Genomic DNA, 55,303 nt, shown 5'->3' on the forward strand with positions numbered 1-55,303 from the left:
TACTCTTATCCGTTGAGGAGTTCCAGTATCTATCTTCGAAGATATTCATCAGATCTTCACCAAATTGAAATGGGACCAACTTTGAAGTATACCCTTTCAAACAAAAAAATAATTTTCAAAATCGGTCTAGGCGTTTTCGAGTTATCGGGGAACATACAAAAAAAAAAAAAAAAAAAAAAAAAAAAAAAAAAAAAAAAGATTCCGACGAATTGAGAACCTCCTCCTTTTTTTGAAGTCGGTTAAAAATGGCGGAGTCGGTAAAGTTCTGCAGAATCTCAATTTAATATATATGTAAAATTTAGCTAAGATAGAGCGTATTTCCAATCAACTATTTTCTATAGGACATTAGGGCAACTCGCTATATCTTTATGGTCGGTAATAGGTTGATGATGATGACGCTTAAGTACATGACGCTCACTGCTGCTATCAGCGCGGCGAAAATGAAGTTGCCTGAAAAACAGGTCGGCAATTGCAGCTCCAGAACTTGTATTAGTAGAGCTCTGTTATTGCAGAGCTTTTTAATTTTGTGCTTTCTATAAAAGGCACTTTACTTCTGGAAATACATTACAATGCAATTATATTCTCCTCTGAAGCAGCTAATCTGTGTAGGTGAAAAGCTTTTTTCAGTAGACAGTAAAATTTCACTGCTTAACTCAGTTGTAACATAACTGCCAATGAGTACAGACGTGCCCTAACATGGTCTCTAATATGACGAAGTACGGTAGATAATTTCTTGTGAAACATATATACGAGGAATTAGTGATTTTATTTCCAGTTAAAATTAAGAGTACAATTTGGAGTATTATTGAAAAATTTTGACGATTTTACTTAGTTAATTTGAGGTGAAAATTACTTTTGAAAGTTTTTGCAAAAGTTTGGTGAAGAAACGAAAAGTGAAGTTTTGGGAATTTTGTTTTGAATTGTTTTCTTTTTTATTGAAACACTTAAATGTGAGTATTTTTATAAATATTTATTACTTGACTAGCTGATGCCCGCAACTTCGTCACACTTTCGCCGTCTTCAACTATAGTATCCATGTAAAAAATCAGGACAATCGGTTTCTCCGATGCGTTGTGATTGAAGGACAAACACAGACCCGTGCTCTATAGTGGGCCGGCTATGGGTTGATCATGATGATAATGAAGTATTAATGTGACGTATAATATAACCCATTCTTTTGTCTATGGGATAGGTAAGCCTACCCGTGCAAAGTCGGGGTGGGTCAAATAGTAGCTATAATACCTATAAGATTCTTATTCCTTGAGTATTAATAGGTTAATAGGTTTTGACGACCTCCCTGGCGCAGTGGTAGGCGCTGTGGTCTTGTTAGTGGGAGGTCCCGGGTTCGATTCCCGGCAGAGGTTAGTAATTTTATAATTTCTAAATTTCTGATCTGGTCTGGTTAATTACCACCCCACCGACAAAGCCGCACGCCAAGCGATTTAGCGTACCGGTTCGATGCCGTGTAAAAACCAAAGGGGTCTGTATGGTTTTAATTAAAAAAAACTGTCATACCACTTCTAGGTTGACCAGCATTCATCTTAGATTGCATCATCACCTACCACCAGGTGAAAACCGGCCAAGTGCGAATCAGACTCGCGCACTGAGGGCTCGACGTAGTACAATCGTATTTTATCGACATTTTGCACGATAAATCAAAAACTACTAACTAGATCTCGTTCAAACCAATTTTAGGCGGAAGTTTGCATGGTAATGTAATGTGCATCATATATTTTTTTTAGTTTTATCATTCTGTTATTTTAGAAGTTACAGGGGGCGGGTGGGGGGGGGACACATTTTCCAATTTTGCGCGCAAACTATTCAGTTTAGAAAAAAATTATATGAGGAACCTCAATATCATTTTTGAAGACCTATCCATAGCTACCTCACAGTTCACACGTATGGTTTTGATGAAAAAAATATTTTGAGTTTCAGTTCTAAGTATGGGGAACGCCAAAATTTATTGTTTTTTTTCTATTTTTGTGTAAAAATCTTAATGCGGTTCACAGAATACATCTACTTACCAAGTTTCAACAGTATATATAGCTCTTATAGTTTCGGAAAAAAGTGGCTGTGACATACGGACGGACAGATAGACGGACAGACAGACGCACATGACGAATCTATAAGGGTTCCGTTTTCTGCCATTTGGCTACGGAACCCTAGAAAGTAGGTAGGTTTACACCTACATTCTTACACTATTTACACTTAGAAACTAATTATTTTACGCCATTAAGTAATTTTCAGTAAGCATACAAAAGCTGCAGGGATTCTAGTTCCTACGTAGGTGCTAGGTACCTAGTACGTAGCTAAGTTGTAAACTTTCGTTAACTTAATCTTAGGTTTCATTAAAGTTAGAAACTTAGTTTACAGCTTATAGGTTTATTGAGAGCTTTAACGTAAGTATAAGTAATACTTAGGTATTATGTTGCTTACAAAGTGCCTTTTTAAAGCAAGTATCCTATTTAATATTATAAATGTGAAAGTGTGGATGTTTGGATGTTTGTTACTCAATCACGCAAAAACGGCTGAACGGATTTGGATGAAATTTGAAATGGAGATAGATTATACCCTGGATTAACACATAGGCTACTTTTTATCCCGCAAAATCAAAGAGTTTCCGCGGGATTTTGAAAAATGTAAATCCACGCGGACGAAGTTGATGCTGATCAACTAGTATAAAAATCTTTTTCTTTCGATTCTTTTGAAAAGCCGATATTTCTTATCGCCAAAATATAATTTTTAGCTGAGGAATGAGGCTTTGATACCTAGTTTTACCCGACTGCGGCGAAGCCCAATGGAAGGTTATGTGTTTGACCTGTATGTCTGTATGTCTGTTCCTGTGTCAGGTCGTAACTACTCAACATTTCCACGTATTGTACGTCATTATGTCTCTCAACAAGTTCAAAGTTTTCATAAAACTTAAACTTATTGAAAAATCCTATTACAATGTAAAGGATTATTTGAATGATGAGAAAGCTTGGGAATGAGTTGCTTAACAGCTTTGTGTTCGTTCTAAGTGATTTTGTAAAGTGGTGATAATAAAAACAATACCCGTCTCAGTTTGTTGTAGGCTCTTCTCAGACCTGAGCGCGTTTGGAACCCTCGTAGCTTTAGTTTTAAGTAGGTACGTATTAATTATCACCACTATATCATATCATCTTATAAATAAAAATTTATGATAATCAGGAAGCGTAAAATTTTACCAGTTCTGAATAAACGATTTGAGTTTGAGTTTGATTAGATTCGTCTTGATATCGCGAGTGTCACTGGGTACCTACCTACCTGAAATTTAAAAAAAAAATGCCGCATTTACCGATATGCAGAGCAAACCGCAGTCGGGGTTTTTTCGAAAACTTTTAGATTGCTTGTTGTATTGAAAACCTGTCAAAACGTTGAAGTAACTTTTTTTTTGTAAAAATTGGAGGGCTGGCGACATGCTGGCGTAGAAACTTCTATAACTGTGCCTGTCAACTATTTTGAGGGTTCCGTATCGAATGGTGCCAACGGGACCCTATTACTGAGCCTCTACTTTCCGTCCTAGCGTCCCTTTCTCTGTCCCTGCAGAGTTAGCCCTTGACTGCAATCTCACCTGGTGGTAAGTGATGATGCAGTCTAAGATGGAAGCGGGCTAACCTGGGGTATGATAGTTTTTAGTAATAGAATAGAATAGAATAGAATGTTTTTTTATTCATGTAAACTTTTTACAAGTACTTATGAATAGTCAGGTATTAATTTACCACTGGTTTGGAATGCCGTTCCTACCGAGAAGAACCAGCAAGAAACTCGGCGGTTGCTCTTTTGTTTGATAAACCCATGCCCCTTTGATTTCTACACGGCATCGTACCCGAACGCTAAATCGCGTGGCGGCACGGCTTTGCCGGTAGGGTGGTAACCCACTGCCGAAGCCTCTCACCAGACAAATATGTTCTGCATTTTCCTGACATGTTAATTCATCGTTTTTTATAAAGAGGCTCTACTCATTAAGAGCTCGCCCACGAGTGGAATAAGAGACGGCTGTATCATCGCTTCGTATGGAAATTTGTTTGATGCTTACGCTTGCAAGGGCATTCATCATACTTCCATACCACCTACTTACTTAACCCTAGAAAGATAACCATAGCCACTGCCAGACACACTTTGAAGATAACCATACGCTTTAGAGGCGCTCACTTTTTAAATGCATTTTTTTACCTATTTTCGTTATTATAGTAGACATTTTATTTTATTATCTTAGAAGGTAGGTATATTTATAGCTTTAAGAAAAAAATACAGTTAAATTTTAATTAGTAACTACAATTAGCCTCAATAGCTCAACGGTTAGAGGAGCGGACTGAAATCCGAAATGTCGCCTGCTCAAACCCCGCGCGTTGCACTATTGTCGTACCTACTCCTAGCACAAGCTTGACGCTTAGTTGGAGGAGAAAGGGGAATATTAGTCATCATTGGCTAATATTCTTTATAAAATAAAATAAAAATTAAGTCTGAAACAGTTTATAATTTTGCAAGGAAAGGATAAAAGGAATAACAGTAATAAATAAATTAACGACGTGCAAAAGGGTCACACGCATGTAGGTACCTACAATATTACTTAGGGCAATTATGAAAGGGCATTCTCCTCGGAAAATTATAAAGTTCATTCAACTTTATTTTGGTTATCAAATTATCTAAATTCTAAATATATTCTTAAATATATTGGAGGGTCGATATTGAAAGAGTTCTTACTGTCTATAGACTCCGTGAAAAGAAACGTATGAGTTTTACTCTACGGAAGGTAGCCATCTTTATTTTAGTTGTCAGAGTTGGACTTTGACACGCACGAATTTTGTTGTCGTTCACAATTTTCTCTCGCGTTAAATTAATTAAGTATCAGATTATAGCTTAGCTAATTATTATTCTTTGAGATAGGTAGGTAGTTTCTTAATCGTGATATTTAATTCGGTGATTGTGATATAGTTAGAACAGTAATTGTTCGATGCTAATGTACATTGTGTTAAATCGTAACATCTGGTGCCATCCAGTGACTTTGTCTGCAAAGCACTATTAATAATGTTCGCGTAGTTGTTTGACGAATATGGAATACTAATTATTGGTGAATATTAGAGTAATTCGTGAGTTAACGTTTGGCTCAGTGGATAGATTATTATAAGGACATCCGTTAAGGTTATTTCTGCAGACGCTAGTGATTTAGAGTGTAATTGGAGATATACCGGCAGTTGAGATAATGATTAGTTTGAAGTGATAGCTTAGTGTGATAGTAACTTGAAGTTAACTTTGATAGTAGGTACCCGCTTTAGAATCGTATAACCCGGTTGGTAAAGAATCATTGATGACTCTCGTGTAATGTTGAAATGGATTAGACAATGAGTTGCCCATGAGATCGAATAGCTTACATTCTACCTGGTTTCTGTTGTGATCGCTTATTTGGGTGGATAGTAGTCGTGGCGCGTGTGGCGCACGATGCTATGGTGTTCTGTATGCAGATGTGCACAGAGTGGAGAAGGTAGAGCTATTGCGATATTCTGAATTAGTAATGAGAAGTCAATTATAAGATCTGGTTTAGATCGTAAGAGAGTCGATGCAATGATCCTTTTAAGAGCGTTCATGAAGTTGTGATTGATTACCTTGAGATGATTAGATAACGGAGTAGGTCGTGACTTGATTGAGAGGTTGCAATAGCAATTGCGCCCTAATCACACGATGTGGTGTTTAGCTTAGGTTAGCTAGTTTAGAGTGAGGTGAGGGGTCGCTGTGAGGGGTGGTTGGAGGCGACCATAGGTAGGGTTAGGTTAGGGTGATCTGGTTGTGTTACGTTGATGGTTTCCATGTGCGATACGTTACTGAGAACTATTTGTAAAGAACATGGATTAAAGTACCTACCTATTAATTACTACCTTCTGATGTCGGCTAAAGATGAATAATAATTATCAGCCATCTTCCTGTTCTCCGACATCAGAAGTGGGATACACGATTTATGCCCACATTTTCGAAAATCATTGCAACACTAGCTTTGTTTAAAAAAAAAAAAAAAGTTACAAGATTTTTTTTTTTATTTATTTGTGCAAGACATGTTTTCAATTTTAATACCCACACGTGGTCTTTCTTGAAAAGCTTGATTTACTTTTGTGTGTTTTGAATAAAAAGAGAAAGAAAGAAGGATTATTTTGTGTAGAGATGCGCTAAGGAGTGGTGAAAGTGGCCGTGATTTAATGGAGTTAAACTCAAAACTCGAATCATTTATTCAAAATAGTTAAGTTTAGTTAATTTACAATTTTGACTGTCAGTTGTTGGAGTTATGTGGTATGGTGGTGATGGTGAATTGTGTAAGCTTGGAGCTAAGGCTACGAGGGTTCCAAACTACTTGGTTTCCTTACTAAATGTTTATAGCATTGGGAGTGTGATGTCCCAGCACGGTTGTCATCTAATTTAATAGCTAGTGGTCTGATGTTTTCAGCTGCTGAGATTGACTATCTAGCACTCTCAGATCATGATGCTACTTGGGCATTGGCAGTAAGGGTTGAAAAAAAAGTGCGATATAGGTCTGCATGGTCTTAATATGGGAGGGACTACAACGGGGATAATACGAAATAATTTTATTCATGAAATTTATCTAGTCCCTTACATTTTCGAATATTCGGAAAGCGTCGGCGAGGCATTTGATTCCTTTCATGATGTTGTATAACTTTTCTATGTGCTGTGTTTACCCTTTAAGAAGGTGAAAATGGATAATTGTAATAATAAAACGGTATGGTTGACTGAAGGGATTTTTGGTATAATAGAGTCACCGAGTGACACTGAAGCTGGGCTAAGATGAGATGAGGACTGGCTCTGTAGAGGAGTGCGCTATTCGCCTATGCAGTGTATTTGCAGACATAGTGAATCAGTCGTTTGAATAAGGGGTTTTAGGGGTTGCTAGGCAACTTAAAAATTTCTATAGTTACCATTCCTGTAGCCCGTGTTCAAAAAAAAGGCGATTGATGTGGCACCGTACTATAACATTGGTGCCAATATTAGCGGGAATGATTGGAAAGGTAATGGTGAAACGTCTCAAAAAAAAAATTCGATGCCAATGGTGTGCTCGTGGATGAACGATTTGGTTTTTGCAATGACAGCTCCACTGTTGAGGATTGTTTCTGTTTAAGTGGAATAGATAATGATAGCCTGAATAACAGGGTACCTATTGCTATTATTTTTCAGGATGTGACTAAGGCTTTTGACTTTGTGAATGATAAAATATTATTGGATAAATTAGATGGATATTGTGTTGAAAGAAGAGCTTATGAATGGATAGAGTCGTATTTGAATGGACCGAAAATGTGCGCTGGGATTGCTAGAATGAAAAATAATACCAAAGGGTGTACGGATCTCCACTGGAATGTGATAAGCGAGGGGTACCTCAGACTGTATGGTATGTGTGGTGTATTAGAATCCTTCCGTTTGAACTGACTTCAAAAACGGAGGAGGTTTTTAAATTCGCCGGAATATTTGTTTTTTTTTTTGTAACTTGTATTGGTGACATTACGATAGCGACCACTGTTCGTTGTGTATTGTTTGCAGATGATAGAATAATGTTGAAGGAATGTAGGAATGGGAATTGAACGGCGCTTTGGAGGATAATTAATTGAATTAGTAATAATGACTTGGAAGTGCGCTTAAATAAAACTAAAATGATGCAGTTCATGATCATGCGACGATGGAGAGGGTTGATGAGCTAAAGTTTTTGGGAATAATTTGCGACAGGAACTCTAATTTGAGGGTGCACATTAGGTGTGTGTGCTGAATTGGACGAATTTGTGTATGCGTGGGGACGTCTGGTGCAGATGATATAATTGAATGCGGCTTTGGGTGCATCCCACGGATGTGTATCATCCGTGTTGTCGTATGGATTGACATTGTAGGGTAATTACGTTGATGCTAAAAGGGCATTTCGACTTCAAAGGAAGTGCATAAGGACTGTCTGTGTTATGGGTCTGTTCGATTGCTGTATGCCGTTATAAAAAAAATGGGGGTCCTTCCACTGTGATGCATAGAGGATATGGGCGTATTTATTAGGAGATGTCAAAAATATTTCCAACGAGATTATGAGGTAAGGATGAGTGGGTCGGTTGGATGCACGAACGAGCTATGCATTTCAGAATGTCACAGTGGTACATGCATGAAAAGCGTTTGCGCTATGGCTGTAAAAAAAAAATGAACAATAAGCTGCCGATTGACCTCAAAAGGATGAGTTTGGATGTGTATAAGGAAGAGCTTAGTGAATTGCTTTTGGAAAAGTGCTATTGCGACGTTAAAGAATATTTGATTTATAAAAATGGGTTGTCTAAACGGCGAGGTGGCCATTTAGATGATAAACGGCGAGGTGGCTGTTTTGAAAAAAAAAGGGGGTTATCTAAAAGGCGAGGTGGCCATTTAGATAATAAACGGCGAGGTGGCTGTTTTGAAAAAAAAGGGAGTTGTCTAAAAGGCGAGGTGGCCATTTAGATAATAAACGGCGAGGTGGCTGTTTTGAAAAAAAGGGAGTTGTCTAAAAGGCGAGGTGGCCATTTAGATGATAAACGGCGAGGTGGCTGTTCCGATGATGGATGGACGGCGGCGTGGCCGTTTCAGCTGAGGGGAGTTAGCTTGGTGTATAGTGTGGTGGGTGTTTGGAACAGGTGATAGGATCAGTAGCGGGGTACTGCTGGAGTTCGGGTTTTATGAGACATAATTATGAGCGGTGAGTCTATTATGGCAAATGGTGCAGTGTGTTTTAGAAGTTGCTACTATGGATAAAGTTGGGCTATGCTTTGGTTGTGTCATGCTTGTTTTATTTGTAATGGTTGTGATATGCATGCTTTAGAATATGTGGTTTGTGTGCTTGTGCTGATTGTCAGGATGAACGAGCGGATGTTCTGACGGTTATAAAATGTTTGTGCTTGATACATACTAGCGCCCGAGGACGGTCGCATGTCAGAATGGCCGTATTGGAGGGTCGATATTGAAAGAGTTCTTACTGTCTATAGACTCCGTGAAAAGAAACGTATGAGTTTTACTCTACGGAAGGTAGCCATCTTTATTTTAGTTGTCAGAGTTGGACTTTGACACGCACGAATTTTGTTGTCGTTCACAATTTTCTCTCGCGTTAAATTAATTAAGTATCAGATTATAGCTTAGCTAATTATTATTCTTTGAGATAGGTAGGTAGTTTCTTAATCGTGATATTTAATTCGGTGATTGTGATATAGTTAGAACAGTAATTGTTCGATGCTAATGTACATTGTGTTAAATCGTAACATCTGGTGCCATCCAGTGACTTTGTCTGCAAAGCACTATTAATAATGTTCGCGTAGTTGTTTGACGAATATGGAATACTAATTATTGGTGAATATTAGAGTAATTCGTGAGTTAACGTTTGGCTCAGTGGATAGATTATTATAAGGACATCCGTTAAGGTTATTTCTGCAGACGCTAGTGATTTAGAGTGTAATTGGAGATATACCGGCAGTTGAGATAATGATTAGTTTGAAGTGATAGCTTAGTGTGATAGTAACTTGAAGTTAACTTTGATAGTAGGTACCCGCTTTAGAATCGTATAACCCGGTTGGTAAAGAATCATTGATGACTCTCGTGTAATGTTGAAATGGATTAGACAATGAGTTGCCCATGAGATCGAATAGCTTACATTCTACCTGGTTTCTGTTGTGATCGCTTATTTGGGTGGATAGTAGTCGTGGCGCGTGTGGCGCACGATGCTATGGTGTTCTGTATGCAGATGTGCACAGAGTGGAGAAGGTAGAGCTATTGCGATATTCTGAATTAGTAATGAGAAGTCAATTATAAGATCTGGTTTAGATCGTAAGAGAGTCGATGCAATGATCCTTTTAAGAGCGTTCATGAAGTTGTGATTGATTACCTTGAGATGATTAGATAACGGAGTAGGTCGTGACTTGATTGAGAGGTTGCAATAGCAATTGCGCCCTAATCACACGATGTGGTGTTTAGCTTAGGTTAGCTAGTTTAGAGTGAGGTGAGGGGTCGCTGTGAGGGGTGGTTGGAGGCGACCATAGGTAGGGTTAGGTTAGGGTGATCTGGTTGTGTTACGTTGATGGTTTCCATGTGCGATACGTTACTGAGAACTATTTGTAAAGAACATGGATTAAAGTACCTACCTATTAATTACTACCTTCTGATGTCGGCTAAAGATGAATAATAATTATCAGCCATCTTCCTGTTCTCCGACAAATATATAAAATGAAAAGGTGACTGACTGACGGATCTATCAACGCACAGCTCAAACTACTGGACGGATCGGGCTGAAATTTGGCATGCAGATAGCTATTCTGACGCAGGCATCCGCTAAGAAAGGATTTTTGAAAATTCAACCTCTAAGGGAGTGAAATAGAGTAGTAATATACAGATAATTGTGTAGTGTGACGAAGTCGCGAGCATAAGCTTATCTTATAAAGATTCATCATCATCATCATCATCATCATCATCATGATCAACCCATCGCCGGCTCACTACAGAGAACGGGTCTCCTCTTAGAATAAGAAGGGGTTTGGCAATAGTCTACCACGCTGCCCAAGTACGGATTGGCAGACTTCACACACCTATGAGAACATTATGGAGAACTAACCCTAACTCACTCTAGTTGACTCTAGTTCACTAAGCGGTGAATATAAGTCTAAATACTAATCTTGTGCCTGAGTGTTCTCAAATAATATGTGTGAATTTCATTTCGCACTTGGCCAGCGTGGTGCACTATGGCCTAAACCCTTTTGTATACCAAAGCGGTCCTGTATTTGCTACGCATTGCCTCGGAAACTCTCAAATGAGAGGATTTTTTTCCGACCTAATTCACATTATTTCAATGTCTCTAGGGATCTCTAATTTTTTGAGAATCAAACTATAGCTATAAACCTTCCTCTTGAATCACTCTATCAATTGATAAAACCGCATTAAAAGCCGTTGCGTAGTTTAAAAGATCTACGCGTTCATACATACATACAGACGCGGAAAGCGACTTTATTTTATACTATGTAGAGAAAGATAATGATATTGTTATGAAGTAATAATTAGGTATAGTGTAACAGAAATGACATTAGGACCTTCTTAATTATCGTCTAATTAGCTTACCAAGGATTAAGTTTCATCTAAGTAGCTGTACGCTATAAGCTTTAAGCTGTGTTAGTTTAGTGGTAAGGACGTCCGCCACCTAATCGGAGGTCATGGGTTCGATCCTGGTTACGCACCTCTAACGTTACGGAGTAAGTGCGTTTTAAGTACCTAATTAGTTTTAATAGCTTAATTAGTAGCTAAGTTTTCCTCTTCCCAGGAAAAAAAACCAGTCAAGTGCGAGTCAGGCTCGCGCAATGAGGGTTCCGTACTACAGTTGTAATTTTTTCGACATTTTGCACGATAACTCAAAAACTATGATGCATAAAAATAAATAAAAATCTGTTTTAGAATGTACAGATGAAGACCTTTCATATGATACCCCACTTGATATAGTCACTCACTTCGAAAGTTGGAAATACTAATTATTAGTTCATGACCACAATTTAATTTTTTTGTGTGATCTAGCCCTAAATTCACGGTTTTCAGATTTTTCCCCAAATGCCAGCTAAAAGATCTACCTACCTGCCAAATTTCATGATTCTCGGGAAGTACCCTGTAGGTTTCTTGACAGACAGACAGACAAAAAAGTGATCCTATAAGGGTTCCGTTTTTCCTTTTGAGGTAAGGAACCCTAAAAAGTACCTAATTAAAATATATCGCTAATTGCTTTAACGGTGAAGGAAATCATCGTGAGGAAACCTGCAAGTTCTCCATAATGTTCTCAAAGGTGAGTGAAGTTGGACATGCGTTGTAAACTATGACCTAGCTCCATCTCACTCTGAGAGGAGACCCGTGCTTTGTAGTGAGCCGGCGATGGGTACAGTACGCGGCAGATAGTAATGTACATCAACCTTTAGCAGATTTGTAGAGCATATTGTCTTTATCGCTGAGACCGACAAAATGTCACATAGGTATGAGTGACAGAGACAACGCTTTACAAAGCCGAAATGTCATTCTAAAGGCCAATATACATTACTTTCTGTCACGTACTATAATAATATTAGTACCCGGACTGAGAACCGTGCTCTGTAGCAGATGGGTTGATGATGATGATGATGATGACATCTCGTTAGCAATATCAATCCTAGTAATATTTCTAATAAAATCGATCTGAATATCAAGATCGACTTTTCACGTTATATTACGTGATTAACTTTGGAAAGACCACGTGCGTTTTCTATTAAAATGTGGATTAATTAATTATTATCCATTTTTTTTTTTTTTTTTTTTTTTTTTTTTTTTTTTTTTTTTTTTTTTTTTTTTTTTTTTTTTTTTAATTTTTTAATTTTTTTTTTTGTAGAGACAAACAGTTACAATAAGTTAGCTAGATAGTATATATATAAAAACACTTAAACCAAAGCAGTCTCCAATGAGAAATAGTCCCCATTCAATCAGCTTGATTATAATAATCAAGCTGATTGAATGGGGAATGACTGTTAATCTAGATTGATTTATCAATCTATATCTACGCGAAAGTGTGTTTGTTCGTTTGTTTTTCCTTCTAATATAATAATAGCAAAGAAATAGTTGAATGGACGGAGAGTAACGTATTAGGTATGCTACTTTTTATCTTGGAAAACCAAAGAGTTCCCCCGGGATTATAAAAAAAAAACTGCTAGTTTTGTTGTATTTCAAAAGAGTAAGAGAGCATTTTTGATGAAAGCTCTCACTCGGCTTGATTTCTTCCAATAATATGTTAAATAATCCATACTAATATTATAAATGCTAAAGTATGTCTGTCTGTCTGTCTGTCTGTCTGCTAGCTTTTCACGGCTCAACCGTTCAACCGATTTTGACGAAATTTGGTACAGAGATAGCTTGCATCCCGGGGAAGGACATTGGCTACTTTTTATCCCGGAAAATTAAAGAGTTCCCACGGGATTTTTAAAAACTTAATTCCACGCGGACGAAGTCGCGGGCATCAGCTAGTAACAAATAATTATGAACGTGAAACGTCATAATTCAGTAAATATTAACGCAAAGCTATACGAGAGGGGAACTCCACATCAATGGTCTATACGTATAAACCTTCCTCATGAATCATCATTAAATATATAAGAGGAAAGGACTGACTGAGTCACAGACTGAGTGACTGACTGACTGACTGACTGACAGACTGGTCTATCAACGCACAGCTCAAACTACTGGACGGATTGGACTGAAATTTGGCAAGCAGATAACTATTATGAGGTAGGCATCCGCTAAGAAAGGATTTTTGAAAATTCAACCCCTAAGGAGGTGAAATAGGGGTTTGAAATTTGTGCAGATACTCAGATAGCTATTACGACGTAGGCATCCGTTTTGAAAATTCAATTTAAGATTAAGATTTAAGATTTCGACGCAACAGACTTCCGTTTTTAAAGGCGGCAATTACAAGTACGATAACATTGTGCGGAATGAGGGTATCGAATGGGCGTAGGCCGACTTTTATGCTAAGCAACTGCCTAAGCTTGGCGATCAGGGGTGTCCGGCTATTAGGCGTCTATAATAGCAATAGCATGCAATATGATATGATATACCTAACAACGTGTACATAGTTTTGTTAAAATTATGCACATTAAATACTTACTTAGTCACAAAAAAAATTAAATAAAATGTCAAAAATTAAAATAAAACTAAAACTTTTCTAAAAGGTAATCATTAATCGAGTAATATGTCTTTTCTAATAGTAGTTTTTTCAATTTTTTTCTTGTTCACACAAGTGCAGTGTAGTTCAACGGACAATTTTGATTCCAACTCAAGGGCCAAGGCTTAAAGGAGGAATGAAGAATTTCTAATTTCCTGTTTTTGACTTGAAGTTTCGAGATCAAAAGTAATTTACACAGTCTTCGACCGATGTCGTCAACCTTTGGGTTTTATGAACTTTTGAAAACGAGACTGAACTGACTTGACTCTTAAATCTTAGAATAAACAAACCGTTTTACTGGATTTGCGAAAATTTGTATACCTATGTAAATCTTTGCTACTTTTTACGGAAATATGACAAACTAGCTTATTCCCGCGACTTCGTCCGCGTGGACTACAAAAATTTCAAACCCCTATTTCACCCCCTTAGAGGTTGAATTTTCAAAAATCCTTTCTTAGCGGATGCCTACGTCATAATAGTTATCTGCATGTCAAATTTTAGCCCGATCTGTCCAGTAGTTTGAGCTGTGCGTTGATAGATCAGTCAGTCAGTCAGTCCTATTACAATGTAAAGGATTATTTGAATGATAAGAAAGCTTGGGAATATAATAATTATTATATAATCTACACTAATATTATAAAGAGGAAAACTTTGTTTGTTTGTTTGTTTGTTTGTTTGTTTGTTTGTTTGTTTGTTTGTTTGTTTGTACTGAATAGGCTCAAAAACTACTGGACCGATTTTAAAAATTCTTTCACCATTCGAAAGCTACACTATCCACGAGTAACATAGGCTATATTTTATTTTGGAAAAAAATAGGGTTCCGTAAGATATTTGGGTTTTTCGGACACAAGGTGTAAAAAATCAACCAGAAAAGTTACTTATTTTGCGTACGCTGCCTAAACTATAAAAGATAGAACCATAAAATGTTCTAATTAATTGTAGACCTTATAAATATCTACAAAAAAGTCCGCGACACACTATACCCATCTATGTCGAGTGAGGCACAGCAACCATTTTTTTATTTAAAAATCTTGAATTTTTTTTGGACTACATTTAAACGCGTTTATTTTACTCATGCTATTAATCCTTATCAAAATAAATGATTTCATCACTAAGAACAGTTTATGGAGATAATATTTGGTCTTTGAATGATTAAAATTGGACGTTTGGTTTTGAAGTTATGGCGAAATTAAAATATTACGATTTCTGCTGCACGGCCCGTTGTCTACACTAATATTATAAAGAGGAAAACTTTGTTTGTTTGTTTGTTTGTTTGTTTGTACTGAATAGGCTCAAAAACTACTGGACCGATTTTAAAAATTCTTTCACCATTCGAAAGCTACATTATCCACGAGTAACATAGGCTATATTTTATTTTGGAAAAAAATAGGGTTCCGTAAGATATTTGGGTTTTTCGGACACAAGGTGTAAAAAATCAACCAGAAAAGTTACTTATTTTGCGTACGCTGCCTAAACTATAAAAGATAGAACCATAAAATGTTCTAATTAATTGTAGATCTTATAAATATCTACAAAAAAGTCCGCGACACACTATACCCATCTATGTCGAGTGAGGCACAGCAACCATTTTTTTTATTTAAAAATCTTGAATTTTTTTTGGACTACATTTAAACGCGTTTATTTTACTCATGCTATTAATCCTTATCAAAATAAATGATTTCATCACTAAGAACAGTTTATGGAGATAATATTTGGTCTTTGAATGATTAAAATTGGACGTTTGGTTTTGAAGTTATGGCGAAATTAAAATATTACGATTTCTGCTGCACGGCCCGTTGTATTATATAAAGAGGTAATGTCGTTAAGTTTGTTTGTAGGGGGTAATCTTTAGAACTACTGAACCGATTTTAAAAATTCTTTCACCAGTAGAAAGCTACATTATTCCTGAGTGACATAGGCTATACGGGATCTTTAAAAACCTAAATCTACGCGGGCGAAGCCGCGGGGATCAGCTAGTATTATATAAAGAGGTAATGTCGTTAAGTTTGTTTGTAGGGGGTAATCTTTAGAACTACTGAACCGATTTTAAAAATTCTTTCACCAGTAGAAAGCTACATTATTCCTGAGTGACATAGGCTATACGGGATCTTTAAAAACCTAAATTTACGCGGGCGAAGCCGCGGGGATCAGCTAGTACCTAATAAAATAATTATTTCGCAAACTTAAAACTAAAGCTACGAGGGTTCCAAACGCGCCCAATTCTGAGAAGAGCCCACAACAAACTCAGCCGGGTATTCTTTTTATTATCACCACTTTACAAAATCATAAATTAAATTTATTAGAACTATCACAAAGCCGTTAAGCGACTCATTCCCAAGCTTGCTTATCATTTAAATAATCCTTTACATTGTAATAGGATAGCAACACTGCATTGGTGAATATCCCCTTACCTTACCAAGACCGGTACCTTATGGTAAGTAAGATACCGGTAAGTACTTTATCTAAGTCTTTTACACAATTACTGCCAAACGCTTTAATCTTGGTTTCAGATCAAAGACAAAACCTCCCAGCCATTTACAAAGCAAAGTGGTTTTCGCAGTTAGAACGAGGTTTTGCTAAACAACGTAAATATATGTGACTAAGTTAATACTGCTATTCAAAAACTAAACACATAGCTCTTATATTAAAGTACTATAATGTCTAAAATCGTACAATAGATTGTAGCTACAGGCGCATTTGTATCTTTGTATTTTAAACCAAGCTTGTAACAGAATAATTTGTTACATTCTAGAATTGTAGCTTTTATTGCTACTTGCATAAGACTCATATTATACTACTATTTGTTTTGGAATATGCATTAACGACTTTGGATATTGTTTACACATCAATATGTACTCAAGGAATACCAATGCTTATTTAATGGTGTTACGGGTTATAATGGTGTGATAGCAAAATTTTGTTTTGCCGTGCGTGCCACCACACATAGGAGAAAACAAGCCTTCCCATTGTTTAATGTTTACGATATATTATTTATTTGATTATTCACACTAGATTTTAGAATAAAGTGCACCCAGCCTAACTTAACGTGAAGCTTTAAGGTAGCGGACTGAAGGCTTGGGCACACAACGCGCGGAATGGAAGCGGGGCGCGATGACAATGCCTAACGTGGCCTAACACTGTTGCTAAAGGTTAAAAACAAGGCATTTACGGTATGGACAAAACATATTTTTCTTTTTAGGGTTCCGTACCTCAAAAGGAAAAACGGAACCCTTATAGGATCACTTTGTCTGTCTGTCTATCACGAAAACCTATATTATGGTATTTCCCGTTGACCTAGAATCATGAAGTTTGGTAGGTATGTAGGTCTTATAACACAAGTAAAGGAAGAAATCTGAAAAACATGGATTTGTGATTACATCACACAAAAATTATTATAGTAGGTAGGTATGTGTTAATGAACAAAATATAATTATTAGTATTTTCAATTTTCAAAGTAAGATAACTAGGTATATGACTACATCAAAAATAAATTATTTATCAGTGATAAATTAAATAGAGGATCTTCCAAAATACGTAAAATCGACGTCCTTTGTTAGTTTTCTGTGTGATAACCATTTTAAATTGTCGATTAAACTAAAAAAGTACATTCCATATTTCATAGGATCTCGCATACTAAGCACGCATTTTGACGTTTGACAAAAAGTTACTGACTTGACTAGTTGTCAAATACCGTACTATACCAAGTGGGGTGTCATATGAAAGAACTTTACCTGTATATTCTAAAACAGTTTTTTATTTATTTTTATTATGCATAATAGTTTTTGATTTGTCGTGGAAAATGTCGAAAAAAGTACCCGAGTACGGAACCCTCGGTGTACGAGTCTGGCTCGCACTTGGCCGGTTTATTAGCTCGGATCAATGGGAACTTATTCAATTTGCTTTAGACTTTAGCTGCAACAATATTCAGGTACCAAAATCCAGCCATACGGGAGTTTTTCCCCGGGCAGAATAGTTAATTTCCCCGGGCTGTTAAACAATTCACGCATACGCTAACTAACGAACGTTAGCTAAACTCTCAGAGGCCCTTAGGGAGGGAAAACTTTAAACAATTCCAGACAGACTGAGTGACATTTATTACCCTAAAGTCAGTCTAGTTAGGTGGAATATCCTAAGGTAAAACTATTACATTACCTGTTTTTAGGATTCCGTACCTCAAAAGGAAAAACGGAACCCTTATAGGATCACTTTGCTGTCTGTCTGTCAAAAATCCTACAGGGTATTTCCCGTTGACCTAGAATCATGAAATTTGACAGGTATAAGGGGAAAAATCTGAAAACCGTGAATTTGTGGTTACATCAAACAAAAAAAAATTGTAGTCATGAACTAATAATTAGCTGCATAAGTAGAGTATTATATGAAACGGCTTCACCTGTGCATTCTAAAACAGATTTTTATTTATTTTTATGCATCATAATTTTTGAATTATCGTGCAAAATGTCGAAAAAATACGACTGTAGTACGGAACCCTCGGTGCGCGAGTCTGACTCACACTTGGCTGGTTGTATTAATTATTAAGTATGCTGGGCGCTGGCTTACCTACTGGAAATTTAAGACAACACAACAAAATTTGTTGTGTTGTCTTAAATTTTACATCAACATCATCATTTCAACCCACTACCGGCTCACTACTGAGCACGGATCTCCTCTCAGAATGATAAGGTCCTTTAGAAAAGAAAATACTTAGGTACTTTATAGTGTTAGCTAGCTAATACAATTTGTCTGAGAAACACAAAAAAAAAGATTTTGAGTTTCCTGTACAATGCAGTTGTTTGAGTCGGACACCCTTTTTATTGTTCCGTACCTCAAAAGGAAAACAGGGACCCTTATAGGACCACTTCGTTGTCTGTCCGTCAGTCCGTTTGTCGTATCTGTCAAGAAAACCTATAGGGTAGGTACTTCCCGTTGACCTAGAATCATGAAGGCAGGTAGGTAGGTCTCATAGCACACGTAAAGGAATAAAATACTTATATACGAAAATCGTGTATTCTTTTTTTCAATTTTCATAGTAAGATAACTATTAACAAGTGGGGTATCATATTATGAAAGGGCTTTTACTTGTACATTTTATAACAGATTTTTATTTATTTTTATGCATACTTAATAGTTTTTGATTTATCGTGCAAAATATCGGAAAATTAATACATAAAGTAATTTTTCCACGGGCTCTGGTCCTATAATTAGTATATTATACTGTTTATTTAACACATGTACCGCTGAACCGAACGTGATTTATGCAAAGGTTTTGTTCCATCCAACGTAAATTTTGGATCGTAAATATTAGAGCAAGCCTCTACAGCTTACCTATTAAACATTTATATTGCAATGCCAATAATAATTAATAGGCCTAGACATATGCCTTTCCAAGAGCACGCCACCAAACACGGTCCTCCGCATTCCTCATCCATCCGCTCCCCACCATCTTCTTCAGGTCATCGGTCCAGCGGGCTGGAGGTCGTTCAACACTGCGCTTACCGGTACGCGGTCTCCATTCCAGAACACGTCTTCCCCATCGGCCGTCGGTTCTGCGACAGACATGACCTGCCCATTGCCACTTCAGCCCACTAATCCTTTGAGCTATGTCGGTCGCTTTTGTTCTTCTGCGAATTACCTCGTTCCGGATTTTATCCCTGAGAGTGATACCCAACATAGATCGCTCTAATAAGAAATAAAGTACGCAGCCATTTGTAGACCGTTGTCTCTGTCACTCATACCTATATGACGTTTTGTCGCTTACTCTCAGCCTTCTCATTTAATGCTCAACATTTTAAGAACGCGTCACACGCGCCTGCCGCCTTCTAAATGTTCCCAAATCTAACTAAAATTATGCGCGAAATTCTATAATTCCACGCTTGGTACGTACTTATAACAATCAGTTCGCTGAGTTTGACTTATTTTACCTATCAAACAATAAATTTAAAAAGGAATTAAGAAACTATCATCGTAAAAAAAAGTAGTTAACTTCTAAATATGCATGTATAAGATAAATGGTTAGAGTTGCTATTTATTTCTTGAAATTGCTACTAAACTCTTTAGATTTTGCTTAAGAATTAATTCTAAACCATTGACATTTTATTTGTAAACAGAGGCACGTCAAAATGATAGACAAAATACTACAGACGTAACAGATAATATATAGCAGCTAATCCAAAGGTCTTACATGGTGAAATTGATTTTATTATATTTTAGAAGTAATTGTAGATTTAAATAGAGTATAATGTGGAATTTGAAGTATATAAATTTAGTAGAGTTTAAACTCTATCGACTCTATTGAATTTAATCTTTAGATGGTATCACTATATTTTTATACAGAGGGTGGGAGTTAATCCCAGCCTATAAATGGCTCTGCTTTGACGGTAGAGATCATTAATTTTCCTATTTTTAAGAAGAAGCTGTGACATACCTACAGGTACGAATATTGTTGATTTTATATTTCTATTGATGTACTATGTATGTTGATTTATGTATTGTTCAAATGTGTAATTGGTATTTCAAAATAGACACCACCGAGTTTTTTCTTGCCAGTTCTTTCTCTCGGTAGATAATATGCTTTTTACGAACTGGCGGTAGATTTTTCTTAAAGGAAATAATAAATTATTTAATGATAAAGCAATAAGTAATGGTAAAGATAAACTTTGATTTGGAGGGAGTTTTTCCCTGAATAAAACAGTTTATTTCCTTATACAATCTTTTATTTTGTCTCCTACCTACAACCACGCCCTAGCTTATTGATAACGAACTAAGGTTTAGACTCTCAGTAGGTTGATTCCTGACTCCATCATCTCTATATTTACTGATGCTAATCTAGCATCAGAAGTGGGATACGATATGGCTGAATTGTGCCTTTTCTAATGCAATTGTACAAGTTTCAGAAATACCGGCCAATTCGGATGGCTTTGTGAAAAGCCATCAAAGATGTTCCAACAGGCGTTGTGATGACTGACGTCCACGAGAGGTACCACAATGGACATTGGATACCCTAAATCTGGAAATCTTAATATGAAAATATGGTATGAAAAAAAAAGTGAAAGTGAATTAAAACTTTTTTGCAAGACAATTTTTCAGGCAGGTAGGCCTTAGAAAGTTTTATTGCGTAATCATGGACCTATTAATACTCTGTGTAATGTAGTAACACAGTTTCATAGTACCTGTCGTCATTTTATTTGTTTTAAAACTAATTGTATTATAGAAATAAAGATGTGGGTACTAAATAAATAAAATTTTTGCGGGTAATTTTGTGTTCAGTATAGATGTTCTGTTTCAATGACTCAGATTAATGTTTGAAGGTGTTTAATCGCATGATGTCCCAGCTAGTAACACAAATCGATATTACGTAAATTAATGTTAAAAATTTGCAGGTAGTTAGTTGGTATGAAATTTTTATTAAATGATCATACGATAAAATGTGGTTAAATGTCAGACTGACCGAGCGGTGAAAAACTAAAGCAAGTTTGTCAGTAAATATTTACTGATGATTAATTTGTGTTCTATTTTAATTTACGTCTGACGTCTAGCCGTATATTCGTAATTTATATGATAGTGATGTTGACATTGAATCATTGAATATTGTTTTACGAGTGATGAGTCGTCTTACTTTTTTTTTTTAGTTATGTTCTTGAGGCATTTCCTATGTAAGTACTTCGAGAACGAAGTACTTTTCAGGTTGGCCGAATAGATGTATATAATTTATTTATGTGTTACATAATGACAGAGAGAAAAGAAGGAAAAAAAAGAACCAAAAAAAAAAAAGAAAAAAAAAAATTTTTTTTGTTGTAATTTTGTTTCAAATTAAGAACAATACAGAAATACATATTGCATCATTCGTTAAATGTTGATGATTCATTGATCAGAAATTGTGATTAGCATGGCCATTTTGTTTTTTTGCTATTGACTTTGCATCGGAGTTCTCACTCGCGAAACGTAGAGATGAAAGATTTGTGATACCTACCTACAATAATTAAGAAATTTTGTTGGAGTTTATTTTTGTAGTTTTTATATAAGGATAGGTTAGGCTGCTGATGTCTTATCCTGTTGCTATGCCGCTAAGTCTAGTAGCTACTGATTGTTTGATGTCATTGTTTTTTTATATATACCCACCGTTATGTAATGTGATGTAATGGAGCTGCCAATCCACACTTGGCCAGCGTGGTGGACTATGGTTAAACCTGAAACTTAAATTTAGAATATTGGAATTTAGAGATTATTGACTACCCACTTGTGTTTAATATTTTTTAATGCCGTATTTTGTTGTTTTGTTTGAATAATACTTTTGATTTTTTGACGTTTTTGATGTTTGAAGTGTTTAACTATTTTTGATATTGATTACTTCTTTGACGATCTTTTTAATGTAAATTATTTTTGTGGTATTTTTTGACATTTTAGTTTTTGATACCTACCTTTATGTTTTTATTTACGATCTTTTTGGATTTTTATATTTTATTGTGGAAAAATGTTTTGGTATTTATTTAAAAAGGAAGGTTGTTGGCACATCATTGGATGTGGGAAGCAACAAATGTTTTTGTATAGTCCAAGGACTGATTGCAGATAGACAAAAAGAGATTGAATAGAAAATATTTTTGAAAGTAAATAACGATAATTAGATAAGTTTACTCTTTGATTATTTTTACTTCTTCTAATATAGTAGTTAGTTTTGTTTTGATATATCTTACATATAATTACTTTTTATATACCTACCCTTTGTTTTTGACTTTGGTACTTTAGGAGTAAGAGTCGATGGTATTTTATTATTTTTGCAAAATTATTAACTTGAAATTGAAAAAAAGTTCTTATGATTTAACTTATTTTGAAATATTAATATTTTTGTAACTTTTTCATTTTGATGGTTCTTTTTTATGAAACATATTATTTTAAATTCTGATAATTTACAATTTGTTCAGTTGCAATTTTTCTTTGTTTAATATTCATCTCTATATTTTATTGGAATTTATTTAAAACTTTGATCAAATGTTCGATCAATGGAAAAATTGTATAGTGATATATGGATCAAAACCAATGGTGTTAAGGGACAATTTTATGATGGTTTACGATGTTGCCTTAAAACCAATGGTGTTGAAGGATATTTTGTAGATGATACTTTAAAACGTTGGAACCAACGGTGTTGAAAAGTATTTTTATAATATCGCTTTAATACCAGTGGTGTTAAAAATATTTTATGATATTGGTTTAAAACCAATGGGGTTAAAGGATATCTTGTTTGGAAACATTTATGTGCTGTGGCGAGAAAAATATTTCTTGTATTTTTGAGAGTAAACTGTGTGGTAATTTTGTATGTCACACACATGTTTAAAATGTTTTTTTAAATTTTGTTGGAAGCCACAGACATTTGATGTTGTTAAAAATTTACTTTACGAATTGTTTGTTTTTATTTTGTTGCTTCGAGAACGAAGCAATTGTCAGTTTGGCCGTATAAGATAAATGGTTAGAGTTGCTATTTATTTCTTGAAATTGCTACTAAACTCTTTAGATTTTGCTTAAGAATTAATTCTAAACCATTGACATTTTATTTGTAAACAGAGGCACGTCAAAATGATAGACAAAATACTACAGACGTAACAGATAATATATAGCAGCTAATCCAAAGGTCTTACATGGTGAAATTGATTTTATTATATTTTAGAAGTAATTGTAGATTTAAATAGAGTATAATGTGGAATTTGAAGTATATAAATTTAGTAGAGTTTAAACTCTATCGACTCTATTGAATTTAATCTTTAGATGGTATCACTATATTTTTATACAGAGGGTGGGAGTTAATCCCAGCCTATAAATGGCTCTGCTTTGACGGTAGAGATCATTAATTTTCCTATTTTTAAGAAGAAGCTGTGACATACCTACAGGTACGAATATTGTTGATTTTATATTTCTATTGATGTACTATGTATGTTGATTTATGTATTGTTCAAATGTGTAATTGGTATTTCAAAATAGACACCACCGAGTTTTTTCTTGCCAGTTCTTTCTCTCGGTAGATAATATGCTTTTTACGAACTGGCGGTAGATTTTTCTTAAAGGAAATAATAAATTATTTAATGATAAAGCAATAAGTAATGGTAAAGATAAACTTTGATTTGGAGGGAGTTTTTCCCTGAATAAAACAGTTTATTTCCTTATACAATCTTTTATTTTGTCTCCTACCTACAACCACGCCCTAGCTTATTGATAACGAACTAAGGTTTAGACTCTCAGTAGGTTGATTCCTGACTCCATCATCTCTATACTTCTGAGGCTAATCTAGCACATGCAATCACACACTCCCACTTACACACACACGCACGCATACACACACACACACACACACAAGCATACACACACTGTTGTAATTTAATTATTGTATATACCTACATTTTTATTCTAAATCTATTCTGTTAAAATAGTTTTAATTATAATTTTAAGTAATCTCTTATTTGGCCTTCTGTTATACCTAGATTTAAATTTAAATAATAATTATGTACTTACGCTGTTGATTACTCTCAAATAAACAAAATAAAATAAAATAAAATAAATAACGACCGAGACAGTGCTCTACAAATCTGCTATCTCCTTCTAAAGGTCGATGTACATAACTTTCGGTGGCGTACTGTACTTATCTCGTAAGAATGTTTCGTTATTTGTAATCTCATTCTATAAAATGGCTATCGCTGTTACGCCTAATAATCTGCGGGAACATGTGTAGAGAATGACGTAAACGTAATATAAGCTTCACGTAAACGTAATATTAAGTTTATACGTCATATCTGTAATTACGTTTACGGTTATTACTTCAGCATTAAGTTCTAGGTTTCTAATGACAACGAATAGAATAGAATAGAATAGAATGTTTTTTATTCATGTAAACTTTTTACAAGTGCTTGTGAATAGTCAGGTAGTTTTAATTTACCACTGGTTCGGAATGCCGTTCTTACCGAGAAGAACCAGCAAGAAACTCGGCGGTTGCTCTTTTTAATTTTTCAATTTACAATGTTATTATACCGTAATATACAAGCCATTGCAGCCCCGTGCATTGCTGGAGCGAGTCAAATCCAAGCTTTTTTATCGTTTACATAGTCTGCGACTGTATAATATGCTTTTTTTAGAAGCATACTATTAACACATTTTTTAAACTTGTGTAAAGGCTAAAGGTCTAAAATTGCTAACGGTCTAAAACCATGTTCACATGATTGGACGATGATGAGCCTTTCTAATGAAACCGGTTTGGGGCACATCTGTTGGATGGTTACAGGTAAATCATTTTTTTTGTGGATATACAAAATTATGAAAGTTAGCTCATAATACCAGTCATGAACTTCTGTACATACCTATCTAAATAATCATGACCTGTTTTATAAGTCCCGCAAATTGCTAATGCGCGTGGCCGCCATTTTAGTGACGTCAGCACTAGACTGAAGTTTCGAGCTGAAGGTATATTTTTATTTCGGCTGACGACCGAACTCGCACACGAAGGGATCCGTACCGTCGTCGTACAAGATAATGACTAACACTATACATTATGTATTTTTTATGCATGGCGGCCATTTTGAAATTCGCCATCTTGGTTTTTCATTATTCGTTGTTAGGTTTAGCGACAAATTGCTCTTTTAAATTTCGATTTATACAGCTTCATTAGTTACTGAACAAAACGATAATGACAGACAGACGAACTAACATCGAGGCGGTTCCATATTCCGTTTTCAACTTGTGAATACGGAACACTAAAAATGTAAACGATATACCGAAGCTTACTTTGCAGGAAAATTTTATACAAAATACATCTGAAAAATGCGACGAAATAGGGTAACTAGTAAGGTAGACGTGAAATTTTAAAATGTTATTTTCTCACTTTATTCAGGTTCTGGGTATTTCACGGGGCATTTTCTTTGCGTATATTCCTCATACTGACGGGCGTGACCCCTTTCCATAAATCACGTAATGGTAGGGGTTTTCCTGAGATAATAATGCAGTTGGCCCCCAGACACTTCCGCGTACGACTCGACTAAGACTCATCATTGTGATCAACTAATCGCCGGCTCACAACAGAGCACCGGTCTCCTCTCAGAATGAGTAGGGCTTGGCCATAGTCTACCACTCTGGCCAAGTGAGGATTGGCAGACTTCACACAGATTTGACTCTCAGGCATTTATGTTTTCTCACGATGTTTTTGATATTGAATTATTGCTTAAAACGCACATAACTCCGAAAACTTAGGAGGTGCGTGACGGGGATCGAACCCCCGATTTCCGGAATTGGAGGCGGACGTCTTTACCACTACGCACTGCCAAGGGTCACTGATAGAGATCTCTCATAGAGATAAGTGCTTCCCTGTCCACTTTTGCTCTCTTTTTAGGGTTCCGTAGTAAACAAGGAATCCTTATAGTTTCGCCATGTCCGTCCGTCTGTCCGTCTGTCCGTCCGTCCGTCCTCGGTTAATGTCAGAGACTATTAGTGCTAGAAATCTGTAATTTGGCATTGGTATAAATATTAATCACGCCGACAAAGTGGTGAAATAAAATTGTGATAAATATTTTTTTTAGGGTAGCCCCCCTTACATGTAAAGTGGGGATGAATTTTTTTTTGTTGTCTACCCCATAGTGTGAGGTATCGTTGAATAGGTATTTAAAAAATACTGTGGGTGTGGGAGCATCATTTCTCGATTTCTAGATCCGTTTGTAAAATATTATGATGTTTTTAAGTGCTAATTTTTATTAGAGTCAAGTGTCCCCCCCGTCTATCAGCCAAATAGTAGTATATAGAAACGTGAAAAAAATCACAGCAGTAGTATATAATATGTATAATCAATTTTAAAGGAAAACTATCATGGCTAAGTAGGGTTCACATGTTAAGGAGTTATATCTGTTTTTCGAGGTTAATTGTGACGCGAATTTAAGAACTTACCGAAAAAATAAAATTTGCATACCTTCACAAAAACTAACGGTATACTCAAAGAGTGCGTACTGTATGGCAATCGCATTATTCAATAAATTACCTGACGATCTAAGAGAGAAGCCTTTGACAGTGTTTAAAAATAGACTTTACAAAATATTAATACATAAGAATTACTACGACATTAAGGACTATGTAACGGATAAGGATATTTTAAGTTATTAACAATAATTAATTTGGACTTCTATTATGTTGACATTTTATTCATTACTAATATTTTGTTTTGATTGTACTGTGACGTTGTAAATTTTGAACTACTAATTAGCGTTTCGCTTTTAATTAAAATCTATTTTGTTCAAAGTATGTTGGTGCCACCTAGCATCAAGGTGCAGAACTACGCGTGGGTCGATGTTCAGAGTCCATTCGAGCCACAATAGATGGCGTTTGCTTCGTTGTCAATTGTCGTAAAAATAAAACAAAATAATTAAATAAAACCATAATATCATTTGTTTATTGTTAAGTCATTAACAAAACGGTTCTTATAATATATCCTTAGGTTCCGCAAATATTCAAAAATGAATTGGCTTCATGATCAAACTAAATGAGAGCGGCCACACTCGGGTTGCGTCTGGCAACACCGATTGCTGAGATTTAGAATTTTTCTGGAGTCAACATGTGAAGACGAATTTTTTCGTTCCAGGAAAATCTCACTCTTTTTCGCCCATGGCTTCGCCTGGGAAAATACAATAGTTATAAATTTAGTCATCCTAACGTATTTCAATGTTTCATCAATTATGGTGAGTGAAAAATCAAGTAATGTGGATTCGACAAAATGGCGGTTTGGTTAGAGAAAATCCTAATTTCATGATTTCCCTTTCAGTTCCAGTTATTTTACCTTCCCAAATAAATGAGGATAATGGGTTGTGGGTGGACTCCTGAAAACCATTGGTGGCCAGGAGTTCAATAGGTGAGTTGTGTTTGATCGGGAAAATTCCACGTGTCGAAATTTTCACACAGCACAAATTATAATCTTGTTTTTCTTTGTTACAGGGTTTACGTTTACGTTTTACGTTTAGCTTCAGTTTTCCGTTTTAGTTTTCCGTTTGCGTTTTCGGTTTTCGTATTTATTTCTTTTGCACATTCACGTTGACAACTTAATTGCTATGGATAAGACTTGGTGAAAATCTTTGTAATGAAACATTTCGGTTGTGAAGAATCAAATAAATTGAGTTTTGGATCTTGGCCGATGCCGTCCAGCTACCTTGCAGTCTTCGCACCTACAAGTAAGCAAATGTTTGTGTCCTGCAACAGTTTAGTGAACCTTCTTAGTGTATGTGTACAGTAAGAACCCTGTCTTTACTACTGAGCTTTTATTTTGAAACAATTTTATGAATTTTACTGTGTCATTGTCTATTCCATGCCAATGGCATCTTAAATTTAAAACATAGATCTTATGTACTATCTACCTAAGTCATTATAATGTATCTAAATTAAGTCTTGGCATTAAGCTAGAATAACTAAGCATTATTAGCCATCATTCTGTATTAAGCGACCCCGGTAAAAGTTACATTAAAAACAATTTTGCCTAACATCTAGCAAATTTCATTTATAACACCTCATATGCATTACAAGGGAGTCGACGGCTAGCTTCTATTCTTTACTAGGTAGATAGATCAAGTAAAGTAAATAAAAATTATTTTTTTTTCCTCTAATCTTTGTAAGGTGGTAGATTATTCCGTATCCGGGTATATTTCTATTCCGCCCAATTTACCACCCTTACAAATGGCGCCCGAACGTTTTTTTTATATAGTTATTTCTGTATATTTTGAGAAATTTTGTGAATTTTATGAAATGTACTCCGCTGATTGTACAATTTTCTAAGTAGTGACACATTGCAAAGAGCACTAAGCTGTTTTTATGGTTAACTAACTAAATAATAACTAATAGTTAGAAATTTTGTTTGATAGTTTAAGTAATTTTCTGAGTATAGTCCAACATTGGTTTTTTTTTTTCTTATTTAATTAACACTTTATAAATGGTGCTTATGCCGTTTAATTATGTTATCGACTTACCTTGGAGGTGTATAAGTGAATGTTTGCCTTCAGTTTAGTAATAAACATTGCTTAACTGAGTTGTTGTTGGGTATTGCTTTCAATAGTAAGTACATCTTATGTTTGAAAATTCCGGTAACTTAGTATAATTAAAGTTTTGAAACGCTATGTGCTGTTAACTAGTTACACACATACATTTATAAATACTAAGAGTTACAACTTGTGAAACTAAATATATAAACTATATTCAGAGATTACATTAAGTTCAAGTATGAAGTTATGAACAATTTTTTTTCAGTGACTTGATACTTCATTATTTTGTTGAAATTTTGTTTAGAGCTGTGTTAAGGTTATGATAAAAGCTACTTCACACACAAAACATGTTAAGTTTAAGTGAATGCTGGTAGTTTAAAGTGACATTTAGAAACAGATTTTGTTGTATTTTAGGTTATGTGTTAAAAGTGTAAAGTAACAGTCATCAAACCATTGCACAATCTCTTTGTTTTTTTTTAAAGATAATATGCTATTCAGAGTCATTGCAACTTTGTTGCCTGTTTACTTTTGTAATTGTAAAGGTTGTAACACACTGTGTACTCATAAAGGTGATACTGCACCTTACAATCATTTATTCAATTTTGGGAAGTTTTATTTTGTTATATTTTGTTTACTATAGTAATAATATGTGCTTGTATTATTAACAAGATTTTGGAATAGGAACATAATTGATAAAATAGTTAGGATAGACTTAAGAATATTGTTTTTGTTGTGTATTTTGCTTGTGTATATTTAATAGTTTAAATAACTTCTTTTGTGTTTGTGTTTAACCAATTTGTATAAGGCTAAACATAGACAGTTACACAAGCTCGATATTTTGTTAAATGTGTTTTGACTTAACACAATGGAACAGACTTTTGCCCAGTTTCATTCACTTTTGAAGGACGAATTGTGTTATGAGGTATCCATTCGTTCCGAAACTCCAGCACCTACAGTGCTAGGTTTAAAGAAACAGTTAAAACAATTAATTCAGGAAATTCCTTCTGAATCAATTTTAGAGACGGATTTCACTTCTGAAAGTGAGTTAGGGGCTATTACTAAAAAACTTCAAGACTTAGAAGATTTATTAAAAAAGTGTTCTGACACTAAAGATAGACATGCCCTCCGTAGGTCTGCAAGCTATTCTGTTGGGGACATAGTGTGGAAAAAGACCTATCCACAAAGCGACGCTACAAATTTTTTCGCAGCTAAGCTGGCACCTAAGTATGAAAAGTGCAGGGTTGTCAAGGTTTTGTCACCTTTGGTTTACGAACTAGTTAGAGTAGCTGACAACCACCCAATAGGCACTTGGCATATTAAGGATATTAAGAAGTAGATATTTGCCATTACTTAGTTTGGTCTAAACTGTTTGAATATTTAAGTTATCAATATTCAATTAGGAATTTGTATGAGTGTAGTGATGTTCTGAATTAACAGTTACATTACCATGGTTCAGTTGAGGATGAATGTAGTGGATGTATGTAGGGATGAATATGTGATGATTGGAATGCTTGTGGTAGACCAACCGGTTGAGAAAGTAAAAATGCAAATATCGTACTTTGGGGATAACGAAAAGGGGGGGTTTTGTGTTTTGTTTTCGTTTTCCTTCTAGATAATGGATCATTTCTGTTATTTTTTCCGATTCTGTTCCGAGATCTATTTTCCAGGAGAGTTATTTCGTTTTTTTCTCATATTCCGATTTTGATTCGGTTTTATTTTTCCGAATGGGATGGAGAACGGTTGCCATATCAGATGGACCCGTTCACAACCAGTTTTTCCGTATTTGTTGAGTAACAAATATTACGATGGTAGTTTAAAAGAGTGAACCACCGTAGGCCTAGACGCATTCTATCAGTCAGCTGAAGAATGATGCCAAGATGTTTCCACTCAAGTGTCTTAGACACCATGAAGTTTTTTTGTATATATTCTTTTTAGAAGTTAGGGTTGTGTAGTTAAGTATAATGTATAAAACCTTACACTGTTTTCAGTATATTTATTTTGTTAGACAATTTTCCTTGTTAGTAGTAGATGTGCGTTCACGCGTAACTTCTGTGTTTTTTTTTGTTTGTTTGTTTCAGGCAAATTGTTAGTAGTTGTTGGATGACGCTGAGGGCAGCGTGGTTCAACCTGTTGAACCTTTTCGTAGGAGGGGAAGTATTGTGACGTTGTAAATTTTGAACTACTAATTAGCGTTTCGCTTTTAATTAAAATCTATTTTGTTCAAAGTATGTTGGTGCCACCTAGCATCAAGGTGCAGAACTACGCGTGGGTCGATGTTCAGAGTCCATTCGAGCCACAATAGATGGCGTTTGCTTCGTTGTCAATTGTCGTAAAAATAAAACAAAATAATTAAATAAAACCATAATATCATTTGTTTATTGTTAAGTCATTAACAAAACGGTTCTTATAATATATCCTTAGGTTCCGCAAATATTCAAAAATGAATTGGCTTCATGATCAAACTAAATGAGAGCGGCCACACTCGGGTTGCGTCTGGCAACACCGATTGCTGAGATTTAGAATTTTTCTGGAGTCAACATGTGAAGACGAATTTTTTCGTTCCAGGAAAATCTCACTCTTTTTCGCCCATGGCTTCGCCTGGGAAAATACAATAGTTATAAATTTAGTCATCCTAACGTATTTCAATGTTTCATCAATTATGGTGAGTGAAAAATCAAGTAATGTGGATTCGACAAAATGGCGGTTTGGTTAGAGAAAATCCTAATTTCATGATTTCCCTTTCAGTTCCAGTTATTTTACCTTCCCAAATAAATGAGGATAATGGGTTGTGGGTGGACTCCTGAAAACCATTGGTGGCCAGGAGTTCAATAGGTGAGTTGTGTTTGATCGGGAAAATTCCACGTGTCGAAATTTTCACACAGCACAAATTATAATCTTGTTTTTCTTTGTTACAGGGTTTACGTTTACGTTTTACGTTTAGCTTCAGTTTTCCGTTTTAGTTTTCCGTTTGCGTTTTCGGTTTTCGTATTTATTTCTTTTGCACATTCACGTTGACAACTTAATTGCTATGGATAAGACTTGGTGAAAATCTTTGTAATGAAACATTTCGGTTGTGAAGAATCAAATAAATTGAGTTTTGGATCTTGGCCGATGCCGTCCAGCTACCTTGCAGTCTTCGCACCTACAAGTAAGCAAATGTTTGTGTCCTGCAACAGTTTAGTGAACCTTCTTAGTGTATGTGTACAGTAAGAACCCTGTCTTTACTACTGAGCTTTTATTTTGAAACAATTTTATGAATTTTACTGTGTCATTGTCTATTCCATGCCAATGGCATCTTAAATTTAAAACATAGATCTTATGTACTATCTACCTAAGTCATTATAATGTATCTAAATTAAGTCTTGGCATTAAGCTAGAATAACTAAGCATTATTAGCCATCATTCTGTATTAAGCGACCCCGGTAAAAGTTACATTAAAAACAATTTTGCCTAACATCTAGCAAATTTCATTTATAACACCTCATATGCATTACAAGGGAGTCGACGGCTAGCTTCTATTCTTTACTAGGTAGATAGATCAAGTAAAGTAAATAAAAATTATTTTTTTTTCCTCTAATCTTTGTAAGGTGGTAGATTATTCCGTATCCGGGTATATTTCTATTCCGCCCAATTTACCACCCTTACAGTACCTATGAAGTCTATGTATAACTTGTATTTTAATTCCTGCTTATTTTTATGTTTTTAATTTAAGGTAATAATATTCAAACACCAGTTACGGTAAAATGTATAAGGCTCATCAAACATTGTTTCAACCTATTGTACCTGCATTTTATTGAATAAATAATTCATTCATTCATTCATTCATACGGAACCCTACACTGCGCGTGGCCCGCCACGCACTTGGCCGGTTTTTTCTCTTTACTGTAAATGTTTTTGGTACAAATAAATATAAATATAAACTATCACAGGGCTCTTATCTTATACTTGCATTGTATGTATTTATGCTGTGGTGTGAATAAATCCATCGTAAAGATAATGGAAAATTGCGAATGCTCCCTAGATGGGTCGAGAGATTGTAGGGAATTTCAAAGAGGTGCTTGTTACAAGCACATCACATCTCTATTGCTTCAAGCACGTTGGGCTTAATGCTCAGGTGGAAGAAGTGCCGGAATAACCAGCTCTTTTTTTTATTAATAGTTTATTTTTTTTTTTTTTTTTTTTTTTTTTTTTTTTTTTTCTTTTTTTTTAATACAATAAAACTTAAAGCTAGCCTTATCTAATTACTATATAAATCATGACCGCGTGGAATGGTGCCAAGAATACTGGCTGCATTTCCGCGCTGGACAGCCAGGCTGATCCGCTGCGCAAAAAATGAGCCAGCCCTTCTGTCACCAGTTGAGGCTATTAATCGCGGTGAAATGTCTCGTAAAAAATTTTTAGCACTAAGACTCCATGGCCCCAGGGTCTCCACGGCAAACGGCACAAAAATGTAACTCTCTATAAGAGAGGCATACTTGCGCCGCTTGCCGTTTTCAGCTGTTTCTGCTGCGGCTCCCGGTCTTGATGCTGTCTTCCTGATATGACACGGGGCCAATGTGTCAACGCAAGTTGCGTCCCACATTAGCGCCCGTCCCCGTTCCCAGGGAACCAGCGTCAATCCAACCAGCTCTTAGTTATAAGATGACGTGATGGGTGGCAGAGTTTGGAAAATAAACGACTTTTTTTTTAATAAGCATAAGAAGGCGATCGACAAGGAAGGTGAAAGAGGAATACAGCATTAGGGAAACTAAAAGTCTTTAATGAGTGTGCCCTACCTTTTTTTTAAATTAAAATAACGAGCAAACGAGCAGGGCGGGTCAACTACTATAATAAAATAATAAATTATTGATGATACATTTAATTTTTTTTATTTTCATGGCGGTCATTTTGTAATTCTTATTATATTTTGTTGTTATAGCGGAAATAGAAATACACATTCCCTGAAAATTTCAACTCTCTACCTACAACGGTTCACGAAACACAGCCCGCTGACAGACAGACGGACGGACAGCAGAGTCTTAGTAATGGGGTCCCATTGGCACCCTTCGGATACGGAACTGTGAAAAACACCTCCTCGAAATTTACTACCAGCTCTTCAGCTAGGCGATTTACCCCATGACAGACACTTTCTTAATAAAACTCAGGCCTACGTTTCGAGGCCACATGAACTTAACTGTGTAAAGATTATCGCATACTACGGTTTCTTGATAGATCGACAGACAGACAGACAGACAACAAAGTGATCCTATAAGGGTTCCGTTTTTCCTTTTGAGGTACGGAACCCTAAAAAAGGCTTAACTCCTACACTATACGTGACTATACGTGGATATTTTCGGGCAGAATATTTTAATCTTTTAGGTACCTCTTTGTCAGTAATAAGTGTCTGTTCAAAGTGAAAAGGGTTTTTTGAATAAGAATTACGTAGGTTTGTGAAAGAACCCCACGTTTTATCATTGTGGTAATGTCCATGGCCGAATTTCGGCTAAGGCCAATCTCAAACGAGACTAGTCAACTACGTACAGTCATCATCATGACCAACCCGTAGCCGGCTCACTACAGAGCACGGGTCTCAGCTTTGAGAAGGGTTTTGGCCATAGTCTACCACGCTGGCCAAGTCCGGATTGGCAGACTTCACACACCTTTGAGAACATTATGGAGAACTCTCAGGCGTACAGGTTTCCTCATGATGTTTTCCTTCACCGTTAAAGCAAGTGATATTTTAATTATGTACTTAAAAACGCACATAACTCCGAAAGTTAGAGGTGCGTGCCCGGGATCGAACCCACGACTTCCGATTGGAAGGCGAACGTCCTAACCACTAGCCTACCACAGCTTCTAATGTAGTTCAGTGGTAATGAGCCTCAATAGCTCAACCGGTAAAGGAGTGGACTGAAAACCGAAAGGTCGACGGTTTAAACCCCGCCCATTGCACTATTGTTGTACCTACTCCTAGCACAAGCTTGACGCTTAGTTGGAGAGGAAAGGGGAATATTAGTTAGCAATTAACTTGGCTAATATTCTTTTTTTAAAAACAGGCTCGCGCAATGAGGGTTCCGCACTACAGTCGTATTTTTTCGACATTTTGCACGATAATTCAAAAACTATGATGCATAAAAATAAATAAAAATCTGTTTTAGAATATACAGGTGCAGACCTTTCATATACCCCACTTGATATAGTCACTCACTTCGAAAGCTGAAAATACTAATTATTAGTTCATGACCACAATTAAATTTTTTTTGTGTGATCTAATTCTAAATTCACGGTTTTCAGATTTTTCCCCAAATGTCAGCTGTAAGATCTACCTATCTGCCAAATTTCATGATTCTAGGTTAACGGGAAGTACCCTGTAGGTTTCTTGACAGACAGACAGACAGACAACAAAGTGATCCTATAAGGGTTCCGTTTTTCCTTTTGAGGTACGGAACAATAAAAAACCTCATTGCTCTGGTTTTCAGGTCAAAAAAAAGTCCAACTTGCACTTGTCGGGTTTTTTTACATTTGGGTACCGAACTCTAAAAGCATCCAAGAAAACCTATTATTCATCAAATAAAAGCTAGAATAAATCACTCGGACAGTATCTTTCACAGACAAGTGTCGTTTATTATCACGAAGCGGAGTAACTTTTGTAACACCTGAACGTAGCAGCCCCATTTTTCCTCAGTTATAAAACAAAAGTATCTTACTTTACTTTGAAATGAAATGAAATAAAATTATTTATTTCCTAAATATGAGTAGTTTACAAAGGATATAATCTAAGTAGTCCCCGCATATTTACTGACACTTCAGCATGCAAAGAGGAAAACTAAAAAACCGACCAAGTGCGAGTCAGGCTCGCGCAATGAGGGTTCCGTACTACAGTCGTATTTTTTCGACATTTTGCACGATAATTCAAAAACTATGATGCATAAAAATAAATAAAAATCTGTTTTAGAGTGTACAGGTGAAGACTTTTCATATGATACCCCACTTGATATAGTCACTCACTTCTAAAGTTGAAAATACTAATTATTAGTTCATGTGGTCACCATAATATGTGGTCACCCATAGCGCGCACTTTGGCTGCGCTCAACGCGCTGCTGAAGGAGTCCCCTCGCTGTGACATATGTGCTGACAAATGGGCTGACCTCATGGGTCAGATCTTGCACTTTTGTGAAAATTTATAATTTTGCTTTTTTTTTTTAAATTTATAATTTTAACAATTTTTGTAAGTATGTTTATGTTAGTTTGTACTCGTAGTTTAATTAGTGTAATTGGCTTTATGGCCGTTCTAATTAAATAATAAAAAAATATTAATAATAATAAATAATAATGACCACAATTTTTTTTTGTGTGATCTAACCCTTAATTCACAGTTTTCAGATTTTTCCCCAAATGTCAGCTATAAGATCTACCTACCTGCCAAATTTCCAGACGGACAGACAGACAGACAGACAGACAGACAGACAGACAGACAGACAACAAAGTGATCCTATAAGGGTTCCGTTTTTCCTTTTGAGGTACGGAACCCTAAAAATAATAAAAAGCTTAATTTATATCCACTTTTCAATCTTTACTTCACTGTATACAGTACTACCTTTTTACAGGTGGCATTATTTACGTGTTATAGCGACAGGAGCCCAGTGTAATTAGTTCTGTTGTGCCGGACGGCGGACACAATGCCAGGCATTAACTAGTTATTTAATGGGAAAACTTCCATCTTTTTAATTAATATTACTTCTTTGAAAACGAGCTGCAATTCAAAGTTTTTGTTGTAGTGTTAGTTAACATGAATATTCTTTATTCATAGAAAACTTGTGGACCATTGAGTTATAGACCATAGAGGTACAAATCTCATTACATAAGGCGTCAAAAAACATCCTCACAAAAAATAACTGACCCTCCATTTGCATGATAGGGAAAATCCTTTTTAATGGCATCTAGATTTGCTCCGAGCAAGCAAGAAACCAAGAGTTTCTTGCCAGCTCTACTCTGTAGAATCTATTTTCCAAACCGATGGTAGTCTTGATGAAGCATAAGTCACGTTTTAGTTGTCTGTATTTGAAATATTTGAATTTAGCTTTAATTGGGTATTATTATTAGGTATTTATAATAAAAATTGTTAGGAATGAATTGAAGGAAAGATGGCACCACAGGTTTCTTCAATCTGAAATGAAAATAGAAAATACAGCCTGAATCACGCTAACGAAGTTTTGATCCCATATCCCTATATCGGCTGGATTAGCTGCAGCATGATACCCGCTAGGAGGAAGATTTATTTTTATTCAGATACAAGTTAAACCTTGACTGCAATCTCACCTGGTGGTAAGTGACGGTGCAGTCTAACTTATCTCATGGAAGCGGGCTGATCTGGAAGATCTTTCAATTGTTACGGTTGGGCCTACAACACTGATCCCGTACAAGCAAAGTGAACTTGAGTGAGGGAACTCGCGGTTTGATGCTGAATCGATGGTATATCAAGTATTAGGCTACGGTGACGTAAATTCATAGAAAAATAGAGCTACAGGCTACCTGCGTCAAATGTACTAACATTTGACGCCTGCCAGACGTCAAAGCCTCGAGGTTTTGTTAAAAGTTCCCTAACTGTGGTAGAGGTACAACGTCAGTTCACTAAATAACAAGCTTATCTTTGTCAGCAGAGACGTTGAGGCAGTTTTATGAAAGACTAGCTTATGCTCGCGACTTCGTCCGCGTGGACTACACAAATTTCAAACCCCTATTTCACCCCCTCAGGGGTTGAAATTTCAAAAATTCTTTATTAGCGGATGCCTACGTCATAATAGCTATCTGCATGCCAAATTTCAGCCCGATCCGTCCAGTAGTTTAAGCTGTGCGTTGATAGATCAGTCAGTCAGTCAGTCAGTCAGTCATTCAGTCAGTCAGTCAGTCAGTCACCTTTTCCTTTTATATATAGATATATATATAGATTACCGCCTCTAGTAAATAACATCTCTCTGTCATAGCTTTTCACGGCATTTGATGAGAGTGGGCAGCTTTTTACAGTTGAATTCACGTGAATTTTGCTGTACCTATTCTTGTTATTCGAATGCTTCCAGGCTTCCAGTTAACCAAAGTGAAACATGGATAAATGAAATTGTATGGGCGCATTTTATTGTTCGAAAATATTATTTATCGTCAAATGCGAATCGCACTTGCACAATGTTCCGTACCATCGTAAAATAAATAAAACTTTTAATTTTTTTTTAATTTTCATGCTGCCTCGTTGAAATTAATTTGTTGTTATAGCAGCAATACAAATACACACTGTGAAAATTAACAAATAATAAAAAAATCGTATAAATTTGTTAGTAGTTGTATGTTGTAGTTAGTTGTTGTAGAAACCAAAGGGGTATGGGTTTAATAAAAACTGCCATACCCCTTCCAGGTTAGCCCGCTATCATCTTAGACTGCATGATCACTTACCATCAGGTGAGATTGCAGTCAAGGGCTAACTTGTATCTGAATAAAAATAAAATAAAAAATAAAATAGTGATACTCTCAAATTGTTATAGTTTTAGGTTTAATTATGTAGTTTGATTTTAATTTAGTTTGTAACGATGGGGCTACCATATAGAACATCTGTAAAAGACCCTTACAAAATGTCAAATAAAAAAAAAAGACAAAATAGGTGCCATAAAACAAAAAAAAAGTACTTACTACCTATTACTTACTTAGTGTTTTATCTTTTTTGATAATACAGAACCTTTTTTGCGAGTCTGACTCGCACTTGACCGGTTTTATTACCCACTAATAAAATTAGCCATCGGAAATAATAAAGGCACAAATGTTACGAGCGGCAAAACAAAATTGATGTCTAGGAAAATAGTACAGGATCGTTAATTCGCAAAAAACGTAAGAGTTCGGAGTCGGAAAAACTATGTAATTAGAGTGGTAGTCGTAAGACCTAAATTAATAGTGATTATCGAACAAAGAAGATGGATATTGTTTTGTTTACACCAAACCCCCTGAGCTCTATTTAGTACTAAGTTTCCGCTGCCCGTCCGTCCGTCCGTCTATCAGTGGGCTGTATCTGCCCACTGATACAGCAGCAGGACATAGGTCCACTGCTGGACCTGGTCCAGCAGTGGACGTCTATTGGTTGATGATGATGATGATGATGATGAATTATTAGTTCATGACCACAATTTTTTGTGTGTGTGCCTGTAACGCTAAATACACGGTTTTTAGATTTTTCCGTCTTATAGCAGTATAAGACCTACCTACCTGCCAAATTTCATGATTCTAGGTCAACGGGAAGTATCCTGTAGGTTTCTTGACAGACACGACAGACAACGAAGTGATCCTATAAGGGTTCTATTTTCCTTTTGAGGTACGGAAACCTAAAAGACCGGCCAAGTGCGAGTCAGGCTCGCGCAATGAGGGTTCCGTACTACAGTCGTATTTTTTCGACATTTTGCACGATAATTAAAAAACTATGATGCATAAAAATAAATAAAAATCTGTTTAAGAATGCACAGGTGAAGACCTTTCATATGATACCCCACTTGATATAGTTATCTTAATTCGAAAGTTGAAAATACTAATTATTAGTTCATGACCACAATTTAATTTTTTTTTGTGATGTAACCACAAATTCACAGTTTTCAGATTTTTTCCCAAATGTCAGCTATAAGATCTACCTACCTACCTGCCAAATTTCATGATTCTAGGTCAACGGGAAGTACCCTGTAGGTTTCTTGACAGACCGACAGACAGACAGACAGACAACAAAGTGATCCTATAAGGGTTCCATTTTTCCTTTTGAGGTACGGAAACCTAAAAAAGTAGCTTATGTCCATGTTCCCGGGGTGCAAGCTAGCTATCTCGGTATCAAATTTCAAAATGGATGGGCCAAGAAAAGCTAGCATAGTAAGGCAGACATACAGACACACGTTCGCATTTATAATATTAGTATAGATTTTCAATTCGTGTCTACAAAGTTTTATTGAGTTTGATTGGTTAATCTAAATCTAAATTTGATTGGTTGGTAAATTCAAATGAGTACCAAACTACGTTTGTTCGGAACGTGCTACGAATAAAGTTCTCTTAAATTCTGATCCAATAGCCGGTTGGCACCGATTCTGTTGTCTCTAAACTAAATTTAGAGCATCTGCATCCTTTTTATAATATTGCTAAGACTCAAAATTTTAGTGAACGCTACAAATTTAAACAAAACCCTTTTGACCTCATTCCACCCTCATTTTTCTACAACTGCACCACGCGCCACCGTAAGGAATTTTACCTTCACCACCTGGGTGTCTGGTGCACTTCGACCGTCCGCTGTGCCAGATCCTTCTTTCCACGCACATGCAAACTGTGGAACCAACTCCCATCGGCGGTGTTCCCACTAGAATACAACATGGGGTTATTCAAGGGGCGGACAACAAATTCCTAAAAGGCCGGCAACGCTTCCTCCAATTCCTCTGGTGCTGCAAATGTTCATGGGCGGCGGTAATCACTTAACATCAGGTGACCCGCCTGCTTGTATGCTCGCTATCTCTATTTAAAAAAACCCCTACTCATTCTAAGGTTGGAGATCTATAGAGCGCACTTTGACTATGCTCTTTGACTTAAAATTGAGTTAAAACGAGACAGATTTATGTGAGAGATATATAGCTGTCTCGTTTTAACTTACACTAACTTACACTAACTCGTCTTAAGTCTAAGCTAAGTCAGAGTGCGCTCTATAGATCTCACCCTTAGAGAAGGCTCGTGATCAGAACAGTAGTAGATCGGTGAGGGGTTAATCATGATGAATGAACAAGCGGCATCCAGCTATTCCGAGTCCGAGTTCTGAAAGATTTAATCAAAGAGAAAAATTCAAAGTGAAATCTTATGTAAGCGAAGTGAAACCAGTTATCTATCTCTATGATATATGTCAAAGACAGAAAATTGTATCTTAAATGAACATACCTAGAGGAAAATCACGTTTGTCTGCTAAATTAACCTGAGATCACGTATTGAGGTCACATAAAAGCGTTTAAACGAAACGGAAAAGGGTAATTTTTTTTCTTTAGTTCACCTTCTACGCGGAGATACACTTTAACATTTTCTTTTAGTCTGAGAGCCGGGGGATTAAAATTACTATGGAGGAGACACATTAATCGATAGCTTAACGGTTAAAAGAGCGGACTGAAAACTGAAAGGTCGCCGGTTCAAACCCCAGCCGTTGCACTATTGTCGTACCTACTCTTAGCACAAGCTACGCTTAATTGGAGGGGAAAGGGGAATATTAGTCAGCATGAAAAAAAAATCTACCATCAACATAAAATAAGGGGGTAAGGGAGTAAGTGCATCTCCATCCAACGCTCCACTGGTCAACCTCACCTGTCCACGGTATCCCCAGAAAGAAAAGAAAGAAAAAGAAACAAAAGTAATAGTAATTTTATAAAATAGTTAAAAAATAATAAAATGTCACAATATTCATGGGCCCTGAAATCTAAATATATTGTGGCGGTTGCCACAATAGAAACTAGATGGCGCTGTTCAATCGATGACGTAGTCCCGAACAAATTTACCGCCGATAGCTATCGCACTAACGGAGTTTTCTGCAATCTGGACTATATATAGCAGTTTCAAGACATAACCGTCGGCCCAGCTGGCGCTACCGAGCACAACCAACTGCTCGGTGGGAGATCTCCCCTTTGGTACGGTCGAGCCTGCACACCGCTCCCGTACATTGGTGACCCCGACGTGATCAAGAATGGTCGCACACCTCAACAACCGACGAAATCAAGAGTGGTCGCACACTACAACAGCCGACGTTGATACAAGAGTGATCGCACACTAGAACAGCCGACATCATCGAAGGTCAACCGCACACCACAGCACTGCGCACATAACGTGATCAAGGGTGATCGCATACACCGCAACACCTTTGGATCACACACCGCAAGCCCGACGTCTCCTCCAACTCCAAGTCTACAAGCAGCAACAGCAAGCACATCGAGGCCTGTAAGACGGATGTAGCCACAGCTTCGGGGCACAATGGCTCTGCACTCCATCACCAGCTACAAGCGTCCTGGTCCACCGCTTCTCTGGATGGTTAGCAGCCATTGCCCTTCCTTCACACGCCTTCACGCTACAACGCCACCTCTCTTCACTGCTTCACACTACGCGTTCATCTCGGAGGAGAGTGATGTGGCGGTTGCCACAATAGAAACTAGATGGCGCTGTTCAATCGATGACGTAGTCCCGAACAAATTTACCGCCGATAGCTATCGCACTAACGGAGTTTTCTGCAATCTGGACTATATATAGAAGTTTCAAGACATAACCGTCGGCCCAGCCTGGCGCTACCGAGCACAACCAACTGCTCGGTGGGAGATCTCCCCTTTGGTACGGTCGAGCCTGCACACCGCTCCCGTACAATATAAAAGGAAAAGGTGACTGACTGACTGACTGACTGATCTATCGACGCACAGCTCAAACTACTGGACGGATCGGGCTGAAATTTGGCACGCAGATAGCTATTGTAACTTCAGCATCCGCTAAGAAAGCATTTTTGAAAATTCAACTCTTAAGGGTGTGAAATAGGGGTTTGAAATTTGTGTAGTCCACGCGGACGAAGTCGCCAGCATAAGCTAGTATAAATATTAAATAGATATTAGGAGGTTTACTGGAGAAAAAAATCTCCCGGCTCTTCGACTATTTGTACAAAGTGTCTTAGTGTCCGTCTGAGACATAGGTCTCTTCAAAGGCAATTCTACATTTCAAAGGTTTTGTGCCCATATCCAGCGGGTCTTTTAACTTGTCTGATGTTTTTGTTTACCTAGTCAAGGGTCTGGTAAATTATTTTGACGATTCAAAAGCACTTGTATAAGTTCACTTAAGTAAAAATCTATTATATTATATTTTACTAGCTTATGTTCGCGACTTTGTCCGCGTGGACTACACAAATTTCAAACCCCTAGTTTACCCCTCGGGGTTGAATTTTCAAAATGCCTTCCTTAGTGTTAGTCTTCTTGTGTCATAATAGGTATCTGCATGCCAAATTTCAGCCCGATCCGTTCAGTAGTTTCAGCTGTGCGTTGATAGATCAGTTAGTCAGTCAGTCACCTTTTCTTTTTTCATTTAGTAATCTTATTATTTTTTCTTGAATACTTTTAATTTTTTTTCTGATGTAACCACAAATTCACAGTTTTCGGATTATCTCTTTTACTTGTGCTATACTACTTACATACCTGCCCAATTTCATGATTCTAGGACTGCTGGAATTATCCTATACATTTTGATTCCCTTTTTTTTACAGACTCGACAGATAGACAGACAACAAAGCGATCCTATAAGGGTTTTCCTTTCCTTTCCTTTTTCCTTTTGAGGTACAGAACCCCAAAACCTCAGAAAAAGCTTTTTCTTCCTTAACATCTCTCTAGAATTTTCTGAGTCCGTAATCAGTACCTACTTAGCTCTAATTACACGGTTTTTACTCACGAGATCCAACCTCCATTGCCACTTTACGGAGAAGAAATTTCTCTTTATAACTTTTTCTTCAGATTAATTTCGTTGAGCATTTAGAACCCCTTTCTTTCCCCTTCAAGCAATATTTCCTCGATCAATTTAGAGGAATATTTTCTATTGTTTGTAAAGATTTTTATATCCTCGAAAATTGACATCAGAAAATTTCCTTTAAGAGACCAAAATATCAAGCAGAGAATATTCATCGCTAGCTGATGCCCGCGACTTCGTACGCGTGGATTTAGGTTTATAAAAATCCCGTGGGAACACTTTGATTTTCCAGGATAAAAAGTAGCCTATGTCACTCTCCAGGTCTTAAACTATACCCATACAAAAAAACACGTCGATACGTTGCTCCATTGCAACCTGATTGAAGGACAATCCAACAAACCAATTAAGCAACAAACTAACAAACAAATACACCGGGAGGCTGCGGCCGTGGCTAGAGCCGTGCCGCCAAGAGATTTAGCGTTCCGGTACGATAAAAAATCGGTCAAGTGCGAGTCGAGCTTGTACACGTAGGGTTTCGTACCATCGTACAAGTTTTTAATTTTTTTAATTTCTATGGCTGCCATTTTGAAATTTTTATTATTTGTTGTTATAGCAGCAATAGAAATAAACATTCTGTGAAAATTTCAACTTTCCACCTATTTATGGTTCACGAGACACAGCCCAACAGACAGATGGATGAATGGATGGACGGACGGACAGCGGAGGCTTAGTGATAGGGTTGGCGACGGATCCGGAACTCTAAAAAGTGAACCCTAGCTTTTTCACGGCTTTTTCTCCATAATAACTTCTTTCTCAGGATGTCTTCAAAATGAAACATAAGCTCGTGAACGAAAATAAACCAATGTAATAATTTACAGACCGCCGCAAATTCGGTTTTTAAATGCCATTCTGTAAATTGGTATATTGGTATCTATTGCCTAAAATCCAATCTTCCTATAATGGCCAATAACTTAACGGTTAGTCCACATTGCCTATACAATTACAACTACTACTGTAACCATTGTAACGGTACAGTGTAAGTGTTTTTGTAACCATTGTAACACTACAGTGGAATCTATTACATTGGCGCCCAACGTGGGGCAGATCACGGGTAATTTACGGAAAGTTTGTCCTGTTGAGTCGCTGTCCTCAAAAAACATGGTCACTCCAAGTAAGTGGCTGTGAGCGAAAGGGACGGCAGCTGGCGTCGATCGTGCGCGCTCCCGCTTGCGCGGCTTGAATCAGCTGCACATGCGGCCATTCAACTAGGAGTTCAAACTTGCAGGATTTTAAAGTATTTTGGTCAAAATATAGCCTGTAATAAAAATGATTGCAATCGATTCTGTTACTGATTCTGAACAAACTGCTTTCAGGTTTTGCGTATACTATAACTAACGCACACGTCGTTTCGTAGCTTAGCTTCAACTTCAATCACCGTTTAGCTACATCGCACATGTCTGGTGGAAAGGCATCGCTAAACGATTTGGCCAATACTTATTGCTAACCTTAAGTTTCTCGCATTGTCGCACTTACAAATTAAATTGAACCTTTCTTTTTATTGGAAGTAATGCAATAACAAAGACGCGCCTTTCTCTATCACAAAATCAATTGACAATTCTAATAATTTTTCTTTGTTCCAGAAAATGGACTTACGTAATCGGATTCAAAGAACAGTGTGATTCCATGATTGCAGTATCTGACCCGGAACTTATTGAGAACATATTAAAATGGAACACAACCGAAGGAATAGAAACAGAACTAGTTATAGAAAACATACAAGAAAAAGAGTTCAATGCAACCGAAAACATATATCATATAATAAGAACTGTAGATGAAAAAATTCCGCAGATATTCTGTAACGATTCTAATAACAGTGATAAAACTATCAATAATGTAACGGGTTTTAGTGATATGTGTGATGCGGGTGATAACTATGATGTGTATGAAGTGACAGTGGTAACGATACTATTTCTTCTCATAGTTGTGACAGTAATAGGTAACACTTTGATAATATCGGCGGTAGTGACGACGAAGAGACTTAGAACTGTTACTAATTGTTTTGTAACCAGTTTGGCAGCGGCAGATCTACTTGTTGGCATATTCGTTATGCCACCCGCTATCGCTGTTCATATAACTGGTAAGTTGAATTATTATTTATTTGCTCATAGTTGTAATACTTTGATAATATCGGCTGTAGCGACGACAAAGAGACTTAGAACTGTTACTAATTGTTTTGTAACCAGTTTGGCAGCGGCAGATCTACTTGTTGGCATATTCGTTATGCCACCCGCTATCGCTGTTCATATAACTGGTAAGTTGAATTATTATTTATTTGCTCATAGTTGTAATACTTTGATAATATCGGCGGTAGTGACGACGAAGAGACATAACTGTTACCAATTGCTTTGTAACCAGTTTGGCAACGGCAGATTTACTTGTTGGCATATTCGTTATGCCATCCACTATAGCTGTACATATAACTGGTAAGTTGAATTCTTATTTATTTGCTCATAGTTGTAATACTTTGATAATATCGGCTGAAGCGACGACAAAGAGACTTAGAACTGTTACTAATTGTTTTGTAACCAGTTTGGCAGCGGCAGATCTACTTGTTGGCATATTCGTTATGCCACCAGCTATCGCTGTTCATAAAAGTGGTAAGTTGAACTTTTTCTTATCCGATACAAGTCGGATGCAGTCTAAGATGGAAGCGGGCTACCTTGGAAGGGATATGGCATTTTCTTTACACCCATACCCCCGATTGCTTTCTACGAGTCATCATCCCCGAATGTTAAATTGCTTGGCGGCACGGCTTTTGCCGGTAGGGTGTTAATGCCTCATATTAGATCAGACCAGAGACAAATTAGAAATTTTAATTTCCCAAATTGCACCTGCCGGGAATCGAACCCGGAACCTTTCAATTACAGGACCTCACTGGTACAGTGGACGCTCACCACTGCACCAGTGAGTGGGGTCGTTGTCGTTATATTCTATTTACTTCAACATCCATTCATTATTTTTTAATATTTAAAAGATATTGAAATGAAAAAAATTGCCTATCATGGCCGTGAAATTGTAAGTTTTAGTCTTAGGGTTTTGCAGTAAAACATTGGAATATTTTTTACTTCACCGCTTTTCTGATATTTTCATTTCAATTTTCTGATAAGGAACGTCTGCTTTGCACTGAGGTTGAATGTACTATCATATCCAGGTACTATGTGAGATCCTACTATCTGGATGTCTAGCCTCAAACGATCTGTCTAGAGCTTGAAATATTAACAGCATAGAATTATGACTTTACCTGGCCGTCTATTCATATCATAGCTTTAATCAGTTACATGTAATTTATGTACGGATATATAGCGCTGTGTTAATTACTATACAGACTATATTATTATGAGAAATGGGAAAATTATTTATTAGACAATCTCTCGCAATACTTGGGAAATGGAGATAGAATTTAGTGATTCCATTTAGACAATAAACAAACTCAGAGGGAAAGCTAAATTGTTAAAGTAAATACAATAAATGGCTAGCTTTTGGCCCCGACTATGTCCGAGTAGATAAAGATTTTTGAAGAGCCTGTGTGGACCCATTTAGAAGTTATTGTCGAATAAAGAAACTGACATGCATGCATACATACTTACATGAATTCTAAAAACATTAAACCCCTTTTTTTGTTTAACTACTTTGTTATTTTCACTACCCATTATTATAAATTTAGCTTCAATAGCTCAACGGTTAAAGGAGCGGACTGATACCCGAAAGGTTGCCGGTTCAAACCCCACTCGTTGTACTATTATTGTCGTACCTACTCCTAGCACTAGAGCTTTACACTTAATTGGAGGGGATTAGTCAGCATGATAAACTTGGCTAATATTCTTTAAAAAAATGTGCATGTGTTTGTTTGTTGATTTGTTGGTTTGTCCTTCAATCAAGTCGCAACAGAACAACGGATCAACGTGATTTTTTGCATTGGTACGTGGAGACTGGAGAGTGACATAGGCTACATTTTATCCCGGAAAATCACAGTTCACAGAGTTCCCACGGGATTTTTAAAACCCTAAATCCACGCGGACGAAGTCGTGGGCTTCAGCTAGTTAGATCATAAATGGCACAAGCTATGTCATGTAAAAAGTGAGCGTAAATAAAAACTAACATAGGTAGCTACATAATACTTACAGCTAAAATCAAAATCGAGTGAAAATTGATGATAGGTAGGTAAAAGCTTTTTAAAATGATTGACGCTCGTTACGTAGTGAAAGCGTTTCCAAATAATTACCTACCGTGGCCTTTTCAGTCTCTTTTCAGTCACAAATTACATCAAAAATCGATCAAGAGGGAGCATACTATCACAATATGACTTTACAAGTTTTTCCTCGTGACTTCGTCCGCGTGAATTAATGTTTTAATGATCACGCAACAAAATACTGAAAAATATTTTTAGTAGGAGGCTGCGTTATCAAGCAAAAATATCAAGTTTCTAGACCCAGGCGCTGTGAGCTATTTATGCATATTATCCATACCTCCACACTAATATTACAAATGCGAAAGTGTGTCTGTTGGTCTGATAGATCTTACGAAATTTCGGACAGAAATAATTTGGATTCCGGAGGAGAAACCAACAAAGAAACACAGTTATGCATTTATATTAAGGGCAGTGATAAATAAGTGTTTCTTTGGCCAACAAGCATGGCCTTGTATGCCACTTTAACGTGCTGATGGTTGGTCTATGTCAGTGACATTCTCCGGCCGATTTTCTCATCATATTTTATCCTACGAAGGAAAATAGCTCTCTTCATAGAAAGAAAGAAAGAAAAGACGTTTATTTACCAAACTGTGCCACACATAACATCTTATAACTAAGAGCTGGTTATTCCGGCGCTTCTTCCAAGCCCAACGTGCTTCAAGCAAAAAAAGCGCCGGAACAAACTGTCATGTATGGCACAACCCGAAAAAGGATCCCAGCTCAGCATTATGCTGTAGGTATGCCCAACTCAGCATTAAGCTGTATGCCCAGCTCAGCATTATGCTGTATGCCTTGCCATAGCTCGCTGAGCGACATTGAATTCATTTAATATTACGGGGCAAATCTCATACTGTTGAATTGAATTTCGTAAAATATAGGTATAACTAAGCTTTCAGGAGATGGAATGCAGTATTATTTGACTACAAACAATCTAGCCAATTCGTAAACACTATATAGTAATACCTAACATGTAATGTAACATATCTACGGATCAAACAGAGAGAAATATGCCTTTGAAATTGTACAGTCTACAATCACAGAATTATGACGAATAGAAGTAAAGAAACGTCATTGTATTGTGTACTATATTGTCACCGAACTGATGTGCAGTGCAACATCAGTAAATTTTTGTAAAATACGTACATTTTAGTTGAATAGATTTACAGATTGATAAATTTTTTCATTGATACTTTGCTTTGGATGATAAGGACATCATTTTGTATGAGTTGCAAGTAAAGGCGGTGGCAGCTTAGTGGTTCAGATTTCGGCTTGTTTGAGCCCCGACACGCACCTCTTTTCTGAGTTATGTGCCTTTTACTTACTTGTTTTAACGGTGAAAAAAACATCGTAAGGAAATCTGCATACAAGAGAATTAATACTCATATTTATATTAGGTAATGCCCGCGACTTCGTCTGCGTGGATTTAGGTTTTTGAAAAATCCCGTGGGAACTCTTTAATTTTCCGGGATAAAAAGTAACATATGTCCTTCCCCGGTATGTAAGCTAACTCTGTACCAAAATTCATCAAAATCGGTGGAACTGTTGGGACGTGAAAAGCTAGCAGACAGACACACTTTCCCATTTATAATATTAGTATGGACAGTGTAGATAGTAAAAAAAAACCATAAAATTCTCAAGGCACCAAGGTGTGTGAAGTCTACCTATCCGCTATGGCCAGCATGGTAGATTATGCTCAAAACTTTCTCATTCTGAGAGGAGACCCATACTAAATAATAAGCTGGTGATGGGTTGAAATTATGATGATCATAATGGAGTTGCAAATGAAATGTTAAAAATCAGCTACGTGCCTGGCTGTCACGGTAGTGCTACTATTTCTATCACCATATTTTGAATTCTGTGGTGTACACAAGCCACTCAGGGATGGGTTAGATGGCTTCACTTTAGTATTACGCCTATCAAGTCAAGTCAACCAACCTTTTGAGCTTGCTCTCTCTTTGATGCTGCATAGAAGCAATCAGCTTTACATTCAGTTGCACGCAAGTCTATATCCTATAGACAGATAGGTGTAGGTATCTAATTTGTTACATTGATAGAGCTACACTATTAATTACTAGATGATGCCCGCGACTTCGTCCGCGTGGATTTAGGTTTTTTGAAATCCCGTGGGAACTCTTCCCGTGGGAAAAATTTCTGGGATTTTCCGGGTCCTTCCCCGGGATATAAGCTAACATCTGTACCAAATTTCATCAAAATCGGTTGAGCGGTTGGGCCGTGAAAAGCTAGCAGACAGACAGACACACTTTCGCATTTATAATATTAGTATGGAAGTATGGACTAGAGTATGCCCTCGACTTCATCCGCGTGGATTTCGATTTTTTTACCACTGGCGCAGTAGTAGCGCTTTTGTCTTATTAGTGGGAGGTTCTGGCAGTGGTTAGGAATTTCATAATTTCTAAATTTCTGGTCTGGTCTGGTGGACGGCTTCGGCCGTGGCTATTTACCACCCTACCGGCAAAACCGGGCCACCAAGCGATTTAGCGTTCCGGTACGATGCCGTGTTGAAACCAAAGGGGTGTAGGTTTAATAAAAACTACCATACCCCTTCCAGGTTAGCCCGCTTCCATCTTAGACTGTATCATCACTTACCACCAGGTGAGAGTGCAGTCATGTGTATCTGAATAAAAATATACATATTATATTCATAATTATTTAATGTTGCGTCATGATGATTTCGAAATTAAATTAAATTAAGAAGCCTCAATAACTCAACGGTTAAAGATGCGGACTGAAATTCGAAAAGTCGGCGGTTCAAACCCCACCCGTTGCACTATTGTCGTACCTACTCCTAGCACAAGCTTCACGCCTAATTGGAGAGGACAGGGGAATGTTAGTCAAGTGCCATGGCTAATATTCTTTTGTAAAACAAAAGTTAGAGGTGCGTGCCTGGGATCGAAGTCCCGACCCTCCAAATAGGAGGCACACATCTTAATCACTAGGCCTCTTAATCGCTATCACCTTAGCATTAATCATACTAATATACTTTCTTTCCTAGGTAAATGGGAACTAGGCTGGATCCTATGCGACATCTGGATCAGCCTGGACATCCTCCTCTGCACGGCTTCCATCCTCTCCCTCTGCGCCATAAGTGTGGACAGATACCTCGCCGTCACCAGGCCGCTGACGTACTCTAGAAGAAGAAGATCCAAGAAGCTGGCGCTGACTATGATCTTCTTTGTCTGGATTTCCGCTGGGACTATCACCTGTCCCCCTATGTTTGGATGGTAAGTCCTTTAAACTAACAATTTTGAGGAAAAGATAAAATGGTATGGACAGAAACTCTTTACAGAATATGGACGAGATTATAATAATATCGGCCAAGTGCGAGTCAGACTCGCGCACCGAGGGTTCCGTACTCGGGTATTTTTTCCGACATTTTGCTCGATAAACCAAAAACTATGATGCATAAAAATAAATAAAAATCTTCTTTACAATGTTACTCGCTGATAGGTTTAACGCTAGTTCCATAAAGAGATAAAATCAGAGCAAGATAGGTAAATGAGAGCAGTGCAGTGCAGTGTAACCGTGTCAGCAATAAAATGAAAGAATCCGTTTAGTATTTTTGAGGTCTTGTTTAGTTCAGGGGGATAAAATATTCCTTGAGTTTTTTATTTTTTTATTCAGATACTTGGTAGCCCTTGACTGCAATCTCACAGTGCTGATTCAGTCTAAGATGGTAGCGGGCTAACCTGGAAGGGGTATGGCAGTTTTTATTAAACCCATATCCCTGTGGTTTCTACACGGCATTGTACCGGTACGCTATATCACTTGACGGCGTGGCTTTGCCGGTAGGGTGGTAACTAGCTACGGCCGAAGCCTCCCAGCAGACCAGAGAAAATTTAGAAATTATAAAATCCCAAATTTCACCTGCCAGAAATCGAACCCGGGACCTCCCACTAATAAGACCACAGCGCTCACCACTGCGCCAGGGAGGTCGTCAAAAGGGTAGGAGTACCTACTTCAGAGGTGCACCGTGCCACAGGAAGTATTTTAGAAGATTTCAACGAGTTTGTTTTAAATTACGGATATATTTTAAATTCACTGCCATATGTACATTATTTAGTTCTGTTGGAACTCACATAATAATTTCAGGCAACTATCAAAGTCTGATTTGGGTCTATTCTAAGCAATATTTGTCTTAAGTAGGTATGTATTTAGATATGTTTGTTCATAGACTTGGCAAATTCTAATCTAAACATTATAATATTTGCTGCCTATTATTCTAATCAAAGTTAGGCTACCTATTACTATAGGTAGGTACCTAGACCTACCTAAAATAGTAAAATATTTTCAAACCAAAAATAGACATAGAGTCCATATAGAGTCTTATATTTAGAATTGTGAAGTTTCACTATCATCCATCATCATCATCTCATACCATCGTCCTCCTCTATTGTCTATGGGCTACAGTCCACCACGCTGAGCATAGACGTACGTATATTAGAATTACGCCGTAGATAGAGTAATAAAGGTAGATACAGGAACGTTTGCTTTCGCATTCACACTAAAAAGAGAGCACAGATAAAGTTACTAATGTGATAAACAGAGCTAACCTATTTTTTGTCCCTTATAATGTAACTGGTTTTTTTCAAGAATACAAACAAGAAATGCAACTTTAGTTGCAGAACAAACTTTGATAATTCGTGGCGTTATTGTATTTCTCATTAGTTATTTACTTGTTTTCACATAAAAAACGTTTAATACAAATATTGTTGATCGGTTAATACAAATATTGACTACTAAACAATGGTAATAATTGTCGTGTTATTCATCGTTACGTCGTGCTATCGCTATCTCATACGCGGTTACACAGTATCTTCAATCTACCTTTATTACTCTATCTACGAATTACGCAAACCATCGAAATCTATTAATTTCACCATAGCTCTGAAAATCTAATACCTCTCTGTTTTTCTATTAGGTACGAACCAGATCACAACCAAGGCGGCGTCTGTCGCTACAACCAGAACCCTGGCTACGTGGTGTTCTCAGCCATGGGCTCCTTCTTTCTGCCAATGATCGTTATGGTGTACGTGTATGCCAGGATATCCTGTGTGGTGGCCAGGAGACACCAACAGCTTTCTAGCACTTCTTCTAAATGTGGCAAGGTACTTAATTTTTTTAGTGGATGAACGAAAAATAATATCCCACTCTATTGACCAAGTATTTTCAGTTTTTTTTTTTAAATAGAATATTAGCCTTTCCTCTCCAATTAAGCGTCAAGCTTGTGCTAGGAGTAGGTACGACAATAGTGCAACGGGCGGGGTTTGAACCGTCGGCCTTTCGGTTTTAAGTCCACTCCATTACCGGTTGAGCTATTGAGGCTCTAAAAAAGTTTTTTGACTTAGCCCAAGTTTGTTATCATTTTCAAAAGCAAGGACTTTAAAATTTCGACTATGTAAAGTACATACATGACGTTTTGTCGGTCTCAATAACAGGGACCACGCTCTACAAATCTGCTTTCTCCTTCCTAAATGTCGATGTGCATTACTTTCTGTCGCGTATTATAGAGGTGCAAACCTTGGCGAAACTATAGGATTAATCATCATCATCATGATCAACCTCTCACTACAGAGTACGAGTCTCCTCTCAGAGTGAGAAGGGTTTTGGCCATAGTCTACCACGCTGGCCATGTGCGGATTGGTAGACTTCACATACCTTTGAGAACATTATGGAGAACTCTCAGGCATGCAGGTTTCCTCACGATGTTTTCCTTCACCGTAAAAGCAAGTGATATTTAATTGCTTAAAACGCACATAACTCCGAAAAGTTAGAGGTGCCCGGGATTAAACCCCGACCTCCGATTAGAAGGCGGACTTCCTAACTACTATATCACAACTTACTAGGACTAAAGTGGGTTTTTTGTTACAGAAATCCAACTTATCCTGCATACGTTCGGAGTCAGACTCTGGGTCGGACAAACTGTCGCTGAGACAGAACGCCTGTAAGCAACCGTCTAAAACATCAACCGCTCTCAGCGAAACCTCGTTACAGAGTGAGCAGAGATGCCCATGCTGCTTCCGAAGCGAAAAACGACGACAGTCTAAGTACAGGTTGTTTTACTTAAGCTGGGATTTAAAGAGCGTACTTTTGAAGATTAAAGATTTAAAAACCGGCCAAGTGTGAGTCACGCTACGTAGTAGTTTGTAGTAGGAGGGATCCCTACTACAATTGTATTTTTTCGATATTTTGCATGATAAATCAAAAACTATGATGCATAACGAGTCGCAGGAAGCCGTTGGATTCCGGCAACGCAAGATGGGGGCGTGTGGAAATCTTTACAAGAGACCTATGTCCAACAGTGGACGTCTATCGGTTGATGGTGATGATGAGGATAAGCGTACTTTAACTGAGCTCAGACTTAAGTTACAGTCAGAGCGAGATGGATTTATGTCACTGATATAAATCTGTCTTACTTTAACTGACACTTAATTCCGAGCCAAGTCCATCCCCTATCCCCTCAGCCTTAGCCTCAGTAAACATTTTACCCTCTAACAAATATACCTGGAATAGCGGTGGAATAATTATACTCTGTTTTGTCTATTGCCTTCGAATGTCAAATTACTGATGACAGAGAAAGACAAAACAGAGTATAACTATTCCACCGCTATTCCAGGTTTATTTGTTAGAGGGTAAGTTACTGAGGGGACATGAAAAGAGCCTCCACGCGTGGTGCTTAGTTTTATACCGATCACAAGCACCCGGCGTCCCTTGAAGCAGCCACTACACAAACGGATAAGTAGGCTGACTAATCTTTTCACAACGATGCCGATGGCTAGCTTTAAGACAGAGCTATCGCAGTTGCGGCTTTTTGGACCCGTGTTTGAAGTGACCGTTGACTCGAGAAGAAGAAGAAGAACTGAGGCTAAGACAAATCGATAAAGCGTTTACTCTGAATTCTGATTAATATTAATCTGTCTGTCTGTCAAAGAAAAATTGTATAAGTATAATGTTATATGCATACATCAAATTAATGAATTTATTTCTTCATACAGGTCCAACCAAGAAAAGGAATCACGCCTCTACGACTTCGCATACAAATCCAACTTCAAATACAAAGGGACTACCCACACTCGCCACAGAACCTTTTCATCCAAGGAACACATGGAAAACCGGGTATCATCCTTACGAAGAGAAACCAAAACCGCTCAAACGTTGAGCCTAGTCGTAGGAGGTTTCATAGCTTGCTGGCTACCTTTTTTCCTGTACTATTTATTAACACCTTTCATACCAACTGATTATGTCAATTCTGTTTTGATGTATGTCTTGACTTGGTTAGGTTGGTTTAATTCGGCGATCAATCCTTTTATCTACGCATTCTATTCGCCCGATTTTAGGATGGCGTTTTGGAGGCTCACTATTAAGAAATGCAAGCGAAGTAAGCGCAAGAATTAGTTCAAGTTGTTAAGTTTTTTTTAAATTGAAAATCCATATCCCTAATCAGTACCCTTATTATAAATGCGAAAGTGTGTTTGTTTGTTGGTTTGTTGGTTTGTTGGTTTGTTGGTTTGTCCTTCAATCACTTCGCAACGGTGCAACGGATTGACGTGATTTTTTGCATGGGTATATATAAAGACCTGCAGAGTGAAATAGGCTACTTTTTATCCCGGAAAATAAAAGAGTTCCCACGGGATTTTTATAAAACCTAATTCCACGCCGACGAAGTCGCGGGCATCAGCTAGTAATATTCTAAATGCGAAAGTATGTCTGTCTGCTAGGTTTTCACGGACCAACAGTTAAAAATTCGATATCGATTTTGAGTTAGCTTACATCCCGGGGAAGCACATTAGGCTACTTTTATCCTGGAAAATTATAGAGTTCTCAAGGGATTTTTGAAACCCTAAATCCACGCGGACGAAGTCGCGGTCATTATGTAGTATTACAATA

General features: G+C 37.0%; 1 protein-coding gene across 1 annotated transcript; it reads left to right on the top strand.

Moving 5' to 3' along the window:
• Positions 1 to 551: 551 nt before the first annotated feature.
• Positions 552 to 54,988, top strand: LOC117993729 (probable G-protein coupled receptor No18). Its single transcript, XM_034981542.2, has 6 exons — positions 552 to 950; positions 44,790 to 45,286; positions 50,412 to 50,640; positions 52,338 to 52,524; positions 53,288 to 53,469; positions 54,412 to 54,988. The coding sequence occupies exons 2-6, from the start codon at positions 44,833 to 44,835 to the stop codon at positions 54,809 to 54,811; spliced, it is 1,452 nt and encodes a 483-aa protein (XP_034837433.1). The 5' UTR covers positions 552 to 950; positions 44,790 to 44,832; the 3' UTR covers positions 54,812 to 54,988.
• Positions 54,989 to 55,303: the final 315 nt, after the last annotated feature.

This window comes from Maniola hyperantus, chromosome 24 (genome assembly GCF_902806685.2).
Source record: "Maniola hyperantus chromosome 24, iAphHyp1.2, whole genome shotgun sequence".
NCBI lineage: Eukaryota > Metazoa > Arthropoda > Insecta > Lepidoptera > Nymphalidae > Maniola > Maniola hyperantus.

Bases quoted from the DNA above. Each gene is read 5' to 3' on its own strand.
- LOC117993729 (XM_034981542.2), top strand. From the start codon at position 44,833: ATGATTGCAGTATCTGACCCGGAACTTATTGAGAACATATTAAAATGG. The intron at 50,641-52,337 runs GTAAGTCCTTTA...TTTTTCTATTAG, and splicing joins TGTCCCCCTATGTTTGGATG to GTACGAACCAGATCACAACC. The intron at 53,470-54,411 runs GTTGTTTTACTT...TTCTTCATACAG, and splicing joins CGACGACAGTCTAAGTACAG to GTCCAACCAAGAAAAGGAAT.